Source organism: Oncorhynchus gorbuscha, unplaced genomic scaffold, assembly GCF_021184085.1.
Source record: "Oncorhynchus gorbuscha isolate QuinsamMale2020 ecotype Even-year unplaced genomic scaffold, OgorEven_v1.0 Un_scaffold_2048, whole genome shotgun sequence".
Taxonomy (NCBI): Eukaryota; Metazoa; Chordata; class Actinopteri; order Salmoniformes; family Salmonidae; genus Oncorhynchus; species Oncorhynchus gorbuscha.
The window spans coordinates 32,501-96,030 of NW_025746654.1; the positions used below are offsets into that span (position 1 = coordinate 32,501).

Below are 63,530 nucleotides of genomic sequence, written 5' to 3' on the forward strand. Positions count from 1 at the left end.
TTGCTGCTATAACAGCCTCCACTCTTCTAGGAAGGCTTTCCACTAGATGTTGGAACATTGCTGCTATAACAGCCTCCACTCTTCTAGGAAGGCTTTCCACTAGATGTTGGAACATTGCTGCTATAACAGCCTCCACTCTTCTAGGAAGGCTTTCCACTAGATGTTGGAACATTGCTGCTATAACAGCCTCCACTCTTCTAGGAAGGCTTTCCACTAGATGTTGGAACATTGCTGCTATAACAGCTTCCTCTCTTCTAGGAAGGCTTTCCACTAAATGTTGGAACATTGCTGCAGGGACTTGCTTCCATTCAGCCACAAGAGCATTAGCGGGTTCGGGTACTGATGTTGGGCGATTAGGCCTCCTGGCTTGCAGTCTGCGTTCCAATTCATTCCGAAGGTGTTCGATGGGGTTGAGGTCAGGGCTCTGTGCAGGCCAGTCAAGTTCTTCTACACCGATCTCGACAAAATCATTTCTGTATGGACCTTGCTTTGTGCACGGGGGGGCATTGTCCTGCTAAAACAGGAAAGGGCCTTCCCTAAACTGTTTGCCACAAAGTTGGAAGCACAGAATCATCTAGAATGTCATTGTATGATGTAGTGTTAATTACCCTTCACTGGAGGAACTAAGGGGCCCAAACCATGAATAACAGCCCCAAGACCATTACTCCTCCTCTTCACAGTTGGGACTATGCGTTGGGGCAGGAAGTGTTCTCTCGGCATCCACCAAAACCCAGATTCGTCCGTCTGACTGCCAGATGGTGAAGTGTGATTCATCACTCCAGAGAACGTGTTTCCACTACTCCAGAGTCCAATGGCGGCGAAGCTTTACACCACTCCAGCCGACACTTTGCAATCGCGCATGGTGATCTTAGGATTGTGTGCAGCTGCTTGGCAATGGAAACCCATTCCCCAAATGAACAGTTATTGTGCTGACATTGCTTCCATGGGGGCAGTTTGGAACTCTGCAGTGAGTGTTCCACCCGAGAACAGACGCTTCCAGGGAGGCAGTTTGGAACTCTGCAGTGAGTGTTCCACCCGAGAACAGACGCTTCCAGGGAGGCAGTTTGGAACTCTGCAGTGAGTGTTCCACCCGAGAACAGACGCTTCCAGGGAGGCAGTTTGGAACTCTGCAGTGAGTGTTCCACCCGAGAACAGACCATTGTTACGCGTTACGCGCTTCAGCACTCGGCGGTCCCGTTCTGTGAGCTTGTGTGGCCTACCACTTCCCGGCTGAGCCGTTGTTGCTCCTAGACGTTTCTACTTGATAATAACAGCACTTACAGTTGACCGGGGGGCAGCTCTAGCAGGGCATACATTTTGGCGAAGTGACTTGTTGGAAAGATGGCATTCAGCATTACTTACAGCATTTACAGCATTACTTACAGCATTCAGCCAGTACTTACAGCATTCAGCAGTATTTACAGCATTTACAGCAGTACTTACAGCATTCAGCCAGTACTTACAGCATTCAGCAGTACTTACACATTTACAGCAGGACTTACAGCAGTCATATAAAAGTAATGTTTTTCAGGTTTTTTCTTGGCAGACTTTTTTATTTGTCAATAGAAACTCATGAATACCAGCTCTTAATGTCCCATTGTTTTGTGTCCTACTTGTAGCCCTGGTTGTCCTGAAAACACACATTGTAAAACACTTCGTTGTCAGACTACATATGATGGCAGAGCAAGCAGATGAATGAAAGCAGTGAATTTCAGCTTTTTCACTGTGGGATTTCATGAACTTCCATTAAACAGTCTCTCTCAGATTCTCTCCAACACTCTGGTTCTGGTTCTCTCTCTCTCTCTCTCTCTCTCTCTCTCTCTCTCTCTCTCTCTCTCTCTCTCTCTCTCTCTCTCTCTCTCTCTCTCTCTCTCTCTCTCTCTCTCTCTCTCTCTCTCTCTCTCTCTCTCTCTCTCTCTCTCTCTCTCTCTCTCTCTCTCTCTCTCTCTCTCTCTCTCTCTCTCTCTCTCTCTCTCTCTCTCTCTCTCTCTCTCTCTCTCTCTCTCTCTCTCTCTCTCTCTCTCTCTCTCTCTCCCCCCGATTTCAAATTTGACAGGCCCTGCAGGGTAAACAGGAACGTTCAGATGATGTTGACGTGTGGACTGTAAATCAGTAAAAGGTTATTCTTCATTTCTCTTCATTATACAGCAGCAAATGATAATTATGGATTACAATAATATTATTATTATTTTTATTACATAACTGTCACAGAGAAAGACACCTGGAATGACGATAACAGACCTTCGGCAGAACCAATTTCTGCTGTCGGTTTAAATCAAATCAAGATATTTCCTGTCTAAATATAAGTTGTAAGAAGGCTACATCATACTACCTTCTGGGCTTATTTCACATTACTTTCTAACTCATTTACATTCCCAGAGCCCTTGAATATTAGATATTTAATCACCCATCTCAGATTCCCTCAGAATCTCCCATCCATGTCCTACAGAACGTAAATGCGTTTTGCCAGATGCATTTAGATAGTCAATTAGACCCAGTTTTTGCCTTTTAGTTCCATATTGTACAAATAGGGATGTTTCTATGTTTAATGTCTAGCACAGACAAATATGTCTCCCTCTCAGGTACTTTTTATTTAAAGTAACGACGATATTAATGTAACACGAGGGAATATTTGAACGGGACAAACAAGCTGCCTGGAGAGTCAGACCAGAACACAACTACAGTCAGAACAGACCACAACTACAGTCAGACCAAACCACAACTACAGTCAGACCAGACCACAACTACAGTCAGACCAGACCACAACTACAGTCAGACCAGACCACAACTACAGTCAGACCAGACCACAACTACAGTCAGACCAGACCACAACTACAGTCAGACCAGACCACAACTACAGTCAGACCAGACCACAACTACAGTCAGACCAGACCACAACTACAGTGATCTCAGACCACAACTACAGTCAGACCAGACCACAACTACAGTCAGACCAGACCACAACTACAGTCAGACCAGACCACAACTACAGTCAGACCAGACCACAACTACAGTGATCTCAGACCACAACTACAGTCAGACCAGACCACAACTACAGTCAGACCAGACCACAACTACAGTCAGACCAGACCACAACTACAGTCAGACCAGACCACAACTACAGTCAGACCAGACCACAACTACAGTCAGACCAGACCACAACTACAGTGATCTCAGACCACAACTACAGTCAGACCAGACCACAACTACAGTCAGACCAGACCACAACTACAGTGATCTCAGACCACAACTACAGTCAGACCAGACCACAACTACAGTCAGACCAGACCACAACTACAGTCAGACCAGACCACAACTACAGTCAGACCAGACCACAACTACAGTCAGACCAGACCACAACTACAGTCAGACCAGACCACAACTACAGTCAGACCAGACCACAACTACAGTCAGACCACAACTACAGTCAGACCAGACCACAACTACAGTCAGACCAGGACACAACTACAGTCAGACCAGACCACAACTACAGTCATCTCAGACCACAACTACAGTCAGACCACAACTACAGTCATCCCAGACCACAACTACAGTCATCCCAGAACACAACTACAGTAATTTCAGAAGCTGTCTGACTGTGTGGATGGAAGCTGTCTGGCTGTGTGGATGGAAGCTGTCTGGCTGTGTGGATGGAAGCTGTCTGGCTGTGTGGATGGAAGCTGTCTGGCGGTGTGGATGGAAGCTGTCTGGCGGTGTGGAGGGAAGCTGTCTGGCTGTGTGGATGGAAGCTGTCTGGCGGTGTGGATGGAAGCTGTCTGGCTATGTGGATGGAAGCTGTCTGGCGGTGTGGATGGAAGCTGTCTGGCGGTGTGGAGGGAAGCTGTCTGGCTGTGTGGATGGAAGCTGTCTGGCGGTGTGGATGGATGCTGTCTGGCGGTGTGGAGGGAAGCTGTCTGGCGGTGTGGAGGGAATCTGTCTGGCTGTGTGAAATCACTGGGGTGGGGCTCAAAGACACTTCCAGAGGCCCTGCACCTGCCTCATGCCTCCCTGCCTCTCTGGTACTGGGCTTGACTACAGTCCAACAGGCTTCTGAGAGGGTTCCAACACTAACACACACACACACACACACACACACACAAGGTCACACACACGGACACACACACACACACACACACACACACACACACACACACACACACACACACACACACACACACACACACACACACACACGGATACACACACGTGCTATTTGATGACTTGATTTGATTTGATCATTATAAATAGTTTACACTGCATATCAGTACAGTTATGTAGGAGTGGATAGTGGCTTGTATTTCTCTGCATGTTATTCTTGCGCTCTCTATCCCCCCCTCTCTCTCTCTCCTCTCTCTCTCTCTCTCTCTCTCTCCTCTCTCCCTCTCCCTCTCTCCCTCTCTCTCCTCTCTCCCTCTCTCTCCTCTCTCCCTCTCTCTCCTCTGGCTATAATTGCTCATTTATTTGATAGAGGCTTAGAGGCAGTAGTCCCATCATGATAAGAGGATCTCTGGGGCTTTCTTGACAACAAAAGCATCCGGGAGCCTCCCTCTCTCTCTCTCTGCACCCCTCCGTTACCTTGGTAGCCATGCAGGCAGGCAGCACACACACATGGCTGGCTGCTGGGCGACATCCACTCTTGGTTTTGGCCATTCTTCTCTAATTACAGGACCGTCTGCCAGGAGGCACCATTCTCTGAAGAGTTGGGGCGTTCTGCCTGTCTGTCTGACTGTCTGTCTGCCTGCCGCCTTACAAACAAAGCCAAGGATTCTGTTGCTGTTCATTGTGCCTACATGCTTGTGTTTGTGTGCCTCGCATTGCACCTGCCTCCCTCTGCCTCTTCAGTCCCATCAGAGGATTGGAGTCTCTTTCATGTTCTATACGGTCTAATCTAACACCTGCCTTTGTGTTTCAGGACTGGGCAGGGCTGGACTGGCTGGACTGGACTGGACTGGCTGGACTGGACTGGACTGGACTGGCTGGACTGGACTGGCTGGACTGGACTGGACTGGCTGGACTGGACTGGCTGGACTGGCTGGACTGGGCTGGACTGGCTGGACTGGACTGGACTGGCTGGACTGGACTGGACTGGACTGGCTGGACTGGACTGGCTGGACTGGACTGGCTGGACTGGACTGGACTGGACTGGACTGGACTGGACTGGACTGGACTGGACTGGACTAGCTGGACTGGACTGGACTGGACTGGACTGGACTGGACTAGCTGGACTGGACTGGACTGGACTGGACTGGACTGGACTGGACTGGACTGGACTAGCTGGACTGGACTGGACTGGACTGGCTGGACTGGACTGGACTGGACTGGACTGGCTGGACTGGACTGGCTGGACTGGACTGGACTGGCTGGACTGGACTGGACTGGACTGGACTGGACTGGCTGGACTGGACTGGACTGGACTGGACTGGACTGGACTGGCTGGCTGGACTGGACTGGACTGGCTGGACTGGACTGGACTGGCTGGACTGGACTGGACTGGACTGGCTGGACTGGACTGGACTGGCTGGACTGGACTGGACTGGACTGGACTGGACTGGCTGGACTGGACTGGACTGGACTGGACTGGCTGGACTGGACTGGACTGGACTGGACTGGACTGGACTGGACTGGGCTGGACTGGACTAGCTGGACTGGCTGGACTGGACTGGCTGGACTGGACTGGACTGGACTGGCTGGACTGGACTGGACTGGACTGGCTGGACTGGACTGGCTGGACTGGACTGGACTGGACTAGCTGGACTGGACTGGACTGGACTGGACTGGACTGGCTGGACTGGACTGGACTGGACTGGACTGGACTGGCTGGACTGGGCTGGACTGGACTGGACTGGACTGGACTGGACTGGCTGGACTGGACTGGACTGGACTGGCTGGACTGGCTGGACTGGACTGGACTGGACTGGACTGGACGGACTGGACTGGACTGGACTGGACTGGCTGGACTGGACTGGCTGGACTGGACTGGACTGGACTGGCTGGACTGGACTGGCTGGACTGGACTGGCTGGACTGGACTGGACTAGCTGGACTGGACTGGACTAGCTGGACTGGACTGGCTGGACTGGACTGGCAGGGCTGGACTGGACTGGCTGGACTGGACTGGCTGGACTGGACTAGCTGGACTGGACTAGCTGGACTGGACTGGCTGGACTGGACTAGCTGGACTGGACTAGCTGGACTGGACTAAGCTGACTGGACTGGCTGGACTGGACTGGCTGACTGGACTGGCTGGACTGGACTAGCTGGACTGGACTAGCTGGACTGGACTGGCTGGACTGGACTAGCTGGACTGGACTGGTTGGACTGGACTGGCTGGACTGGACTAGCTGGACTGGACTGGACTGGACTGGACTGGCTGGACTGGACTGGCTGGACTGGACTGGACTGGACTGGCTGGACTGGACTGGACTGGACTGGACTGGCTGGACTGGACTGGACTGGACTGGCTGGACTGGACTGGACTGGACTGGACTGGCTGGACTGGACTGGACTGGCTGGACTGGACTGGACTGGCTGGACTGGACTGGCTGGACTGGACTGGCTGGACTGGACTGGACTAGCTGGACTGGACTGGACTAGCTGGATTGGACTGGCTGGACTGGACTGGCAGGGCTGGACTGGACTGGCTGGACTGGACTGGCTGGACTGGACTAGCTGGACTGGACTAGCTGGACTGGACTGGCTGGACTGGACTAGCTGGACTGGACTAGCTGGACGGGACTAGCTGGACTGGACTGGCTGGACTGGACTGGCTGGACTGGACTGGCTGGACTGGACTAGCTGGACTGGACTAGCTGGACTGGACTGGCTGGACTGGACTAGCTGGACTGGACTGGTTGGACTGGACTGGCTGGACTGGACTAGCTGGACTGGACTGGCTGGACTGGACTAGCTGGACTGGACTAGCTGGACTGGACTAGCTGGACTGGACTGGTTGGACTGGACTAGCTGGACTGGACTAGCTGGACTGGACTGGACTGGCTGGACTGGACTAGCTGGACTGGACTAGCTGGACTGGACTAGCTGGACTGGTCTGGACTGGACTGGACTAGCTGGACTGGACTAGCTGGACTGGACTAGCTGGACTGGACTGGTTGGACTGGACTAGCTGGACTGGACTAGCTGGACTGGACTGGCTGGACTGGACTAGCTGGACTGGACTAGCTGGACTGGACTAGCTGGACTGGTCTGGACTGGACTGGACTAGCTGGACTGGACTGGACTAGCTGGACTGGACTAGCTGGACTGGACTGGACTGGTTGGACTGGACTAGCTGGACTGGACTAGCTGGACTGGACTAGCTAGACTGGACTAGCTGGACTGGACTAGCTGGACTGGACTGGACTGGTTGGACTGGACTAGCTGGACTGGACTGGACTGGTTGGACTGGACTAGCTGGACTGGACTAGCTGGACTGGACTGGTTGGACTGGACTGGACTAGCTGGAATGGACTAGCTGGACTGGACTGGCTGGACTGGACTAGCTGGACTGGACTGGACTAGACTGGACTGGACTGGTTGGACTGGACTAGCTGGACTGGACTAGCTGGACTGGACTGGCTGGACTGGACTGGTTGGACTGGACTAGCTGGGCTGGACTAGCTGGACTGGACTGGACTAGCTGGACTGGACTAGCTGGACTGGACTAGCTGGACTGGACTGGCTGGACTGGACTAGCTGGACTGGTCTAGCTGGACTGGTAGGACTGGACTAGCTGGACTAGCTGGACTGGACTAGCTGGGCTGGTCTAGCTGGACTGGACTAGCTGGACTGGACTAGCTGGACTGGTCTAGCTGGACTGGACTAGCTGGACTGGACTAGCTGGACTGGACTGGACTAGCTGGACTGGACTGGACTAGCTGGACTGGACTTGCTGGACTGGACTGGCTGGACTGGACTGGTTGGACTGGACTAGCTGGACTGGTCTAGCTGGACTGGACTGGCTGGACTGGACTAGCTGGACTGGACTAGCTGGACTGGACTAGCTGGACTGGACTGGCTGGACTGGACTGGACTAGCTGGACTGGACTGGTTGGACTGGACTAGCTGGACTAGCTGGGCTGGACTGGACTAGCTGGACTAGCTGGACTGGACTAGCTGGACTGGACTGGTTGGACTGGACTGGTTGGACTGGACTAGCTGGACTGGACTAGTTGGACTGGACTGGTTGGACTGGACTGGACTAGCTGGACTAGCTGGACTGGACAAGCTGGACTGGACTAGCTGGACTGGACTAGCTGGACTGGACTGGCTGGGCTGGACTGGACTAGCTGGACTAGCTGGACTGGACTAGCTGGACTGGACTGGGCTGGACTGGACTAGCTGGACTGGACTGGACTGGACTAGCTGGACTGGACTAGCTGGACTGGACTGGACTGGCTGGACTGGACTAGCTCGACTGGTTGGACTGGACTGGTTGGACTGGTTGGCTGGGGTGGACTGGGCTGGACTGGGCTGGACTGGTTGGCTGGGCTGGACTGGGCCGGACTGGGCTGGACTGGTTGGGCTGGACTGGCAGGGCTGGACTGGACTGGTCTGGACTTAACTGGGCTGGACTGGTCTAGCTGGACTGGACTAGCTGGACTGGACTGACTGGACTGGACTGGGCTGGTTGGCTGGACTGGACTGGCTGGGCTGGGCTGGGCTGGACTGTCTGGGCTGGACTGGGCTGGACTGGACTGGCTGGGCTGGACTGGACTGGGCTGGACTGGGAGGGTTTTCTTAAAATGTAAGTATGAAGTGGAAGGACTGTGTGAAAGGATGGATGGATATAGAGATGTTTCTAATGAATGAGTGTTCATTTGGTAAGTGTAGTGTTTGGTAATGGTACTATGCCATATTAACATAGAAAATAGAGTCGCTAAACCAAGCTGTACACAGTCCTTCCTTATGCCGTTCACTAACATGCAGCAACAAAACAAGAATATACAAATATTTCTCATCCCCACTGTAATCAGTAATCATCCAACAGCTACAGTAATCATCCAGCAGGTACAGTAATCATCCAGCAGCTATAGTAATCATCCAGCAGCTACAGTAATCACCCAACAGCTACAGTAATCATCCAACAGCTACAGTAATCATCCAGCAGGTACAGTAATCATCCAGCAGCTACAGTAATCATCCAGCAGCTACAGTAATCACCCAACAGCTACAGTAATCACCCAACAGATACAGTAATCACCCAACAGCTACAGTAATCACCCAACAGCTACAGTAATCATCCAGCAGCTACAGTAATCAACCAACAGCTACAGTAATCATCCAGCAGGTACAGTAATCATCCAGCAGCTACAGTAATCATCCAACAGCTACAGTAATCATCCAGCAGCTACAGTAATCACCCAGCGGCTACAGTAATCACCCAACAGCTACAGTAATCATCCAACAGCTACAGTAATCACCCAACAGCTACAGTAATCAACCAACAGCTACAGTAATCATCCAACAGCTACAGTAATCACCCAACAGCTACAGTAATCACCTAACAGATACAGTAATCACCCAACAGCTACAGTAATCATCCAGCAGCTACAGTAATCACCCAACAGATACAGTAATCACCCAACAGATACAGTAATCATCCAACAGCTACAGTAATCATCCAGCAGCTACAGTAATCATCCAGCAGCTACAGTAATCACCCAGCAGGTACAGTAATCACCCAACAGCTACAGTAGTCAACCAACAGCTACAGTAATCATCCAGCAGCTACAGTAGTCATCTAGCAGCTAGCTTTACCAATAACGTACAGGCTAAAGAAAAACTCCTTTCTGTATGATTAATTGTTTTGGTCCGACCTTAATAACTAATGTTCTGCCCGGTAACGCCGGAGCGGAGCAGCCTATTGGATATCACCTCTATACATCATATCTGCATCCCAAATGGCAACGCTTTTGACCAGGTTCCATAGGATTTCCATAGTGCTCTGGTCAAAAAGTAGTGCACTATATAGGGAATAGGGTGTCAAAAGTAGTGCACTATATAGGGAATAGGGTGCCATTGGGGACGTCAAGTCATAGTGCTGACAGATGACCACTCAGAAATACCATTAGAATTGTTGAAATTAAAATGGGGTTGCTTAAGGTGTTAGCCTGATTACTTCATATCCTGGAGGGCTTTTCTGTCTGTTATTCAATTATTACAAGACCGTTAGGAAAGCCTCTTGAAGGCTCTCATAACCTGATTTGTGAAGGGCAAATAAATTATACAGCCTTCGGGCAACAATCTTTTTCTATCATTAAGAAAGGGGGGGGGATACATTATGCTTATAGTACGTTTTTTCATGTGCAAATTGTAAAAAGCAGTTAAATTGTTAAGTTGCTATTTCGCTTAGCCAAGGGAATGTCCCCAACTCTGAACAGCGGGGTAACTCTGTAAAATGATTGGACGACTTGTGACATTTCACAGTGTTGAGTTGGGGTCAATTCAGTTTTAATGTCAGTCAATTCACCAAGTGAAGAATCATTTATATCCACTTCTCTCTTCAATAAACTTTTCTGGGCCTCTCTTGGTCCATCTGATAGGCCTAGTGGTTAGAGACAGACAGGGGGAAGGAGAGGGCCTCTCTTGGTCCATCTGATAGGCCTAGTGGTCAGAGACAGACAGGGGGAAGGGGAGGACCTCCCTTGGTCCATCTGATAGGCCTAGTGGTCAGAGACAGACAGGGGGAAGGAGAGGGCCTCTCTTGGTCCATCTGATAGGCCTAGTGGTTAGAGACAGACAGGGGGAAGGAGAGGGCCTCTCTTGGTCCATCTGATAGGCCTAGTGGTCAGAGACAGGCAGGGGGAAGGAGAGGGCCTCTCTTGGTCCATCTGATAGGCCTAGTGGTCAGAGACAGGCAGGGGGAAGGAGAGGGCCTCTCTTGGTCCATCTGATAGGCCTAGTGGTCAGAGACAGGCAGGGGGAAGGAGAGGGCCTCTCTTGGTCCATCTGATAGGCCTAGTGGTCAGAGACAGGCAGGGGGAAGGGGAGGGGCTCTCTTGGTTTCATCTGATAGGCCTAGTGGTCAGAGACAGGCAGGGGGAAGGAGAGGGGCTCTCTTGGTTTCATCTGATAGGCCTAGTGGTCAGAGACAGGCAGGGGGAAGGAGAGGGGCTCTCTTGGTTTCATCTGATAGGCCTAGTGGTCAGAGACAGGCAGGGGGAAGGAGAGGGGCTCTCTTGGTTTCATCTGATAGGCCTAGTGGTCAGAGACAGACAGGGGGAAGGGGAGGACCTCCCTTGGTCCATCTGATAGGCCTAGTGGTCAGAGACAGACAGGGGGAAGGAGAGGGCCTCTCTTGGTCCATCTGATCAACTGAAATGAAAAAGTGAATTGACCCCAAGTAACCCCTTGGTCCTCATCAAAAGCAGCATCAACAACCTCTCTTCAGATATTGACAGATACGTTCTGGTCCTCAGTCCTGCTCTCTTCCTCCGGAGGTCTGAGAACGACAGACAGGATCAATATGTTGAAGAATGAAAACAACATCAGAAGGTAACGTCATGTGATGGATAACTTTCCCACGGCGTGTCGCTCCATCTATCATCCTAATGACATCTCTTATTGAACTGTCCGGGAAAGTAATACATCAGTTTGGCAAGGGGATAGATGGTATTAGGTGCAGTGGATGTTGAAACTGCAATACGACATCTGGCCACAAGGGGTCCCCATTGGTAATATAAAGTTTATGACAGTTAGTCTACTCCACACACCTACCCTATTTAAACCTACCGAATTTGTGAGTGAAATGTGATTCAGAACCATAGAAATAGGAATGTGAATAGTAATTAGAATTGTAATTAGAATTAGCAATTCGAATAGTAATTAGAATAGTAATTTAATACGATTTCTATGTCTGGGTCAAGCACTAGAATAATAGTTGCCCTCTCCTTCCACCTGCCTGTCTCTGACCACTAGGCCTATCAGATGAAACCAAGAGAGGCCCTCTCCTTCCCCCTGCCTGTCTCTGATCACTAGGCCTATCAGATGGGAAGGATGGGCCAAGCGAGGCTCTGAAATATTTTATGACTTACTGCCCCTACAGCCATTATCATTCACATTCAAAGATCAATTTCCACCACTATCATTTATATTGGATCAACAAGAAGATACAATATATGTCTTCGTAATAAAATGTGATAATAAACCAATCCAGTGGTCGTTTGTTATTCCTTACCAATCTAAATTACTGCCTGGAGAGGAGAGGAGAGAGGAGAGGAGAGGAGGGGAGGGGAGGGGTGGGGAGAGGAGAGGAGAGGAGAGGAGAGGAGAGGAGAGGGGAGGGGAGGGGAGGGGAGAGGAGAGGAGAGGAGAGGGGGAGAGGAGAGGAGGGGAGGGGTGGGGAGAGGAGAGGAGAGGAGAGGAGAGGAGAGGGGGAGAGGAGAGGAGAGGGGATGGGAGAGGAGAGGAGAGGGGAGAGGGAGAGGGAGAGGAGAGGAGAGGAGAGGGAGAGGAGAGGGAGAGGAGAGGAGAGGGAGAGGAGAGGAGAGGAGAGGAGAGGAGAGGAGGAGAGGGAGAGGAGAGGAGAGAGGAGAGGGAGGGGAGGGGAGGGGAGGGGAAGGGAGGGGAGGGGAGAGGAGAGGGAGAGGAGAGGAGAGGAGAGGAGAGGAGAGGAGAGGAGAGGAGAGGAGAGGATGGAGAGGAGAGGAGAGGAGAGGAGAGGAGAGGAGAGGAGAGGAGAGGAGAGGAGAGGAGAGGAGAGCTGGAGGGGATCTGAGAGAGACTGTTAATTGGAAGTTCATGTAATCCCACTTCCCCTTCATAATAAAATGTGATAATAAACCAATCCAATGGTAGTTTGTTGTTCCTTACCAATTTAAATGAATGTCTGGATAGAAGAGGAGAGAGGGGGGGGGGACACAGAGAGACAGAGACACAGAAAGAGACAAAGAGTCAGCATAACAGCCTCCTCACGTCCCCTGGTCTAATGAGATCTTCTTTTATCAGCAATTACAGGCCAGGGTGATTCTCCTACTAGCATTCTGCACACGCTCACTGAGGACTTCCTGGTAGGAGTCTGCATGCACTCACTGGGAGCTTCCTGAAGGTGACCTTTCCAATGGCGGTAACCATAGAAACCATCGTTCAGGGGAGCAGCTTGTACACAGAGAGGGAGAGCACGAGAGAGAGAGAGAGAGAGAGAGAGAGAGAGAGAGAGAGAGAGAGAGAGAGAGAGAGAGAGAGAGAGAGAGAGAGCATATAAAATAAAATAAAAATTAGAGAGTGTCATTTCCCCAAATTTGAAACCCCTTATTCAAGGTTTCAAAGACCTCTCTGATGAGAATAGACTACCCATCCTGTTGGGGGGAAGACGCAGAGAGCTGTGGGTTGGCAGCACACCACATTGCTGCCTGACATAAAATGAAGGACAGTGTCTGACAGACCAACCAACTTGCAAATGTCCTCTATGCTTATTGTTATTGTTATTGCTATTGTTATTGTTATTGTTATTGCTATTGTTATTGCTATTGCTATTGCTATTGCTATTGTTATTGTTGTTGTTGTTGTTGTTGTTGTTATTGCTTGACATATGGTCATTTTGACCCTTGATTGTTGTTGTTACTGATTGTCCCATTGACAATAGTGTTTAGTCTTATTTTAATTATGTTAATATTGTAGATTTATCAGTTCATCTCCAAAGTACACTTTGGCAAAATGTACATTGTTACGTCATGCCAATAAATTAAACTAGAGAGAGAGAGAGAGAGAGATTACTGCCTTAATGAGGTAGCACAACTTGCACGCAGAGAATCTAGGGCTATGGTCAAAAGCAATTTCTCCAGCAAACAAACAAGCTAATGTAAACAACCAAGAGGGAAGGATTAGAGAGAGATGAGACTGACTACAGCTCAGCGTTCAACACAATAGTCTCTCAAAGCTCATCACTAAACTAAGGGACGGAACTCTGGGACTAAACATCTCACTCTGCTACTGGATCCTGGATTTCCTGAGGGGCCGCCCCCAGGTGGTAAGGGTAGGTAACAACACATCCACCACGCTGATCCTCAACACGGGGGCCCCTCAGGGGTGCGTGCTTAGTCACCTCCTGTACTCCCTGTTCAGTCATGACTGCACGGCCAGGCACGACTCCAACACCATTATTAAGTTTGCTGATGACACAACGGTGGTAGGCCTGATCACAACGATGAGACAGTCTATAGGGAGGAGGTCAGAGACCTGGCCGTGTGGTGCAAGGACAATAACCTCTCCCTCAATGTGATCAAGACAAAGGAGATGATTGTGGACTACAGGAAAAGGAGGACCGCGCACACCCCCATTCTCATCGACAGGGCTGTAGTGGAGCAGGTTGAGAGCTTCAAGTTCCTTGGCGTCCACATCACTAAACAAACTAACATGGTCCAAGCAAACCAAGACAGTCGTGAAGAGGGCACCACAAAACCTATTCTCCCTCAGGAGACTGAAAAGATGTGACATGGGTCCTCAGATCCTCAAAAGAGTTCTACAGCTGCACCATCGAGAGCATCACTGGTACGGCAACTGCTCGGTCTCCGACTGCAAGGCACTACAGAGCTAATACGTATTGCCCAATACATCACTGGGGCCAAGCTTCCTGCTGTCCAGGACCTCTATACCAGGCGGTGTCAGAGGAAGGCCCAAAAAATTGTCAAAGACTCCAGCCACCCCAGTCATAGACTGTTCTCTCTGCTACATCACGGCGCCAAGTCGAGGTCCAAGAGGCTTCTAAACAGCTTCTACCCCCAAGCCATAAGACTCCTGAACATCTAATCAAATGGCTACCCAGTAACTTTAATAACTCTACCTACATGTACATATTACCTCAATTACCTCGACAAACCGGTGGACCCGCACATTGACTCTGTACCGGTACCCCCTGTATATAGCCTCCACATTGACTCTGTACCGGTACCCCCTGTATATAGCCTCCACATTGACTCTGTACCGTAACACCCTGTATATGGCCTCCACATTGACTCTGTACCATAATACCCTGTATATAGCCTCCACATTGACTCTGTACCATAATACCCTGTATATAGCCTCCACATTGACTCTGTACCGGTACCCCCTGTATATAGCCTCCACATTGACTCTGTACCGGTACCCCCTGTATATAGCCTCCACATTGACTCTGTACCAGTACCCCCCTGTATATAGCCTCCAAATTGACTCTATACCGGTACCCCCTGTATATAGCCTCCACATTGACTCTGTACCGGTACCCCCTGTATATAGCCTCCACATTGACTCTGTACCCGTACCCCCCTGTATATAGCCTCTACATTGACTCTATACCGGTACCCCCTGTATATAGCCTCCACATTGACTCTGTAACACCCTGTATATAGCCTCCAAATTGACTCTATACCGGTACCCCCTGTATATAGCCTCCACATTGACTCTGTACCGGTACCCCCTGTATATAGCCTCCACATTGACTCTATACCGGTAACCCCTGTATATAGCCTCCACATTGACTCTATACCAGTACCCCCTGTATATAGCCTCCACATTGACTCTATACCGGTACCCCCTGTATATAGCCTCCACATTGACTCTGTACCGGTACCCCCTGTATATAGTCTCCACATTGACTCTGTACCGGTACCCCCTGTATATAGCCTCCACATTGACTCTATACCGGTACCCCCTGTATATAGCCTCCACATTGACTCTATACCGGTACCCCCTGTATATAGCCTCCACATTGACTCTGTACCGGTACCCCCTGTATATAGCCTCCACATTGACTCTGTACCGGTACCCCCTGTATATAGCCTCTACATTGACTCTGTACCGGTACCCCCTGTATATAGCCTCCACATTGACTCTGTAACACCCTGTATATAGCCTCCACATTGACTCTGTACCGGTACCCCCCTGTATATAGCCTCCACATTGACTCTGTACCAGTACCCCCTGTATATAGCCTCCACATTGACTCTATACCGGTACCCCCTGTATATAGCCTCCACATTGACTCTATACCGGTAACCCCTGTATATAGCCTCCACATTGACTCTATACCAGTACCCCCTGTATATAGCCTCCACATTGACTCTGTACCGGTACCCCCTGTATATAGCCTCCACATTGACTCTGTACCGGTACCCCCTGTATATAGCCTCCACATTGACTCTGTACCGGTACCCCCTGTATATAGCCTCCACATTGACTCTGTACCGGTACCCCCTGTATATAGCCTCCACATTGACTCTGTACCGGTACACCCTGTATATAATCTCTCTATTGTTATTTACTGCTGCTCTTTAATTATTTGTTTTTCTTTTTTCTTACTTTTTTGTTTGTATTTTCATCAAACTGCATTGTTGGTTAAGGGCTTGTAAGTAAGCGTTTCACTTTAAGGTCTAAACCTGTTGTATGATTTGATTTGATTATATTGACCCCAGACAGACAAGGTGTGTTGATAGTGAGGGTGGACAAGGCTGGTAGGATAGTATTGACCCCAGAGAGACAATGTGTGTTGATAGTGAGGGTGGACAAGGCTGGTAGGTTAGTATTGACCCCAGACAGACAATGTGTAGTGATTGTGAGGGTGGACGAGGCTGGTAGGTTAGTATTGACCCCAGACAGACAATGTGTAGAGATTGTGTGTGAACAAGGCTGGTAGGATAGTATTGACCCCAGACAGACAATGTGTGTTGATAGTGAGGGAACTTAGATTTGAATGAGTCATCTGTGTGAGTCACACTGCATCTTGGTCCACGGAACACTTCCTGCATCTGTTATTAACATGTAAGTTGTCTTCCTGGTAGCAGTGTTGTCTTCCTGGTAGCAGTGTTGTCTTCCTGGTAGCAGTGTTGTCTTCCTGGTAGCAGTGTTGTCTTCCTGGTAGCAGTGTTGTCTTCCTGGTAGCAGTGTTGTCTTCCCGGTAGCAGTGTTGTCTTCCCGGTAGTAGTGTTGTCTTCCCGGTAGCAGTGTTGTCTTCCCGGTAGCAGTGTTGTCTTCCCGGTAGCAGTGGTGTCTTCCTGGTAGCAGTGTTGTCTTCCTGGTAGCAGTGTTGTCTTCCTGGTAGTAGTGTTGTCTTCCTGGTAGCAGTGTTGTCTTCCTGGTAGCAGTGTTGTCTTCCTGGTAGCAGTGTTGTTCAGTATTCCATGTTAATTGCAGAGGCTGGAAGTGTTCCGTGGACCAAGATGCAGTGTGACTCACACAGATGACTCATTTCAGATCTAAGACAGCCTGGTCCGCCCTCACAACGGGCGACAGGTAGTCTAGCGGTTAGAGCGTTGGGCTAGTAAGCAAAAGATTGCTTGATCGAATCCCCTGAGCTGACAAGGTAAAAAATATCTGCCGTTCTGCCCCTGAACAAAGCAGTTAACCCACTGTTCCTAGGCCGTCATTGTGAATAAGAATATGTTCTTAACTTACTTGCCAAGTAAAAATATAATCAAATAAAATATATAATAAAATATAATAAATAATAAAATGAAGCTATAAATAAGCTGACAGGAAATGATTTCAGAGGATTTTGTCCGGGGTTTGAGAATCAATGGAAGATGTCCACTTTGTAGAATGTAAGGAAAGGTTGTTGTGTGTAAAATCCTACCCTGATCGGTGGTTTAATTCCAGTCCATTCTCCTTTATAGGAGTTGTTTGACTCTTACATCATTATTTAGAAACATGTCCAAGATCTTGTCCAAAAACAGAGAGGTGTTGCAGAGGGGATCTCACAGCTTGTTCTATCCTGTTTCTGGGCCTCAATCAACTGTTGATATCGGACTGCTTGTTCTATCCTGTTTCTGGGCCTCAATCAACTGTTGATATCGGACTGCTTGTTCTATCCTGTTTCTGGACCTCAATCAACTGTTGATATCGGACTGCTTGTTCTATCCTGTTTCTGGGCCTCAATCAACTGTTGATATCGGACTGCTTGTTCTATCCTGTTTCTGGGCCTCAATCAACTGTTGATATCGGACTGCTTGTTCTATCCTGTTTCTGGGCCTCAATCAACTGTTGATATCGGACTGCTTGTTCTATCCTGTTTCTGGGCCTCAATCAACTGTTGATATCGGACTGCTTGTTCTATCCTGTTTCTGGGCCTCAATCAACTGTTGATATCGGACTGCTTGTCTCATTGGGGAGGATTGGCACGATTACATCCCTAGTTCCTATGGAAACACACATTCAGTCAGGGCTGGTTGTACCATCTACTTATCATTATCATAGAGTCATACAGGTATATTTAATAGAGGTGGTCATTATCATAGAGCCATACAGGTATATTTAATAGAGGTGGTCATTATCATAGAGTCATACAGGTATATTTAATAGAGTTGGTCATTATCATAGAGTCATACAGGTATATTTAATAGAGGTGGTCATTATCATAGAGCCATACAGGTATATTTAATAGAGGTGGTCATTATCATAGAGTCATACAGGTATATTTAATAGAGTTGGTCATTATCATAGAGCCATACAGGTATATTTAATAGAGGTGGTCATTATCATAGAGCCATACAGGTATATTTAATAGAGGTGGTCATTATCATAGAGCCATACAGGTATATTTAATAGAGGTGGTCATTATCATAGAGCCATACAGGTATATTTAATAGAGGTGGTCATTATCATAGAGCCATACAGGTATATTTAATAGAGGTGGTCATTATCATAGAGTCATACAGGTATATTTAATAGAGGTGGTCATTATCATAGAGCCATACAGGTATATTTAATAGAGGTGGTCATTATCATAGAGTCATACAGGTATATTTAATAGAGGTGGTCAATACTGTAGAGTCATACAGGTATATTTAATAGAGGTGGTCATTATCATAGAGCCATACAGGTATATTTAATAGAGGTGGTCATTATCATAGAGTCATACGGGTATATTTAATAGAGGTGGTCAATACTGTAGAGCCATACAGGTATATTTAATAGAGGTGGTCATTATCATAGAGTCATACAGGTATATTTAATAGAGGTGGTCATTACTGTAGAGCCAAACAGGTATATTTAATAGAGGTGGTCATTATCATAGAGTCATACAGGTATATTTAATAGAGGTGGTCATTATCATAGAGCCATACAGGTATATTTAATAGAGGTGGTCATTATCATAGAGCCATACAGGTATATTTAATAGAGGTGGTCATTATCATAGAGTCATACAGGTATATTTAATAGAGGTGGTCATTATCATAGAGTCATACAGGTATATTTAATAGAGGTGGTCATTATCATAGAGTCATACAGGTATATTTAATAGAGGTGGTCAATACTGTAGAGTCATACAGGTATATTTAATAGAGGTGGTCATTATCATAGAGTCATACAGGTATATTTAATAGAGGTGGTCATTATCATAGAGCCATACAGGTATATTTAATAGAGGTGGTCATTATCATAGAGTCATACAGATATATTTAATAGAGGTGGTCATTATCATAGAGTCATACAGGTATATTTAATAGAGGTGGTCATTATCATAGAGTCATACAGGTATATTTAATAGAGGTGGTCATTATCATAGAGTCATACAGGTATATTTAATAGAGGTGGTCATTATCATAGAGTCATACAGGTATATTTAATAGAGGTGGTCAATACTGTAGAGAAGAATCTTTAGCTGGGGGGGTCAATCATTTTGACCCTAACTTTTGGGGGAAAAAAATATTTCTTTTTAAACAAAATCTCTTTCTCTGATAAATTGTATTCGTATAAAATAATATAATTCACCACATTTTTGGAGCATAAAATATAGCTCAGTCATTATTGCTGATCTGTATCAAGGGTGTCAATAATTTCGGAGCCCACTGCATGTTTAATGGACGTCGTTCAGTGAACGGTAACCTTGCCTGAGACGATTTGTGTTAGCAATGCAAGCCAATACCAAGGCTTTAGGTCTTCAGGTTATCACAGTCAGGATAATGCTTTAGGTCTTCAGGTTATCCCAGGCAGTATAATGATTTAGGTCTTCAGGTTATCCCAGTCAGGATAATGCTTAAGGTCTTCAGGTTATCACAGTCAGGATTCAGGTTATCACAGTCAGGATAATGCTTTAGGTATTCAGGTTATCCCAGGCAGGATAATGCGTAATGTCGTCAGGTTATCCCAGTCAGGATAATGCTTAATGTTTTCAGGTTATCCCAGGCAGGATAATGCTTTAGGTCTTCAGGTTATCACAGTCAGGATTCAGGTTATCACAGTCAGGATAATGCTTTAGGTCTTCAGGTTATCACAGTCAGGATAATGCTTTAGGTCTTCAGGTTATTTACAACCAGGATAAGGCTTTAGGTCTTCAGGTTATCCCAGTCAGGATAATGCTTAAGGTCTTCAGGTTATCACAGTCAGGATTCAGGTTATCACAGTCAGGATAATGCTTTAGGTCTTCAGGTTATCCCAGTCAGGATAATGCTTAAGGTCTTCAGGTTATCACAGTCAGGATTCAGGTTATCACAGTCAGGATAATGCTTTAGGTCTTCAGGTTATCACAGTCAGGATAATGCTTTAGGTCTTCAGGTTATTTACAACCAGGATAAGGCTTTAGGTCTTCAGGTTATCCCAGTCAGGATAATGCTTAAGGTCTTCAGGTTATCACAGTCAGGATTCAGGTTATCACAGTCAGGATAATGCTTTGGGTATTCAGGTTATCCCAGTCAGGATAATGCTTTAGGTATTCAGGTTATCACAGTCAGGATAATGCTTTGGGTATTCAGGTTATCCCAGTCAGGATAATGCTTTAGGTATTCAGGTTATCCCAGTCAGGATAATGCTTTAGGTCTTCAGGTTATCACAGTCGGGATTGAGGTATTCAGGTTATCACAGTCAGGATAATACTTTGGGTATTCAGGTTATCCCAGTCAGGATAATGCTTTAGGTATTCAGGTTATCCCAGTCAGGATAATGCTTTAGGTATTCAGGTTATCCCAGTCAGGATAATGCTTTAGGTATTCAGGTTATCCCACTCAGGATAATGCTTTAGGTATTCAGGTTATCCCAGTCAGGATAATGCTTTAGGTATTCAGGTTATCCCAGTCAGTGTACACCAGATTCCCAGATTCAGACCTCGTCACATACAATATTTGAATATATTTGTTTGATTTTCTCCATCCTCTTCCACGTATAAGATATGGACTGAGCACCATGTTATGCTGTTCATATGCACCCACTTTTAGTTTTTATCTGAAATGTAATCACTGATATCAGACACACGTTGCATGTGCTTCTGCCTCTGCATTGCTTGCTCTTTAAGGCTGGGTTTCTGCATAAGCACTTCGAGACCACTGCTCAAAACATCAGAATTATGAACCCAGACTACCTCCATTCGCAACCAATCATCACACCGCCCCACCTCTATCTGCCACAGGGATCACCGGCTGATAGTCCTAAAACCCGGAAATGAGTAACCTCGAGAGAAATTAATGGGGAAAGAATATTTTCTGGGGATAAACGGCGAAAATTAGGTCTGAGGTTAAGACAGGCTTAGGACATCTGATAAATTCGACGAGGTAATATCAGTCAACTAACATGACCTTTATGAATTATGAGCCTATATGTCGTTTATATGTTGTTGTTTTTTTGTATTACATAAATGGTTCAAAATTCACAAAAACTGACGAAAACTGTCTCACCGAACAAAACATATCAGATCTCCAACGCCTGTGTTTACCACATACCTTAGTTTCAGCGTTTATCCCAAAAAATAAACTTATTTCCCATAGACTTTGTCCAACGAACCATGGCGGAGTTCGTGCCTACAAAAATGACGCCATTATACTGTTATTCTCTAATGGGCAAGTCGACAAGACATGGATCTGACGCCTGCGCAGAAGCCAGCGTGAGTCTGAATCATCGATAGGGCGACTGTCGGAGCTAAGAATCTAGAGTGATGGGACCTGAGTGAAGGAACAGCCGCGAGTGATCACTCTCCAAGCCGGTTATGACAGGTACATTTCAGCCTTCTATGCCCTCGGATATTCGCTTTAACGGGGTTTTTTTTAAACGGGTTTATAGTGGAAACTGGGCTATCTGATGTGGATTACATAATAGTGGTGGAAATATGATTAGCTGTATGGCTTTTCAACATCTGGAAGTAACCTTTAAAATGAGAAAATGTCTTGATCTACTGTCTCAACATTTAGGGTGTGATTAACTGTCGAGTTATGTATTTATTTTTGAAAGAACTAGACAGAAGACCTGTTGTCAGACTCAGATCACTAGTGTTTGTAGTTTTGTAAATAGACAGTTGACTTCCCAATCTCAACTTTATTTAGCCTATAGCACGCGCCTGGTGTGGCTTAGAATCCAAAAGCAAATCCGTTTACTTTTGACGATAACAGCTTGTAGCCTAATCGATTACATGGTTTGATGCTATTATCTTAGATAAAAGACGTCTCAAGGGGACTGTGAACGCGAGACGAAGGAAGGACGTGTGTGTCAGAGCAGTATGGCGTCATGTCTTACGTGTCCGCCTCCTTGGGTAGAGCGGATTCACATTCAGCACCATGGACAGCGATATATCTCTCTCGCATTTTCGCCGGGTTACTTTCCTTCGTGTTCTTCGGTTTCAATGTTAATTATTTGAGATTCTAGAATGTGTTTGGGTTCCAATCGGTGGAGAGAACGTGATCAAAACAAGATCAGGTGTTTTGACCACTGGCATCCACGTGACCTTATAATTGGTATGACAGAGGTTATTATATTTCGGAAACGTTTTGTCGTTTCTGCTGTGTTTGTTTACTTGACAACTAGGTTTCTGTTTACATGGAATATTACTCATCAACGCATTGGATTGGAACAAATGACGCTGTGGGCTCTTCAGAGACGTATTTATTATGTATGATAGAGACTGTCAATGAGTACACAAACTATACATACTGCATATCTCATTATTAGCATTTTGCATAATACTAAATGCTGAATATTTAAAGTCATTATTTTGCCATATGCACATTCGATTTTATTTGACCTCTATTTTAATTGATTAAGGTCTCTTTCACAGATAAGCCCTGCTTACACATCATTTACAAAATACCAAACAATACAACTACATCCTTCAACACTGACTACATGTAGACAACAGAAGTGTTATTCATTCAGAGTCTACATAACATCCTTCAACACTGACTACATGTAGACAACAGAAGTGTTATTCATTCAGAGAGAGTCTACATAACATCCTTCAACACTGACTACATGTAGACAACAGAAGTGTTATTCATTCAGAGTCTACATAACATCCTTCAACACTGACTACATGTAGACAACAGAAGTGTTATTCATTCAGAGAGAGTCTACATAACATCCTTCAACACTGACTACATGTAGACAACAGAAGTGTTATTCATTCAGAGTCTACATAACATCCTTCAACACTGACTACATGTAGACAACAGAAGTGTTATTCATTCAGAGTCTACATAACATCCTTCAACACTGACTACATGTAGACAACAGAAGTGTTATTCATTCAGAGAGAGTCTACATAACATCCTTCAACACTGACTACATGTAGACAACAGAAGTGTTATTCATTCAGAGTCTACATAACATCCTTCAACACTGACTACATGTAGACAACAGAAGTGTTATTCATTCAGAGAGAGTCTACATAACATCCTTCAACACTGACTACATGTAGACAACAGAAGTGTTATTCATTCAGAGTCTACATAACATCCTTCAACACTGACTACATGTAGACAACAGAAGTGTTATTCATTCAGAGTCTACATAACATCCTTCAACACTGACTACATGTAGACAACAGAAGTGTTATTCATTCAGAGTCTACATAACATCCTTCAACACTGACTACATGTAGATAACAGAAGTGTTATTCATTCAGAGAGAGTCTACATAACATCCTTCAACACTGACTACATGTAGATAACAGAAGTGTTATTCATTCAGAGAGAGTCTACATAACATCCTTCAACACTGACTACATGTAGACAACAGAAGTGTTATTCATTCAGAGTCTACATAACATCCTTCAACACTGACTACATGTAGACAACAGAAGTGTTATTCATTCAGAGTCTACATAACATCCTTCAACACTGACTACATGTAGACAACAGAAGTGTTATTCATTCAGAGAGAGTCTACATAACATCCTTCAACACTGACTACATGTAGATAACAGAAGTGTTACTCATTCAGAGTCTACATAAGATCCAGCAGGTAGCAGACAGCAGGTAGCAGACAGCAGGTAGCAGTTACTAGGCAGCAGATAGAAGGTAATAGGCAGCAGGTAGCAGGTAGCAGGTAGCAGGCAGCAGATAGCAAGTAATAGGCAGCAGGTAGCAGGTAGAAGGTAATAGGCAGCAGGTAGCAGGCAGCAGGTAGCAGGCAGCTGTCAGCAGATAGAAGGTAATAGGCAGCAGGTAGCAGATAGCAGGTAATAGGCAGCAGGTAGCAGGTAGCAGGCAGCAGATAGCAGGTAATAGGCAGCAGGTAGCAGATAGCAGGTAATAGACAGCAGGTAGCAGATAGCAGGTAATAGGCAGCAGGCAGCAGATAGCAGGTAGCAGATAGCAGGTAATAGGCAGCAGGTAGCAGATAGCAGGTAATAGGCAGCAGGTAGCAGGCAGCAGGTAGCATGCAGCAGTCAGCAGGTAGCAACACAACCTAATATCCTGAACAGGTAGCAGGCAGCAACACAACCTAATATCCTGAACAGGTAGCAGGTAGCAACACAACCTAATATCCTGAACAGGTTGCAGGTTGCAGGTTGCAGGCAGCAACACAACCTGATATCCTGAACAGGTAGCAGGCAGCAACACAACCTAATATCCTGAACAGGTAACAGGTTGCAGGTAGAAACACAACCTGATATTCTGAACAGGTAGCAGGCAGCAATACAACCTGATACCCTGAACAGGTTGCAGGTTGCAGGCAGCAACACAACCTAATATCCTGAACAGGTAACAGGTAGCAGGCAGCAACACAACCTAATATTCTGAACAGGTAGCAGGTAGCAGGCAGCAACACAACCTAATATCCTGAACAGGTAGCAGGTAGCAGGCAGCAACACAACCTAATATCCTGAACAGGTAGCAGGCAGCAACACAACCTGATATCCTGAACAGGTAGCAGGCAGCAACACAACCTGATATCTTGAACAGGTAGCAGGCAGCAATACAACCTAATATCCTGAACAGATAGCAGGTAGCAGGCAGCAGGCAGAAACACAACCTGATATCCTGAACAGGTAGCAGGTAGCAGGTAGCAGGTAGCAGGTAGCAGGCAGCAACACAACCTGATATCCTGAACAGGTAGCAGGCAGCAGTACAACCTGATATCCTGAACAGGTTACAGGTAGCAGGTAGCAGGTAGCAGGCAGCAACACAACCTGATATCCTGAACAGGAACAGATGGGTGATTCAAAATGGGAGCAACACTGTGGTTGATCATAAAGCATTGTATCTCTCTCCCATAATAAAACTGTGTGTGTGTGTGTGTGTGTGTGTGTGTGTGTGTGTGTGTGTGTGTGTGTGTGTGTGTGTGTGTGTGTGTGTGTGTGTGTGTGTGTGTGTGTGTGTGTGTGTGTGTGTGTGTGTGTGTGCGTGCGTGCGTGCGTGCGTGCGTGTGTGTGCAGGCAGTGGCACCCGGTGTGTGTGAGGTTAGTGTGGTGCTCTCTCTCTCTCTCTCTCTCTCTCTAGACAGAGCTGAGGTGAAAGGGTCAGGATGGCTTCAGCCTGTGCTGAGATGTGTGGGTCAGACTACGCTGAACAGACGCAGCACGACCAGAGGTACGGCGTCAGATCATACCTCCACCAGTTCTACGAGGAGTGTACTGCCTCCATCTGGGAACGCGACGAAGATTTTCAGATTCAGAGATCGCCTAGTCGGTGGAGCTCTGTCCTCTGGAAGGTATGATATATATGAGAGAAGAGATATCGGGAGGGTATTGGGTCAAGGTGCTGTAAACATCCTGACATGGTCTGGGTAGTGTATTGAGCCAGGTTACTGTAAACATCTGCCTGTTCAGGTCTGTCTAGTGTTAGGAACCCTGATCCTGTCTCTCCCTCCCCCAGGTCTGTCTAGCGTTAGGAACCCTGATCCTGTCTCTCCCTCCCCCAGGTCTGTCTAGCGTTAGGAACCCTGATCCTGTCTCTCCCTCCCCCAGGTCTGTCTAGCGTTAGGAACCCTGATCCTGTCTCTCCCTCCCTCAGGTCTGTCTAGCGTTAGGAACCCTGATTCTGGTGACAGGCCTCATTGTCCTACTGGTGGGCTACGCCACCCCAACTAAGATCGAAGCGTTCGGGGAAGACGAGCTCCTCTTCGTGGACAGCCACGCCGTCCTCTTCAACCGAGCCTTGGACGTGTGCAAGCTGACGGGCGCCGTTCTGTTCTGCGTGGGCGGCGGCCTGATGGCCGTAGGTCTCCTCCTCTCGGCCTTCTCTAAGAGCTACTCCAAGGAGGAGCTGTACCTGCAGCAGAAGTTTAAGGAGAGGCTGGTTGATATCCAGAATACGGTCCATCCTGTCACCAGAGCCCCTACTCCGGGGGAGAGTAAGATCCCTGTCACCCTGTCTAAAGTGCAAAGTGTCCAGCCCAACTCAGAGACATAACAGTTGTCAATGTAGTAGTGAGAGGTAGATTTTCAGTGGTGTTCATGTGTCCCTGTTCCTAACCCTTCTAAAGGTCAGCTTATGTCATCTTAGTACTACTCCTTACAAACCCTGTGTTTCCAGCACTTACACTCAGGGCTGCAGGAGGAATCACACAGCTCCTTCCATGTGATGCTGTGTAATTAAGGCTGCAGGAGGAATCACACAGCTCCTTTCATGTAAATCTACTGACTGGGTTACAATCATGTACCTAGACCAAGAAACTAACAGACTCACTGTATAGAGCAGTGGGTCTCACCCTGGGGTACTTATCCTATCCACAGGGGGTACTTATCCTATCCACAGGGGGTACTTATCCTATCCACATGGGGTACTTATCCTATCCACAGGGGGTACTTATCCTATCCACATGGGGTACTTATCCTATCCACATGGGGTACTTATCCTATCCACAGGGGTACTTATCCTATCCACATGGGGTACTTATCCTATACACATGGGGTACTTATCCTATCCACATGGGGAACTTATCCTATCCACATGGAGTACGTATCCTATCCACAGGGGGTACTTATCCTATGCACATGGGGTACTTATCATATCCACATGGGGTACTTATCCTATTCACATGGGGTACTTATCCTATCCACATGGGGTACTTATCCTATCCACATGGGGTACTTATCATATCAACATGGGGTACTTATCCTATCCACATGGGGTACTTATCCTATCCACATGGGGTACTTATCCTATCCACAGGGGGAACTTATCCTATCCACATGGGGAACTTATCCTATCCACATGGGGAACTTATCCTATCCACATGGGGAACTTATCCTATCCACATGGGGAACTTATCCTATCCACATGGGGTACTTATCCTATCCACAGGGGGTACTTATCCTATCCACATGGGGTACTTATCCTATCCACATGGGGTACTTATCCTATCCACAGGGGAACTTATCCTATCCACATGGGGAACTTATCCTATTCACATGGGGTACTTATCCTATCCACATGGGGAACTTATCCTATCCACAGGGGGTACTTATCCTATCCACATGGGGTACTTATCCTATCCACATGGGGTACTTATCCTATCCACATGGGGTACTTATCCTATCCACATGGGGTACTTATCCTATCCACATGGGGTACTTATCCTATCCACATGGGGTACGTATCCTATCCACAGGGGGTACTTATCCTATCCACATGGGGTACTTATCCTATCCACATGGGGTACTTATCCTATCCACATGGGGTACTTATCCTATCCACATGGGGTACGTATCCTATCCACAGGGGGTACTTATCCTATCCACATGGGGTACTTATCCTATCCACATGGGGTACTTATCCTATCCACATGGGGTACATATCCTATCCACAGGGGGTACTTATCCTATCCACATGGGGTACTTATCCTATCCACATGGGAAACTTATCCTATCCACATGGGGAACTTATCCTATCCACATGGGGAACTTATCCTATCCACATGGGGAACTTATCCTATCCACATGGGGTACTTATCCTATCCACAGGGGGTACTTATCCTATCCACATGGGGTACTTATCCTATCCACATGGGGTACTTATCCTATCCACAGGGGAACTTATCCTATCCACATGGGGAACTTATCCTATTCACATGGGGTACTTATCCTATCCACATGGGGAACTTATCCTATCCACAGGGGGAACTTATCCTATCCACATGGGGTACTTATCCTATCCACATGGGGTACTTATCCTATCCACATGGGGAACTTATCCTATCCACATGGGGTACTTATCCTATCCACATGGGGTACTTATCCTATCCACATGGGGTACGTATCCTATCCACAGGGGGTACTTATCCTATCCACATGGGGTACTTATCCTATCCACATGGGGTACTTATCCTATCCACATGGGGTACTTATCCTATCCACATGGGGTACTTATCCTATCCATAAGGGGTACTTATCCTATCCACATGGGGTACTTATCCTATCCACAGGGGGAACTTATCCTATCCACATGGGGTACTTATCCTATCCACAGGGGGTACTTATCCTATCCACATGGGGTACTTATCCTATCCACATGGGGTACTTATCCTATCCACATGGGGTACTTATCCTATCCACATGGGGTACTTATCCTATCCATAAGGGGTACTTATCCTATCCACAGGGGGTACTTATCCTATCCACAGGGGGAACTTATCCTATCCACATGGGGTACTTATCCTATCCACATGGGGTACTTATCCTATCCACATGGGGTACTTACCCTATCCACAGGGGGTTCTTGGGGAGACTCATCAGAACGTAGGCCTACTGGTCAAATGAGGGAGTACTTCTGGGGAGACTCATCAGAACGTAGGCCTACTGGTCAAATGAGGGGGCACTTCTGGGAAGACTCATCAGAACGTAGGCCTACTGGTCAAATGAGGGGGCACTTCTGGGGAGACTCATCAGAACGTAGGCCTACTGGTCAAATGAGGGGGGTACTTCTGGGGAGACTCATCAGAACGTAGGCCTACTGGTCAAATGAGGGGGGTACTTCTGGGGAGACTCATCAGAACGTAGGCCTACTGGTCAAATGAGGGGGTACTTCTGGGGAGACTCATCAGAACGTAGGCCTACTGGTCAAATGAGGGGGTTCTTCTGGGGAGACTCATCAGAACGTAGACCTACTGGTCAAATGAGGGGGTACTTCTGGGGAGACTCATCAGAACGTAGGCCTACTGGTCAAATGAGGGGGTACTTCTGGGGCACAGTAAACAAAAAGGTAGCTAACCGCTAATATAGAGGGCATGTCCTGAGTGGATAAGACATTAAGAACACCTACTCTTTATATGACATAGACTGACCAGGTGAATCCAGGTGAAAGATATGATCCCTTACTGATGCCAGTTGTTAAATCCTCTTCAATCAGTGTAGATGAAGGGGAGGAGACATGTAGATGAAGGGGAGGAGACATGTAGGTGAAGGGGAGGAGACATGTAGGTGAAGGGGAGGAGACATGTAGGTGAAGGGGAGGAGACATGTATATGAAGGGGAGGAGACATGTAGATGAAGGGGAGGAGACATGTAGATGAAGGGGAGGAGACATGTAGATGAAGGGGGAGACATGTAGATGAAGGGGGAGACATGTAGATGAAGGGGGGGAGACATGTAGATGAAGGGGAGGAGACATGTAGATGAAGGGGAGGAGACATGTAGATGAAGGGGAGGGGACATGTAGATAAAGGGGGAGGAGACATGTATATGAAGGGGAGGAGACATGTAGATGAAGGGGAGGAGACATGTAGATGAAGGGGGGAGACATGTAGATGAAGGGGAGGAGACATGTAGATGAAGGGGAGGAGACATGTATATGAAGGGGAGGAGACATGTAGATGAAGGGGAGGAGACGGGTTAAAGAAGGATGTTTAAGCCTTGAGACAATTGAGACATGGATTGTTTCTGTGTGCCATTCAGAGGGTGAATGGGGAAGACAAAAGATTTAAGTGCCTTTAAACGGGGTATGGTATAGTGGGTACCAGGCGCACCAGTTTCAGTGTGTCAAGAACTGCAACGCTGCTGGGTTTTCACGCTCAACTGTATCAAGAATGGTCCACCACCCAAAAGGACATCCAGCCAACCTGATACAACTGTGGGAAGCACTGGTGTCAACAGGGGCCAACATCCCTGTCGAAGGCTTTCGACACCTTGTAGAGTCAGTGAACCCAGACGACTTGAGGCTGTCTTGCAACTCGATATGAGGAAGGTGTTCTTAATGTTTTGTCTCCACTAACGGCTAGAGGTAATCACACAGCTCCTGTGATTGAACTCTTTATCAGTGACAGTCAGTCACCGTCTAGCGTAGGTTTTCCACCTTGACTGGATTTATGAGTGTCATCTTCAGCAATGAAGAATTGAAAGAATGGGGTACCTTTTATCTATATTGAGCCTGAGCAATTGCTGCTGACTGTTGTTCTATAATTGCTGTGGTGTAACTAACAGCAGCTGTGGTGTAACTAACAGCAGCTGTGGTGTAACTAAAAGCAGCTGTGGTATAACTAACAGCTGTGGTGTAACTAACAGCTGTGGTGTAACTAACAGCAGCTGTGGTGTAACTAAGAGCAGCTGTGGTGTAACTAACAGCTGTGGTATAACTAACAGCTGTGGTATAACTAACAGCTGTGGTGTAACTAACAGCAGCTGTGGTATAACTAACAGCTGTGGTGTAACTAACAGCAGCTGTGGTATAACTAACAGCTGTGGTGTAACTAACAGCAGCTGTGGTATAACTAACAGCTGTGGTATAACTAACAGCTGTGGTGTAAATAACAGCAGCTGTGGTATAACTAACAGCAGCTGTGGTATAACTAACAGCTGTGGTATAACTAACAGCAGCTGTGGTGTAACTAACAGCAGCTGTGGTGTAACTAAGAGCAGCTGTGGTGTAACTAAGAGCAGCTGTGGTGTAACTAACAGCTGTGGTATAACTAACAGCTGTGGTGTAACTAACAGCAGCTGTGGTATAACTAACAGCTGTGGTGTAACTAACAGCAGCTGTGGTATAACTAACAGCTGTGGTATAACTAACAGCTGTGGTGTAACTAACAGCAGCTGTGGTATAACTAACAGCAGCTGTGGTATAACTAACAGCAGCTGTGGTATAACTAACAGCTGTGGTATAACTAACAGCTGTGGTGTAACTAACAGCTGTGGTATAACTAACAGCTGTGGTGTAACTAACAGCAGCTGTGGTGTAACTAACAGCAGCTGTGGTATAACTAACAGCAGCTGTGGTATAACTAACAGCAGCTGTGGTGTAACTAACAGCTGTGGTATAACTAACAGCAGCTGTGGTATAACTAACAGCTGTGGTGTAACTAACAGCAGCTGTGGTGTAACTAAGAGCAGCTGTGGTATAACTAAGAGCAGCTGTGGTGTAACTAAGAGCAGCTGTGGTGTAACTAACAGCTGTGGTGTAACTAACAGCAGCTGTGGTGTAACTAACAGCTGTGGTGTAACTAACAGCTGTGGTGTAACTAACAGCTGTGGTTTAACTAACAGCAGCTGTGGTATAACTAACAGCAGCTGTGGTGTAACTAACAGTAGCTGTGGTGTAACTAACAGTAGCTGTGGTGTAACTAACAGTAGCTGTGGTATAACTAACAGTAGCTGTGGTGTAACTAACAGCTGTGGTGTAACTAAGAGCAGCTGTGGTGTAACTAAGAGCAGCTGTGGTGTAACTAAGAGCAGCTGTGGTGTAACTAACAGCTGTGGTGTAACTAACAGCAGCTGTGGTGTAACTAACAGCTGTGGTATAACTAACAGCAGCTGTGGTGTAACTAACAGCAGCTGTGGTGTAACTAACAGCTGTGGTATAACTAACAGCTGTGTTGTAACTAACAGCAGCTGTGGTGTAACTAACAGCTGTGGTATAACTAACAGCAGCTGTGGTATAACTAACAGCAGCTGTGGTGTAACTAACAGCTGCTGTGGTGTAACTAACAGCTGTGGTATAACTAACAGCTGTGGTATAACTAACAGCTGTGGTGTAACTAACAGCTGTGGTGTAACTAACAGCTGTGGTGTAACTAACAGCTGTGGTGTAACTAACAGCAGCTGTGGTGTAACTAACAGCTGTGGTGTAACTAACAGCTGTGGTGTAACTAACAGCAGCTGTGGTGTAACTAACAGCTGTGGTGTAACTAACAGCTGTGGTGTAACTAACAGCTGTGGTGTAACTAACAGCTGTGGTGTAACTAACAGCAGCTGTGGTGTAACTAACAGCTGTGGTGTAACTAACAGCTGTGGTGTAATTAACAGCAGCTGTGGTATAACTAGCCTGTGATTTGATGTTCATTTCCTGCTCAGTTCAACGTAACACAGCTCATTGTAACAGCGGACAGGAAGTGCACAGAGGGAGAAAAAGCCTTTAACACAGAGGATTTATGTTCCACAGTGGTGCAATAACAACGGGGAATGCTACTGTAGTTGTGTTGTTGTTTTATTTACACACAAATAAACAACAAACTGAATCCTCCTCAGTTCCTAGATGAGGTAGAATATATATGGATTTAATCAAACAGTTGAAATGTCTCTAAAGGATAAATATTATATTTAAATTCTGCTCTGTCACTACCTCACCTATTTTCAAATCCCTACGTCATGTTGTTATAATCACAACATAGAATCTATAGACAGTTATAAATCACAACATAGAATCTATAGACAGTTATAAATCACAACATAGAATCTATAGACAGTTGTTATAAATCACAACATAGAATCTATAGACAGTTATAAATCACAACATACAATCTATAGACAGTTATAAATCACAACATAGAATCTATAGACAGTTGTTATAAATCACAACATACAATCTATAGACAGTTGTTATAAATCACAACATAGAATCTATAGACAGTTGTTATAAATCACAACATAGAATCTATAGACAGTTGGCTCTAAACCCCTATGTCATGTTGATATAAATCACAGCATAGAATCTATAGACAGTTGTTATAAATCACAACATAGAATCTATAGACAGTTGTTATAAATCACAACATAGAATCTATAGACAGTTGGCTCTAAACCCCTACGTCATGTTGATATAAATCACAACATAGAATCTATAGACAGTTGGCTCTAAACCCCTATGTCATGTTGTTATAAATCACAACATAGAATCTATAGACAGTTGGCTCTAAACCCCTACGTCATGTTGATATAAATCACAACATAGAATCTATAGACAGTTGGCTCTAAACCCCTACGCGTTGTTGATATAAATCACAACATAGAATCTATAGACACAAGGCAGGGTGATAAAGACACTGGGCTGCTGAGGACATCAGATGCACCAGACAATGGACATACATCACATTACTCTAGACTACTGTTCTGTCAGTTCAGACACAACGGAGCTCTAGTTATTCCCGTAGCAGGGATAGAATGGACACTACAAGCTGCTACGTTTTGTTCGTAGGAGAAACCACAGGTGATCTGGGACGTAACAAGTTGATAGAGCTGAAGATTCTGTGTTGCAGTTTTCTTTAACCTTTTGGATCAATTTCTCTTCAAATGAATATATCAGCTTCGATTTTTCATGTTTGGGGAAAAAAACAAGTATCATAGTGTGTGATCTGATGAACTGACTTTTCACATTCAAACTGACCCCTGACCCCTGTGAGAGATGACATCATCCAAACTCGTCCTGTACTAGACTCAACACACAGACCAGGTGTGAGAACACAGACAAAACAAGAGATCGCCTGTTGCTAACGACGACACCTCACCTGGAACACTGGAGGCTGGTGGGAGCGGGAGATTAGCGGAGGAACAGGCTCACATCGTTAAACGGCTGGAATGGGATAAAACGGAACGGTATGAAAAACGCCTGTTCTTAACTACGTCTCCACACACCAGCCTCCACTGACCCGTAACCAAGGTAACCAACATGTCAATCTATAGAAGACAGGTCATGGGGGTGTGAGATAAAGCTACAAAACAAAACCAATGAGAATAACATTACTAGCTAACTAAAGATACATGTAACAGTGGTTATGCCAGTCACTTCTGAGTGGTCAGTTTGTCGTGATGTATCCATATAGTGCCATGTTGTGAATACATTTATAATTACATGTTAATGGAGTAAATTGAAAACCTGTATTTAAAAACCCTGTTCCAAAATATTACAGATGAGTAGTTGTGTTAAAGCTAAGGGCATATTTGTTCTCAAATGGATTCTACCGGGTCAGAGAAAGAAGGAACGAGCAAATATAACTCTGTCCTATATATTACATGTCTATTTTTCATATAACATAATAAATACAACTTGGAATTATCAGCAGCTTACTCCTGGTGACGATTCTGTTTTTCTGATCAACTGTCTCATCTCTGTCCGCCATTTTATGTCCTTAAGCTCTTTATTATCGTAATATATAGTTATTGTCTTACATAACATCTGCTATTATCAACATCCTGTAAAGACACAGGAAGAGGACTTCTGAAGGGAAGTAGAGGCATGACCTTGTTATTTCTAGCAGCTTTAAGAGGAGCGAGGGAGAGAGAGAGAGGCACGAGGGAGAGAGAGGCGCGAGGGAGAGAGAGGGAAAGAGAGGCGCGAGGGAGAGAGAGGCGCGAGGGGGAGAGAGGTGCGAGGGAGAGAGAGATGCGAGGGGGAGAGAGGCGTGAGGGAGAGAGAGGCACGGGGGAGAGAGAGGCACGGGGGAGAGAGAGGCTGGTGGGAGAGAGAGGCGCGAAGGAGAGAGAGGCGTGAGGGAGAGAGAGGCAAGGGAGAGAGAGGCAAGGGAGAGAGAGGCTGGTGGGAGAGAGAGGCGCGAGGGGGAGAGAGGCGTGAGGGAGAGAGAGGAACGAGGGAGAGAGAGGCTGGTGGGAGAGAGAGGCGCGAGGGAGAGAGAGGCTCGAGGGAGAGAGAGGCGCGAGGGAGAGAGAGGCTGGTGGGAGAGAGAGGCGCGAGGGAGAGAGAGGCTGGTGGGAGAGAGAGGCACGAGGGAGAGAGGCGCGAGAGAGAGAGGCGCGAGAGAGGCACGAGGGAGAGCGAGGCGCGAGGGAGAGAGAGGTGCGAGGGAGAGAGACGCGCGAAGGAGAGAGAGGCGTGAGGGAGAGAGACAGAGGGAGAGAGAGGCGCGAGGGAGAGAGAGGCTGGTGGGAGAGAGAGAGAGAGAGAGAGAGAGAGAGAGAGAGAGAGAGAGAGAGAGAGAGAGAGAGAGAGAGAGAGAGAGAGAGAGAGAGGGAGAGAGGCGCGAGGGAGAGAGAGAGAGAGAGAGGGAGAGAGAGGCTGGTAGGAGAGAGGCACAAGGGAGAGAGAGGCTGGTGGGAGAGAGAGGCGCGAGGGATAGAGACAGAGGCTATAAATGGTGCTTCTAGAAATAGAACTCGAGGACGCTCACAGCGTTTGATGACTCACCAGGTTAATGGTTTCTCTAGGCTGTGTGTGACTCTCTCTGTCTCATTCCCAACCTATGCGACTGCAGATAGGACGGGGAGAGGGGCTGCTGCAAACTGTCTCTTACGGTAATCAATCCATGAGGATTCAAAAGCACATTTTAGACATTTTATTTTCAGGTGTTGGGTCATGTAACTCATTACACAGACCTTCCATCCATACCATCATATAATAACTCATGTCGTGTCTTTGGCTATGCCGGATTAAGTGATATGACATGCTATTCTATCAAATAATTTCTCTGTAATTAATATTACCTGATTGAGCTAAGCATGTAAATGTCATTAACTAGAGAGTCGGGGCACCACAAAATAATATTTATAGAGCTGTTATCTTCCGAATAAACTCTTAAAGACCTGGTACTCTTTTACCACAATAGCAGTCAATATTTAATCGTCACCTTATTCAGTCTCATGTGAAAGTTGTAAATTCTTGGTTTATCTTCACGAAACAAGTTGAATCAGCAATACAAAATGTGGTTAAATTATTTATTTACTAAATACCTAAATAATCACACAGAATTACATCTACACAGAACGGATCATACATTGATTACGAATGATGTCATAAAGGAAAACGTCCCTAGCGGACGGAACATGTATGACTGCTGGTTACACAAAGAAAGGGGTTTGGGTTTTGAATGAAAGAGCGGGAAGACTGAGGAACACAACGGTTCTGTCTTTATCGGGCCGTAGGCAGCTATGCTATTGTAAATAACCGGCAATTTGAAAAAGGAAAATGCAATAAATATTTACTCTGAGCTGCGCTCCGGTAGAATGGTCATAGATAGAGGCCGAGTTGTCTGTCATGGATCTCTCTCTAGAACGGATACTTGGTAGTACTGTCATCGTGTGGTAGAACGCATACTTGGTAGTACCATCATCGTGTGGTAGAACGGATACTTGGTAGTACCGTCGTCGTGTGGTAGAACGGATACTTGGTAGTACCATCATCGTGTGGTAGAACGGATACTTGGTAGTACCGTCATCGTGTGGTAGAACGGATACTTGGTAGTACTATCATCGTGTGGTAGAATGGATAATTGGTAGTACCATCATCGTGTGGTAGAACGGATACTTGGTAGTAGCGTCGTCGTGTGGTAGAACGTATACTTGGTAGTACTATCATTGTGTGGTAGAATGGATACTTGGTAGTACCATCATCGTGTGGTAGAACGTATACTTGGTAGTACTGCCATTGTGTGGTAGAACGGATACTTGGTATTACCATCATCGTGTGGTAGGACGGATACTTAGTAGTACCGTCGTCTTGTGGTAGAACGGATACATCGTCCGTCCTTTCATAGCCCACGCTAACTCAATCGGCTAGGAGGTATCACTTCTTCAGTGAATAAGAGTTCAAAGTTAATACCAAGTTTCCATACTTTAAGCTCATGCTATATACTGACTGGTATAGTCGAAATTCATCCTTTCGGCGTGTCGATCTTCACATTTAAATTCGAGGCTAATTTCGTTAGGTTATTATCTTAGCCCTTTCAACGTGGGGACCGTCGTCCTCTCATCCTTGGAACACAAAGTTGGATTTTCGTCAATGGGTTTATATCGTGGTGAAGAGAAGGGCGTGTTTCATAGTTTACAACCAATGTCTGTTCACTTGGGCGGGGCCTCTGAGTGAGCAGAGTTTACTCTTATAACAAACCTTTCTCTCATTAAGAAGCTAAAATTACATTTCATCTTTTCACAAATAGTTTCATATTTAAACATTTAATTTGCACAACAATTCCATGTGAATCTGATAACTAGAATGTATAGATTTTCCAAGATACAGTTTATGTCATACTATCATTAGTAGTAATGTCTCAGACAACAACTGATCTGATATCATATTCATTAAGTACCAACGCAGGTCAACAATGTAGGTCAACGTCCCGGACATCACAGAGAGACATACAGCTCATCCATAATGTAGGTCAACGTCCCTGACATCACAGAGAGACATACAGCTCATCCATAATGTAGGTCAACGTCCCTGACATCACAGAGAGACATACAGCTCATCCATAATGTAGGTCAACGTCCCGGACATCACAGAGAGACATACAACTCATCCATAATGTAGGTCAACGTCCCGGACATCACAGAGAGACATACAGCTCATCCATAATGTAGGTCAACATCCCTGACATCACAGAGAGACATACAGCTCATCCACAATGTAGCTGTATGTCTCTCTGAAATTATGTTCTTCACATCACTGTGTCTCTGCTCACTTCTTCTGACTTCCTTCCGGTACTGAGCTGATGACTTCATTCATTCATTCACTTCCTCCCAGTGCTATTTCTTTACCAGCAGCAGTCCCCGCTCCCTACTACTCCCACACAACATTCACTGCAGAATCATTACAGGTAACTATTACAGAGTTAAATTAATACAGCATTACATTACATTATTACAGCATTACATTATTACATCACTACATTATTACAGCATTACATTACATTAATACATTATTACAGCATTACATTACATTAATACATTATTACAGCATTACATTACATTATTACATTATTACATTATTACAGCATTACATTATTACATCACTACATTATTACAGCATTACATTATTTACAGCATTACATTATTACAGCATTACATTATTACAGCATTACATTATTACATCACTACATTATTACAGCATTACATTATTACATCATTACATTATTACAGCATTACATTATTACAGCATTACATTATTACATCACTACATTATTACAGCATTACATTATTACATCACTACATTATTACAGCATTACATTATTACAGCATTACATTATTACAGCATTACATTAATACATTATTACATCATTACATTATTACAGCATTACATTATTACATCACTACATTATTACAGCATTACATTATTACAGCATTACATTATTACAGCATTACATTAATACATTATTACAGCATTACATTACATTAATACATTATTACAGCATTACATTAATAATAATAAATATATGCCATTTAGCAGACGCTTTTATCCAAAGCGACTTACAGTCATGTGTGCATACATTCTACGTATGGGTGGTCCCGGGGATCGAACCCACTACCCTGGCGTTACAAGCGCCATGCTCTACCAACTGAGCTACAGAAGGACCATTACATTAGTACATTATTACAGCATTACTTTACAGCATTACATTATTACAGCATTACATTATTACAGCAATACATTATTACAGCATTACATTAGTACATTATTACAGCATTACATTATTACATTATTACGGCATTACATTATTACATTATTACAGCAATACATTATTACAGCATTACATTATTACATTATTACAGCATTACATTATTACATTATTACGGCATTACATTATTACGGCATTACATTATTACAGCATTACATTATTACATTATTTCAGCATTACATTATTTCAGCATTACATTATTTCAGCATTACATTATTACAGCATTACATTATTACAGCATTACATTATTTCAGCATTACATTATTACAGCATTACATTATTACAGCATTACATTATTACAGCATTACATTACATTAATACATTATTACATCACTACATTAATACAGCATTACATTATTACAGCATTACATTATTACAGCATTACATTATTACAGCATTACATTATTACATCACTACATTATTACAGCATTACATTATTACATCATTACATTATTACGGCATTACATTATTACAGCATTACATTATTACAGCATTACATTATTACAGCATTACATTATTACAGCATTACATTATTACAGCATTACATTATTACAGCATTACATTACATTATTACAGCATTACATTATTACAGCATTACATTACATTATTACAGCATTACATTATTACATTATTACAGCATTACATTATTACAGCATTACATTATTACATTATTACAGCATTACATTATTACAGCATTACATTATTACAGCATTACATTATTACGGCATTACATTATTACAGCATTACATTATTACAGCATTACATTATTACAGCATTACATTATTACAGCATTACATTACATTATTACAGCATTACATTATTACATTATTACAGCATTACATTATTACAGCATTACATTATTACATTATTACAGCATTACATTATTACAGCATTACATTATTACAGCATTACATTATTACAGCATTACATTATTACGGCAATACATTATTACAGCATTACATTATTACATTATTACAGCATTACATTATTACAGCATTACATTATTACGGCATTACATTATTACGGCATTACATTATTACAGCATTACATTATTACAGCATTACATTATTACGGCATTACATTATTACGGCATTACATTATTACGGCATTACATTATTACAGCATTACATTATTACAGCATTACATTATTACAGCATTACATTATTACATTATTACATTATTACATTATTACAGCATTACATTATTACAGCATTACATTATTACGGCATTACATTATTACAGCATTACATTATTACAGCATTACATTATTACAGCATTACATTATTACAGCATTACATTATTACGGCAATACATTATTACAGCATTACATTATTACAGCATTACATTATTACAGCATTACATTATTACAGCATTACATTATTACATTATTACATTATTACAGCATTACATTATTACAGCATTACATTATTACGGCAATACATTATTACAGCATTACATTATTACATTATTACAGCATTACATTATTACAGCATTACATTATTACAGCATTACATTATTACAGCATTACATTATTACATTATTACATCATTACATTATTACAGCATTACAGCATTACATTATTATAGCAATACAAGTTAGCCAATAGCATTTATTCTCGAGAGCGCTCCCCATAATGCCATGGACATTAGTTTACATACCTCACATTTCGTCATAAATGTCCCTCCTCCTCTCAGATACAATGGCAATATAGTTCACAAGCCTTCTCACATTGTCTGCCACCTGTTAAACAATCTACTACTAGCCCAAGGTCTGTCCCCTCCCTGGGTGGGGACAGAATGTCCTGTAAGGAACACAGTATTCCAGCCGGTGTGATGATAGCTCCATTCGTTTCTAACAAGGAACAGAAAGTCCTTGTTCTAACTCTTGACTAAAACTACACACGTTATATATTATAATAAGATTCCGACATCCATACAGTAACAGAGTAGTATTCTGTTTAGTTATAATTCTAAGCTAAATGTATACATAATTTAATCATTATTCATAAAAATACCATAACAACAGTATACTATTACAGCATTACATTATTACATTATTACAGCAATACATTATTACAGCAATACATTATTACAGCAATACATTATTACATTATTACAGTATTACATTATTACAGCAATACATTATTACATCATTACATTACATTATTACAGCATTACATTATTACAGCATTACATTATTACAGCATTACATTATTACAGCAATACATTATTACATCATTACATTACATTATTACAGCATTACATTATTACAGCATTACTTTATTACAGCAATACATTATTACAGCATTACCTTATTACAGCAATACATTATTACATCATTACATTATTACAGCATTACATTATTACAGCATTACATTATTACATCAATACATTATTACAGCAATACATTATTGCAGCAATACATTATTACAGCATTACATTACATTATTACATCATTACATTATTACAGCATTACATTATTACATCATTACATTATTACCAGGTGGCGAATCGCATCTCTGCATGTCTGGCAGACATATCAGTGTGGATGACGGATCACCACCTCAAGCTGAACTTCGGCAAGACGGAGCTGCTCTTCCTCCCGGGGAAGGACTGCCCGTTCCATGATCTCGCCATCACGGTTGACAACTCCATTGTGTCCTCCTCCCAGAGCGCTAAGAACCTTGGTGTGATCCTGGACAACACCCTGTCGTTCTCAACTAACATCAAGACGGTGGCACGTTCCTGTAGGTTCATGCTCTACAACATCCGCAGAGTACGACCCTGCCTCACACAGGAAGCGGCGCAGGTCCTAATCCAGGCACTTGTCATCTCCCGTCTGGATTACTGCAACTCGCTGTTGGCTGGGCTCCCTGCCTGTGCCATTAAACCCCTACAACTCATCCAGAACGCCGCAGCCCGTCTAGTGTTCAACCTTCCCAAGTTCTCTCACGTCACCCCGCTCCTCCGCTCTCTCCACTGGCTTCCAGTTGAAGCTCGCATCCGCTACAAGACCATGGTGCTTGCCTACGGAGCTGTGAGGGGAACGGCACCTCAGTACCTCCAGGCTCTGATCAGGCCCTACACCCAAATAAGGGCACTGCGTTCATCCACCTCTGGCCTGCTCGTCTCCCTACCACTGAGGAAGTACAGTTCCCGCTCAGCCCAGTCAAAACTGTTCGCTGCTCTGGCTCCCCAATGGTGGAACAAACTCCCTCACGACGCCAGGACAGCGGAGTCAATCACCACCTTCCGGAGACACCTGAAACCCCACCTCTTTAAGGAATACTTAGGATAGGATAAAGTAATCCTTCTCACCCCCTCCCCCCTTAAAATATTTAGATGCACTATTGTAAAGTGGCTGTTCCACTGGATGTCATAAGGTGAATGCACCAATTTGTAAGTCGCTCTGGATAAGAGCGTCTGCTAAATGACTTAAATGTAAATGTAATATGGCTTTTTCTTCACAACTCTGCCTAGAAGGCCACATCCCAGAGTCACCTCTTCACTGTTGATGTTGAGACTTGTGTTTTGAGGATACTATTTAATAAAGCTGCCAGTTGAGGACTTGTGAGGTGTCTGTTTGTCAAACTAGACACTCTAATGTACTTGTCCTTTTGCTCAGTTGTGCACCGGGGCCTCCCACTCCTATTTCTATTCTGGTTAGAGACCATTTGCGCTGTTCTGTGAAGGGAGTAGTGCACAGCGTTGTACGAGATCTTCAGTTTCTTGGCAATTTCTCGCATGGAATAGCCTTCATTTCTCAGAACAAGAATAGACTGATGAGTTTCAGAAGAAAGGTCTTTGTTTCTGGCCATTTTGAGCCTGCAAACGAACCCACAAATGCTGATGCTCTGGATACTCAACTAGTCTAAAGAAGGACAGTTTTATTGCCTCTATAATCATAAGAACAGTTTTTAGCTGTGCTAACATAATTGCAAAAGGGTTTTCTAATGATCAATTAGCCTTTTAAAATGATAAACTTGGATTAGCTAACACAACGTGCCATTGGAATACGGGAGTGATGGTTGCTGATAATGGGCCTCTGTACGGCCAATGTAGATATTCCATAACAAATCTGCCATTTCCAACTACAATAGTCATTTACCAATTTGTAAGTCGCTCTGGATAAGAGCGTCTGCTAAATGACTTAAATGTAAATGTAAATGTAAATTACATTATTACATTATTACATCATTACATTATTACAGCATTACATTATTACAGCAATACATTATTGCAGCATTACATTACATTATTACAGCATTACATTATTACAGCATTACATTATTACAGCATTACATTATTACAGCATTACATTATTACAGCATTACATCATTACATTATTACATTATTACATTATTACAGCATTACATTATTACAGCAATACATTATTACAGCAATACATTACTACAGCATTACATTACATTATTACAGCATTACATTATTACAGCATTACATTATTACAGCATTACATTATTACAGCATTACATTATTACAGCATTACATCACATCATTGCATTATTACAGCATTACATTATTACAGCATTACTTTATTACAGCAATACATTATTACAGCATTACACTTTTACAGCAATACATTATTACAGCAATACATTATTACATTATTACAGCAATACATTATTTCAGCAATGCATTACACTATTACATTACACCATTATTACAGCATTACATTATTACAGCATTACATTATTACAGCAATACATTATTACATAAATACATTATTACAGCATTACATTATTACAGCAATACATTATTACATAAATACATTATTACAGCATTACATTATTACAGCATTACTTCCTTACATCATTACACCATTACACCATTACATTATTACAGCATTACATCCTTACATTATTACATTATTACAGCATTACATTATTACAGCATTACATCCTTACATTATTACACCATTACAGCATTACATTATTACAGAATTACAGCAATACATTATTACACCATTACAGCATTACATTATTACAGCATTACATCCTTACATTATTACATTATTACAGCCTTACATTATTACAGCATTACATCCTTACATTATTACACCATTACAGCATTACATTATTACAGAATTACAGCAATACATTATTACAGCATTACATTATTACAGCATTACATTATTTCAGCAATACATGATTATATCATTACATTATTACATCATTACATTATTTCAGCAATACATTATTACAGCATTACATTATTTCAGCAATACATTATTACAGCATTACATTATTACAGCATTACATTATTACAGCATTACATTATTACAGCATTACATTATTACAGCATTACATTATTACATCATTACATTATTACAGCATTACATTATTACAGCATTACATTATTACAGCATTACATTACTACAGCATTACATTATTACAGCATTACATTATTACAGCATTACATTATTACAGCATTACATTATTACAGCATTACATTATTACAGCATGACATCATTGCAGCATACTATTGTAGTTACAGCACCAGTCTCTAGTACAGTCAGTTCAGCATGTCACAGTAACAGAGGCTATACATCAGGAGATACACAGCATGGTCTCACTGTCTGGCTGCCCATTGACATCTTCTGCCCCTGGTGAATTAACAGGCTGTTTCTGGACTGGGAAGCTGGGAGGAAGAGTGTAGAATTGTGGGAAGCTGGGAGGAAGAGTGTAAAATTGTGGGAAGCTGGGAGGAAGAGTGTAGAATTGTGGGAAGCTGGGAGGAAGAGTGTAGAATTGTGGGAAGCTGGGAGGAAGAGTGTAGAATTGTGGGAAGCTGGGAGGAAGAGTGTAGAATTGTGGGAAGCTGGGAGGAAGAGTGTAGAATTGTGGGAAGCTGGGAGGAAGAGTGTAGAATTGTGGGAAGCTGGGAGGAAGAGTGTAGAATTGTGGGAAGCTGGGAGGAAGAGTGTAGAATTGTGGGAAGCTGGGAGGAAGAGTGTAGAATTGTGGGAAGCTGGGAGGAAGAGTGTAGAATTGTGGGAAGCTGGGAGGAAGAGTGTAGAATTGTGGGGAGATGTGAGGATTCTCTGTGACTAGGCTTTTGCAATAATGTTATTTATCCAGACACGTCTCTCTCCACTAGGAGAAAAAAACATGGTAAGTGATTGGATCAGCCTGCTACCACAACGCACCAAAGTACGTTCATCTCTAGGGGACAGAACGCGTCTCCTTCCTGAGAGGTATGACGGCTGCGTGGGCACATGGTGTTCATCTCTAGGGGACAGAACGCGTCTCCTTCCTGAGAGGTATGACGGCTGCGTGGGCACATGGTGTTCATCTCTAGGGGACAGAACGCGTCTCCTTCCTGAGAGGTATGACGGCTGCGTGGGCACATGGTGTTCATCTCTAGGGGACAGAACGCGTCTCCTTCCTGAGAGGTATGACGGCTGCGTGGGCACATGGTGTTCATCTCTAGGGGACAGAACGCGTCTCCTTCCTGAGAGGTATGACGGCTGCGTGGGCACATGGTGTTTATACTTGCGTACTATTGTTTGTGCAGATGAACGTGGTACCTTCGGGTGTTTGGAAATTGCTCCCAAGGATGAACCAGACTTCTGGAGGTTTATAAAAACTGTCTGAAGTCAGGGCTGAGTTCTTTTGATTTCCCCATGATGTCAAGCAAAGAGGCACTGAGTATGAAGGTAGGCCTTGGAATACATCCACAGGTACACCTCCAATTGACTCAAATGATGTCAATTAGCCTACCAGAAGCTTCTAAAGCCATGACATATTTTTCTGGAAATTTCCAAGCTGTTTAAAGGCACAGTCAAGTTAGTGCATGTAAACTTCTGACCCACTGGAATTGTGATACAGTGAATTAATCTGTCTGTAAACAACAAAAAATGACTTGTGTCGTGCACAAAGTAGATGTCCTAACCGACTTGCCAAAACTATAGTTTGTTAACATCAAATTTGTGGAGTGGTTGAAAAACACATTTTAATGACTACAACCTAAGTGTATGTAAACTTCCGACTTCAACTGTATATACTGAACTAATATATATATACTGAACTGAAATATATATACTCTGAACAAAAATATATATATATACACTGAACACAAAAATATATACAGTACCAGTCAAAAACGTGGACACACCTACTCATTCCAGGGGTCTTCTTTATTTTTACTATTTTCTACATTGTAGAATAATAAATAATAGTGAAGACATCAAAACTATGAAATGACACAATATGGAATCATGTAGTAACCAAAAAAGTGTTAAACAAATTCAAATATATTTTATATTTGAGATTTTTCAAAGTAGCCACCCTTTGCATTGATGACAGCTTTGCCCACGCTTGGCATTCTCTCAACCAGCTTCATGAGGTAGTCACCTGGAATGCATTTCGATTAACAGGTGCGCCATGTTAAAAGTTCATTCGTGGAATTTCTTTCCTTCTTAATGCATTCGAGCCAATCAGTTGTGTTGTGACAAGGTAGGGGTGGTATACAGGAGATAGCCCTATTTCGTAAAAGACCAAGTCCATAATATGGCAAGAACAGCTCAAATAAGCAAAGAGAAACGACAGTCCATCATTACTTTAAGACATGAAGGACAGTCAATGCGGAAAATTTCAAGAACTTTTAAAGTTTCTTCAAGTGCAGTCGCAAAAACCATCCAACTCTGTGATGAAACTGGCTCTCATGAGGACAGGAAAGGAAGACTCAGAGTCACCTCTGCTGCAGAGGATAAGTTCATTAGAGTTACCAGGCTCTCATGAGGACAGGAAAGGAAGACTCAGAGTCACATCTGCTGCAGAGGATAAGTTCATTAGAGTTAACAGGCTCTCATGAGGACCACCACAGGAAAGGAAGACTCGGAATTACCTCTGCTGCAGAGGATAAGTTCATTAGAGTTACCAGGCTCTCATGAGGACAGGAAAGGAAGACTCAGAGTTACCTCTGCTGCAGAGGATAAGTTCATTAGAGTCAACAGGCTCTCATGAGGACCACCACAGGAAAGGAAGACTCAGAATTACCTCTGCTGCAGAGGATAAGTTCATTAGAGTTACCAGACTCAGAAATTGCAACCCAAATAAATGCTTCACAGAGTTCAAGTAACAGACACATCTCAACATCAACTGTTCAGAGGAGACTGCGTGAATCAGGCATTAATGGTCAAATTACTGCAAAGAAACCACTACTAAAGCACACCAATAATAAGAAGAGACTTGCTTGGGCCAAGAAACATGAGCAATGGACATTAGACCGGTGGAAATCTGTCCTTTGGTCTGATGAGTCTAAATTTGAGATTTTTGGTTCCGTTGTGAGACGCAGAGTAGGTGAACGGATTATCTCCGCATGTGTGGTCCCACCATGAAGCATGGAGGAGGAGGTGTGTGGTTCCCACCATGAAGCATGGAGGAGGAGGTGTGTGGTTCCCACCATGAAGCATGGAGGAGGAGGTGTGTGGTTCCCACCATGAAGCATGGAGGAGGAGGTGTGTGGTTCCCACCATGAAGCATGAAGGAGGAGGTGTGTGGTTCCCACCATGAAGCATGGAGGAGGAGGTGTGTGGTTCCCACCATGAAGCATGGAGGAGGAGGTGTGATGGTGTGGGGGTTCCTTGATGGTGACACTGTCAGTGATTTACTTAGAATTCAAGGCACACTTAACCAGCATGGCTACCACAGCATTCTGCAGCAATGCGTCATCCCATCTGGTTTTGGCTTAGTGGGGCTATCATTTGTTTCTCAACAGGACAGTGACCCAACACAACTCCAGGCTGTGTAAGGGCTATTTGACCAAGAAGGAGAGTGATGGAGTGCTGCATCAGATGACCTGGCCTCCACAATAACCTGACCTCAACCCAATTGAGATGGTTTGGTTTGGACTGCAGAGTGAAGGAAAAGCAGCCAACAAGTTATCAGCATATGTGGGAACTCCTTCAAGACTGTTGGAAAAGCATTCCAGGTGAATCTGGTTGAGAGAATGCCAATTATGTGCAAAAATGTCATCAAGGCAAAGGGTGGCTACTTTGACGAATCTCAAATATAACACTTTTTTTGGTGCCAAGGAGTATATCTGTCTGTAAGAAAGCCCTTTTGTGGGGAAAAACACATTATGATTGGCTGAGCCCCCACACACCCACACATGGCTGTGTCTCTGCCGAGTCATGTGAAATCCATAGATTAGGGCCTAATGAATTTAATTCAATTGACTGATTTCCTTATTGGAACTGTAACTCAGCAACATCTTTGAAATTGTTGCAGGTTGCTTTATAATTTTTATTCAGTATAGATTAAGATGTTTTATTTGATTGTTAAGCCCATAACCATGTGTATGAGGTTTATACTTTTGTTTCAAAGTAGATTTGTTTAAGACTACCCAGAAGCACTCCGTGTGACCCGGATGTAGCCCACTGCAGTACCAGGGTTCAAAGGTGAACTTGTGTTATTTGTCAATTATAAAACATTTCAATACATACACATGTTATTTATCTTAGTTTCAGTTTATTCCATTTCTGTTTACAAGACGGTTTCAGAGAACCGATGATCTTTTACAGGATGAGGCACCACGATGTGGCACAGGGTGAGGCACCACGATGTGGTACAGGGTGAGGCACCACGATGTGGTACAGGGTGAGGCACCACCATGTGGTACAGGGTGGGGCACCACCATGTGGTACAGGGTGAGGCACCACCATGTGGTACAGGGTGAGGCACCACGATGTGGTACAGGGTGAGGCACCACCATGTGGTACAGGGTGAGGCACCACGATGTGGTACAGGGTGAGGCACCACCATGTGGTACAGGATGAGGCACCACCATGTGGTACAGCGTTGCAGAAACAGACAAATGTACAATATTGTCTTGTTTAGTTCTTATTGCTTAATGAGGTACTGTATTGTCTTGTTTAGTTCTTATTGCTTAATGAGGTACTGTATTGTCTTGTTTAGTTCTTATTGCTTGATGAGGTACTGTATTGTCTTGTTTAGTTCTTATTGCTTAATGAGGTACTGTATTGTCTTGTTTAGTTCTTATTGCTTAATGAGGTACTGTATTGTCTTGTTTAGTTCTTATTGCTTAATGAGGTACTGTATTGTCTTGTTTAGTTCTTATTGCTTGATGAGGTACTGTATTGTCTTGTTTAGTTCTTATTGCTTAATGAGGTACTGTATTGTCTTGTTTAGTTCTTATTGCTTAATGAGGTACTGTATTGTCTTGTTTAGTTCTTATTGCTTGATGAGGTACTGTATTGTCTTGTTTAGTTCTTATTGCTTAATGAGGTACTGTATTGTCTTGTTTAGTTCTTATTGCTTGATGAGGTACTGTATTGTCTTGTTTAGTTCTTATTGCTTAATGAGGTACTGTATTGTCTTGTTTAGTTCTTATTGCTTAATGAGGTACTGTATTGTCTTGTTTAGTTCTTATTGCTTGATGAGGTACTGTATTGTCTTGTTTAGTTCTTATTGCTTGATGAGGTACTGTATTGTCTTGTTTAGTTCTTATTGCTTAATGAGGTACTGTATTGTCTTGTTTAGTTCTTATTGCTTAATGAGGTACTGTATTGTCTTGTTTAGTTCTTATTGCTTGATGAGGTACTGTATTGTCTTGTTTAGTTCTTATTGCTTAATGAGGTACTGTATTGTCTTGTTTAGTTCTTATTGCTTAATGAGGTACTGTATTGTCTTGTTTAGTTCTTATTGCTTGATGAGGTACTGTATTGTCTTGTTTAGTTCTTATTGCTTAATGAGGTACTGTATTGTCTTGTTTAGTTCTTATTGCTTGATGAGGTACTGTATTGTCTTGTTTAGTTCTTATTGCTTAATGAGGTACTGTATTGCATGTTGCAGCTTACTAACTACTATATGGTAAAACAGTGGCAGAAGCATAAGCAGACCTGTTTTCAGACAAGAAACAAAGAATATGTACATATACACTAAGGCAGAAATCTCTCTCTCTCTGTAACAGACCCATCTCTCTCTCTCTCTCTCTCTCTCTCTGTAACAGACCCATCTCTCTCTCTCTCTCTCTCTCTGTAACAGACCCATCTCTCTCTCTCTCTCTCTCTGTAACAGACCCATCTCTCTCTCTCTCTCTGTAACAGACCCATCTCTCTCTCTCTCTCTCTCTCTGTAACAGACCCATCTCTCTCTCTCTCTCTCTCTGTAACAGACCCATCTCTCTATCTCTCTCTCTCTTTAACAGACCCATCTCTCTCTCTCCTCTCTCTCTCTCTGTAACAGACCCATCTCTCTCTCTCTGTAACAGACCCATCTCTCTCTCTCTGTAACAGACCCATCTCTCTCTCTGTAACAGACCCATCTCTCTCTCTCTGTAACAGACCCATCTCTCTCTCTCTCTCTCTGTAACAGACCCATCTCTCTCTCTCTCTCTCTCTCTCTCTGTAACAGACCCATCTCTCTCTCCTCTCTCTCTCTGTAACAGACCCATCTCTCTCTCCCCTCTCTCTCTCTCTCTGTAACAGACCCATCTCTCTCTCCCCTCCCCCTCTCTCCTCTCTCTCTCTCTCTGTAACAGACCCATCTCTCTCTCCTCTCTCTCTGTAACAGACCCATCTCTCTCTCCCCTCTCTCTCTCTGTAACAGACCCATCTCTCTCTCTCTCTTCTCTCTCTGTAACAGACCCATCTCTCTCTATCCTCTCTCTCTCTCTCTGTAACAGACCCATCTCTCTCTCCTCTCTCTCTCTCTCTCTCTCTCTGTAACAGACCCATCTCTCTCTCTCTCTCTCTCTGTAACAGACCCATCTCTCTCTCTCCTCTCTCTCTCTCTGTAACAGACCCATCTCTCTCTCTCTCTCTCTCTCTCTCTCTGTAACAGACCCATCTCTCTCTCCTCTCTCTCTCTCTCGCTGTAACAGACCCATCTCTCTCTCCTCTCTCTCTCTCTCTGTAACAGACCCATCTCTCTCTCTCTCTCTCTCTCTCTCTGTAACAGACCCATCTCTCTCTCTCCTCTCTCTCTCTCTGTAACAGACCCATGATCTCTCTCTCTCTCTCTCTCTCTCTCTCTCTGTAACAGACCCATCTCTCTCTCTCCTCTCTCTCTCTCTCGCTGTAACAGACCCATCTCTCTCTCCTCTCTCTCTCTCTCTGTAACAGACCCATCTCTCTGAAGACTACAGTGTGTCCAACAGATAATAACCACTCGGAAACTATTTGAACTTCAGTCATTTATCATCAGTCACTACTTAATTACCATTTAAGAATAATGACATCCCACAGATGTTACATGGTAATTTGATGAAAGAAAAAGGCAGAGTGTAACTGTTATGACAGCTGTCGGATCCTCTTAGCACTGGTGATTTACACTACGCTTCAAATAGAAACTCCCCAATAGCTGTGTACCCCTATGTAACTAAACAACCAGTCACATATAATCCCACATATAATCCCACATATAATCCCACATATAAATAATGATTTACACTATACTTCAAATAGAAACTCCCCTATAGCTGTGTACCCCTATGTAACTAAACAACCAGTCACATATAATCCCACATATAATCTCACATATAATCCCACGTATAATCCCATTTATAATCCCACATATAAATAATGATTTACACTACGCTTCAAATAGAAACTCCCCTATAGCTGTGTACCCCTATGTAACTAAACCAGTCACATATAATCCCACATATAATCCCACATATAATCCCATTTATAATCTCACATATAATCCCACGTATAATCCCACATATAAATAATGATTTACACTATACTTCAAATAGAGACTCCCCTATAGCTGTGTACCCCTATGTAACTAAACAACCAGTCACATATAATCCCACATATAAATAATGATTTACACTATACTTCAAATAGAGACTCCCCTATAGCTGTGTACCCTATGTAGCTAAACAACCAGTCACATATAATCCCACATATAATCCCACATATAATCCCACATGATATCCAGGATATTCCCCTCGAAGAACGTAAGAGAGGCACTTTGCTCAGCAGCACCACATTGTTAAGAAAATGTTTAAAAATCCTGTTAATTAAGAACCCTGATAATGTAATATTGTGTTGTTGTGGTGGATTATAGTGATATGTTTCTTTGTTCCCTACATGCTAGTCTTGTCACCCTTCTCCCTTAAGGCTTTTCTTAAACAACACGTCCAACTCCTCTTTGTTGCTTTGATCTTCTCATTGGAACCTTTTACCTGGTCTCGGGTCTCGGGTCTCGGGTCTCCGGTCTCTGGGCCCAGGTCTCTCTCCCTGTTTCTTCCTCTTCTGATGATTCTCCCTCCCCATTTCTCTCCTCTTTGTCACCCCCCTCTCCTTTCTCCTTTGCAGACTTGTCTGTTTTGGTATCTTTAAAAAAGTAAAAAGTAGTTGCATCATCCTTCTCTCTCTTCACCTCTCTATCTTCTCCTGTCTCTGAAGGTTCACCTCTCTATCTTCTCCTGTCTCTGAAGGTTCACCTCTCTATCTTCTCCTGTCTCTGAAGGTTCACCTCTATCTTCTCCTGTCTCTGAAGGTTCACCTCTCTATCTTCTCCTGTCTCTGAAGGTTCACCTCTCTATCTTCTCCTGTCTGAAGGTTCTCCTCTCTATCTTCTCCTGTCTCTGAAGGTTCACCTCTCTATCTTCTCCTGTCTCTGAAGGTTCACCTCAGAATCTTCTCCTGTCTCTGAAGGTTCACCTCTCTATCTTCTCCTGTCTCTGAAGGTTCACCTCTCTATCTTCTCCTGTCTCTGAAGGTTCACCTCTCTATCTTCTCCTGTCTCTGAAGGATCACCTCTCTATCTTCTCCTGTCTCTGAAGGATCACCTCTCTATCTTCTCCTGTCTCTGAAGGATCACCTCTATCTTCTCCTGTCTCTGAAGGATCACCTCTCTATCTATCTCTATCCTGTCTCAGTTCCAGGTTCCTTATCTACTTCCTCCCTCCTCTGTCTCAGAATCTGTCTCAGTTCCAGGTTCCTTATCTACTTCCTCCCTCCTCTGTCTCAGAATCTGTCTCAGTTCCAGGTTCCTTGTCTACTTCCTCCTCATCTTTCTTTTCCACATGGTACGATTCATCTCGTCTTCCTCTATCCACTTTCTCTTTCTACTATTTTCCATCTGTTGAAGATGGACCGTCATCCCCTGCTTCTCCAACCTCCTCAGCTTTATCCGGTGCCTCATCCTACTCCTTCTCTCTCCCCTTCCCCTCTCCATCCTTCATTTCTCCAGGACCAGGTTCTCCAGACTTCCCTGTAGCTTGGTCTCCAGGCTCTTCTCACCAACCACACTGTCTGAGTCCTCCTCTGTGGTTTTAGTAATATCTTCGTTGTTATCACCTTGTTCCTCTGTGGTAATCCTCTTAGTAATATCTTCCTTGTTCTCACCTTGTTCCTCGGTGGTTTTAGTAACATCTTCCTTGTTATCAGCGTGTTCCTCTGTGGTAATCCTCTTAGTAACATCTTCGTTGTTATCACCTTGTTCCTCTGTGGTTTTAGTAACATCTTCGTTGTTATCACCTTGTTCCTCTGTGGTTTTAGTAACATCTTCGTTGTTATCACCTTGTTCCTCAGTGGTTTTAGTAACATCTTCGTTGTTATCACCTTGTTCCTCTGTGGTTTTAGTAACATCTTCGTTGTTATCACCTTGTTCCTCTGTGGTTTTAGTAATATCTTCGTTGTTATCACCTTGTTCCTCTGTGGTAATCCTCTTAGTAACATCTTCGTTGTTATCACCTTGTTCCTCTGTGATTTTAGTAATATCTTCGTTGTTATCACCTTGTTCCTCTGTGGTTTTAGTAACATCTTCGTTGTTATCACCTTGTTCCTCTGTGGTTTTAGTAATATCTTCGTTGTTATCACCTTGTTCCTCTGTGGTTTTAGTAATATCTTCGTTGTTATCACCTTGTTCCTCTGTGGTTTTAGTAACATCTTCGTTGTTATCACCTTGTTCCTCTGTGGTTTTAGTAATATCTTCCTTGTTATCACCTTGTTCCTCAGTGATTTTAGTAATATCTTCGTTGTTATCACCTTGTTCCTCTGTGGTTTTAGTAACATCTTCGTTGTTATCACCTTGTTCCTCGGTGGAGTTCTCAGCTACTGCAGTCTCCTCCTCTTCAACTTTTTCTCCCTCTGGACTCTCCTCTGTGTCAGTAGTTTTACTGTCCTCCGTTGGCATCTGAAATTAATTGTACAATAGCAACTGAATATGATTATATTATCGTGAGCCTTTCAGACACAATATGTTGAACATTCAAACAGTTGGAATTGTATTTGAGCTATAGATAATATACAAAATAATGTACACTTTTTTTATTAAAAGCCTGAAACTTGGTACACGTGTACAGTAGTAAGCAATATATGCAAGTGTGAGGTGTGTCTAACCTCTTCAGAGGTCAGGTCACTGTGTGGAGGGGTGTGTCTAATCTCTTCAGAGGTCAGGTCACTCTGTGTAGAGGTGTGTCTAACCTCTTCAGTGGACAGGTCACTGTGTGGAGAGGTGTGTCTAACCTCTTCAGTGGACAGGTCACTGTGTGTAGAGGTGTGTCTAACCTCTTCAGAGGTCAGGTCACTGTGTGGAGAGGTGTGTCTAACCTCTTCAGTGGACAGGTCACTCTGTGGAGAGGTGTGTCTAACCTCTTCAGTGGACAGGTCACTGTGTGTAGAGGTGTGTCTAACCTCTTCAGTGGACAGGTCACTGTGTGTAGAGGTGTGTCTAACCTCTTCAGTGGACAGGTCACTGTGTGTAGAGGTGTGTCTAACCTCTTCAGTGGACAGGTCACTGTGTGTAGAGGTGTGTCTAACCTCTTCAGTGGACAGGTCACTGTGTGAAGAGGTGTGTCTAACCTCTTCAGAGGACAGGTCACTGTGTGAAGAGGTGTGTCTAACCTCTTCAGAGGACAGGTCACTCTGTGGAGAGGTGTGTCTAACCTCTTCAGTGGACAGGTCACTGTGTGGAGGGGTGTGTCTAACCTCTTCAGTGGACAGGTCACTGTGTGGTGACAGGTCTGCATCCTCTAAAGGGCCTTCATCAGTCTGCATCTCCCCGTCTGCATCAGAGGAAGGAGGTTGTTGCTATTAACCAGCCGTAGCACAACACTGACACCTCATGGTATTAACACAGACACAGACAGTACACATAGGGAACATTATTCATGGGAAAAAGCAGCCCTTCAGACAGCACAGCTCATAGGAGTAGATCTCAGAGTGGCAGGGCTGCCATTTGGGCTGAAAATAAGACCCTGGAATGTGGCTTTAAAAACATATGATCTCATTATTAATAACATATATTTAGATATTATCTCATTATTAACAACATATAATATATAATAATAATAATATATGCCATTTAGCAGACGCTTTTATCCAAAGCGACTTAGTCATGTGTGCATACATTCTACGTATGGGTGGTCCCGGGGATTGAACCCACTACCCTGGCATTACAAGCGCCATGCTCTACCAACTGAGCTACAGAAGGACCACATATATTTAGATATTATCTCATTATTAACATATATTTAGATATGATCTCATTATTTATAACATATATTTAGATATGATATCATTATTAACATATATTTAGATATGATCTCATTATTAATAACATATATTTAGATATGATATCATTATTAACATATATTTAGATATGATCTCATTATTAACATATATTTAGATATTATCTCATTATTAACATATATTTAGATATTATCTCATTATTAACAACATATATTTAGATATTATCTCATTATTAACATATATTTAGATATTATCTCATTATTAACAACATATATTTAGATATTATCTCATTATTAACATATATTTAGATATGATCTCATTATTAACAACATATATTTAGATATGATATCATTATTAACATATATTTAGATATTATCTCATTATGAACATATATTTAGCTCAGTAAAAATAACATTTGCACAGTTTTACAATTGCATTGACACTAATTCTGTGTTTTTGAGTAATTTGTTTAAGATTCGTACATAGAATAACATTAAAGGCTCTGATAAACTAGACAATTACATGCTTGTTTTAAGTACTTGATGAGCAAGGATTTGAATTATAACAGAGAAATGTTTAAAAAATTACCACCACAAAATTAAGTGTTACATATTTTTTGGGGGGTGTTTAATAATAATAATAATAATAAAAGTCAAAAGCAGTTTGACAAAAATGTTACTTTGCAGATTAGACTAGATTACGAAAGGCATTTAATGCATTTTAAATGCTCAACTGATTGAAGTTCAGCAGCAAAGATGAGACAGCCACAGCAGTAATGGGTCTTCTCTGAATATTTTATGGAAATGTTTTTACATTCATTAACACTAGCTATTCCTCCCAACCAACCACACAGACACACTGTAAGGGTTAACATGACTACAAACTCTGAACATTTTAATGTCATTTAGTATGGGGAGTGGAGGGGGTGAGGGGTTGTGTCTCATAAAAATGCTAAATCAAATTAAATACAACATTTAAAAAAATATATATCTCCCCTTCATTAAATCCATTAGATTTGGCTGGGTATTGAAGACTGGATGACGAGGTACTTTGGTGTCTGCTTCCCTCAGACAGACATAGGATGTGTTCCAAACGGCACACTATTCCTACATAGTGCACTACTTTGACCAGGGCCCATTGAACTCTAGTTAAAAGTAGTGAACTATGTAGGGAAATAAGGGGTTGCGAATTGGGTAACAGACATACGGTTCAACTACAGAGCTTCTCAGTGTAGTCAAGATATCAGACCCTGGCTAATTTACATAGCTAGGCTGCGCTGGTGAAGTCATTATCTGTTGACAGCAGGGAATACCGGACAGGAGCAATATTCTGCTTATCTGCTACTCTTGTAAATTGATGTCACTGTATTTCACTATGATATGAGCTATAGGGGTTAATTTGGTTTTCGTAGGAAAACCTACGATAAAACTTTCTGTCAATCCTCAGTATATTTTGACAGTTAAAAGCAACAAAAAATGGTTCACTCGGGTGAGGATGTATTTTTTTGCGATGTGTGTTTATAAAATTGTTTTTTTTTAAACAACAACTTTTCTCTGACAAACAAGACGGTTGTGTCAACAACACCCGGAAGAGCAGTTTAATGGAGATGAACAGGAAGTGTAAAGGACAGTTTAATGGACATGAACAGGAAGTGTAAAGAACAGTTTAATGGAGATGAACAGGAAGTGTAAAGGACAGTTTAATGGAGATGAACAGAAGTGTAAAGAACAGTTTAATGGAGATGAACAGGAAGTGTAAAGGACAGTTTAATGGAGATGAACAGGAAGTGTAAAGAACAGTTTAATGGAGATGAACAGGAAGTTTAATGGAGATGAACAGGAAGTGTAAAGAACAGTTTAATGGAGATGAACAGGAAGTGTAAAGGACAGTTTAATGGAGATGAACAGGCAGTGTAAAGAACAGTTTAATGGACATGAACAGGAAGTGTAAAGAACAGTTTAATGGAGATGAACAGGAAGTGTAAAGGACAGTTTAATGGAGATGAACAGGAAGTGTAAAGAACAGTTTAATGGAGATGAACAGGAAGTGTAAAGAACAGTTTAATGGAGATGAACAGGCAGTGTAAAGAACAGTTTAATGGACATGAACAGGAAGTGTAAAGAACAGTTTAATGGACATGAACAGGAAGTGTAAAGAACAGTTTAATGGAGATGAACAGGAAGTGTAAAGAACAGTTTAATGGAGATGAACAGGAAGTGTAAAGGACAGTTTAATGGAGATGAACAGGAAGTGTAAAGAACAGTTTAATGGAGATTAACAGGAAGTGTAAAGAACAGTTTAATGGAGATGAACAGGAAGTGTAAAGAACAGTTTAATGGAGATGAACAGGAAGTGTAAAGAACAGTTTAATGGAGATGAACAGGAAGTGTAAAGGACAGTTTAATGGACATGAACAGGAAGTGTAAAAGAACAGTTTAATGGACATGAACAGGAAGTGTAAAGAACAGTTTAATGGAGATGAACAGGAAGTGTAAAGAACAGTTTAATGGAGATGAACAGGAAGTGTAAAGGACAGTTTAATGGAGATGAACAGGAAGTGTAAAGGACAGTTTAATGGACATGAACAGGAAGTGTAAAGAACAGTTTAATGGAGATGAACAGGCAGTGTAAAGAACAGTTTAATGGAGATGAACAGGAAGCGTAAAGAACAGTTTAATGGAGATGAACAGGAAGTGTAAAGGACAGTTTAATGGAGATGAACAGGAAGTGTAAAGAACAGTTTAATGGAGATGAACAGGCAGTGTAAAGAACAGTTTAATGGAGATGAACAGGAAGCGTAAAGAACAGTTTAATGGAGATGAACAGGAAGTGTAAAGAACAGTTTAATGGAGATGAACAGGAAGTGTAAAGAACAGTTTAATGGAGATGAACAGGAAGTGTAATCCATTCCATTTCCTTACTAGGCTTTGGTGTTGCTTTGGTTTCCTTGTCTAATGCCTTTAACCACACCTGAAAACATCACCGAGACAACCACTGCCCTTAACACCACCAGGTAGCAAACAAGACGGTTGAAGACACCACCGAGACAACCACTGCCCTTAACACTACCAGGTAGCAAACAAGACGGTTGAAAACACCTGAAGGCGTCACCCAAGACAACCACTGCTCTTAACACCACCAGGTAGCAAACAAGACTGTTGACAACACCTGAAGACACCACCGAGACAACCACTGCCCTTAACACCACCAGGTAGCAAACAAGACGGTTGAAGACACCACCGAGACAACCACTGCCCTTAACACTACCAGGTAGCAAACAAGACGGTTGAAAACACCTGAAGGCGTCACCCAAGACAACCACTGCTCTTAACACCACCAGGTAGCAAACAAGAGTGTTGGCAACACCTGAAGACACCACCGAGACAACCACTGCCCTTAACACCACCAGGTAGCAAACAAGACTGTTGGCATATACAACACCTGAAGACACCACCGAGACAACCAAATCAAATCAAATCAAAATCAAATCAAATTTATTTATATAGCCCTTCGTACATCAGCTGATATCTCAAAGTGCTGTACAGAAACCCAGCCTAAAACCCCAAACAGCAAACAATGCAGGTGTAAAAGCACGTGCCTAAACCCAGTTTTTTTTGTAAATAGTGAATTGTGAAGTCCTCTCTCCCTCTCTCGCTTTTGCTCTGGGAGGATGACAGAGTAGACTGGGTAATGACACCACAGGAATTATTCTACTATCTGACTAGACTGGATAATGACACCACAGGAATTATTCTACTATCTGACTAGACTGGGTAATGACACCACAGGGAATTATTCTACTATCTGACTAGACTGGGTAATGACACCACAGGGAAATATTCTACTATCTGACTAGACTGGGTAATGACACCACAGGGAATTATTCTACTATCTGACTAGACTGGGTAATGACACCACAGGAATTATTCTACTATCTGACTCGACTGGGTAATGACACCACAGGGAAATATTCTACTATCTGACTAGACTGGGTAATGACACCACAGGGAATTATTCTACTATCTGACTAGACTGGGTAATGACACCACAGGGAAATATTCTACTATCTGACTAGACTGGGTAATGACACCACAGGGAATTATTCTACTATCTGACTAGACTGGGTAATGACACCACAGGGAATTATTCTACTATCTGACTAGACTGGGTAATGACACCACAGGGAAATATTCTACTATCTGACTAGACTGGGTAATGACACCACAGGGAATTATTCTACTATCTGACTAGACTGGGTAATGACACCACAGGGAATTATTCTACTATCTGACTAGACTGGGTAATGACACCACAGGGAAATATTCTACTATCTGACTAGACTGGGTAATGACACCACAGGAATTATTCTACTATCTGACTAGACTGGGTAATGACACCACAGGGAAATATTCTACTATCTGACTAGACTGGGTAATGACACCACAGGGAATTATTCTACTATCTGACTAGACTGGGTAATGACACCACAGGGAAATATTCTACTATCTGACTAGACTGGGCAATGACACCACAGGAAATATTCTACTATCTGACTAGACTGGGTAATGACACCACAGGGAATTATTCTACTATCTGACTAGACTGGGTAATGACACCAGGGAAATATTCTACTATCTGACTAGACTGGGCAATGACACCACAGGGAATTGGATTGGCTTGCACAGCCACATGCAAAACGCAAAAGTGGGACGGCCTCCGATTCAAAATGACACCAGCCTCCTGTGTGGAGATGGGAAGCCGTCTGTGTGTCACCTAAAAAACGTTGGTTACCAGATCAGCGTGACAGGCAAACCTCTAGTCTCTTAATCCCCTAATCTACCTTCAAAGGGTCATCAGAAACCTTTGCTTTCTGAATGGAGAGATGAAGGGGATCACGTTAAGTCCTGTTTCCTGTCTGCCATGTTGTCTAACGTCTAAGACACTCCTCACTGTAACATGTAACAGCAACACTAATGGCACCGTATTCACTCTATAGTGCACTACTTCTGAGCTGGGCCCATAGGGCTCTGGTTGAAAGAAGTGCACTAGGTAAGGAACAGGGTGCTACTGCACACCGACTACTGTACTCTGACTACACCCTGCCTACTGCACAGTGACTACACCCTGCCTACTGTACAGTGACTACACCCTGTCTACTGTACACTGACTACACCCTGCCTACTGTCCACTCTGACTACACCCTGCCTACTGTACACTGACTACACCCTGCCTACTGTACACTGACTACACCCTGCCTACTGTACACTGACTACACCCTGCCTACTGTCCACTGACTACACCCAGCCTACTGTACACTGACTACACCCTGCCTACTGTACACTGACTACACCCTGCCTACTTTACACAGACTACACCCTGCCTACTTTACACAGACTACACCCTGCCTACTGTCCTCTGACTACACCGTGCCTACTGTCCTCTGACTACACCCTGCCTACTGTCCACTGACTACACCCTGCCTACTGTACTCTGACTACACCCTGCCTACTGTCCACTGACTACACCCTGCCTACTGCACACTGACCACACCCTGCCTACTGTACTCTGACACACCCTGCCTACTGTACACTGACTACACCCTGCCTACTGTCCACTCTGACTACACCCCTGCCTACTGTCCACTCTGACTACACCCTGCCTACTGTCCACTCTGACTACACCCTGCCACTGTCCACCGACTACACCCTGCCTACTGTCCACCGTCCTCTGACACACCCTGCCTACTGTACTGTCCACTGACACACCCTGCCTACTGTCCACTCGACTACACCCTGCCTACTGTCCACTGACTACACCCTGCCTACTACTGTCCACTGCACACTGACTACACCCTGCCTACTGTCCACACTGACTACACCCTGCCTACTGTCCACAGTGACTACACCCTGCCTACTGTCCACCGACTACACCCTGCCTACTGCATAGTGACTACACCCTGCCTACTGTCCACCCTGCCTACTGCACACTGACACACCCTGCCTACTGCACACTGACTACACCCTGCCTACTGTACACTGTACACACTGCACTGACTACACCCTGCCTACTGTCCACTCTGACTACACCCTGCCTACTGCATAATGACTACACCCTGTCCACTGTACACTGACTACACCCTGCCTACTGTCCACTCTGACTACACCCTGCCTACTGTCCACTCTGTCCACTATACTGCCCTGTCCACTCTACCATACCCTGCCTACTGTACACCGACTACACCCTGCCTACTGTCCATTGACTACACCCTGCCTACTGTCCACCGACTACACCTGTCTACTGTACACCGACTACACCCTGCCTACTGTCCACCGACTACACCCTGCCTACTGCCCACTCTGACTACACCCTGCCTACTGTACACTCTGACTACACCCTGCCTACTGCCCACTCTGATTACACCCTGCCTACTGTACTCCGACTACACCCTGCCTACTGTAGTAAATCCAACAACCAGGTTGATAAACCCGTAGTGTCGCTGCAGTGATACTACGACTACAGGCAGTTAGAAAATGCTTTCTTCCTGCTTTGTAACACACAGAAATATGGTTTAAATTTAAAGCCTGATCACAACAGAAGTTCAGAAAACAACTGAGCTTCATCGCCAACATCCTCGACCCCGTCGCTTTAAAAAAACACATTCCTACTTCCATTCCTTTGTCTATTGAATGTTAATGTTATTCATTCTCTATACAATAGTTGGTTGGGAAAATGGCATTGACCATGGAATGTTGCTGTATCCTTCAGGGTTCTAAAGTGCTAATTGAGTTGACATGAAAATTCCACTGAACCTGGTTCTATTCACAGCAAGAGGTGTTGTTCCAATACAAGGTCACGGTGAATAAAACCCTCGTTCTGTCATTGGGTTTTATTTAATATATATATATATATATATATTTAACCTTTATTTAACTAGGCGATCAGTTAAGAATAAATTCCTTATTTTACAATGGACGGGCCCTCCCCAGGCCCAAACCTCCCTTAACCTGAATGACGCCGTGACAATTGTCGAGCCGCACCATTGGGACTCGTCACGGCGGGTTGTGATACAGCCCGCAGAAAGCAACCAGGGTGTCTGTAGTGACGGCCACGGCACTGAGAGATGCAGTGCCTTAGACCTGACAGCGCCACTGAGATCTGTTTATATTAAAGTAACAAGACAAATGGGATGAAGGCTGTTTTCTTGAGGAATAGCATGTAGGTAGTTCTAATGTACAGATCCACTCTATCGGGACGGCAGGTAGTCAGTGGTTAGAGCGTTGGACTGGTAAACCAAAAGGTTGCTAGATCAAATTCCAGAGCTGACAAGGTAAGAAAAGATCTGTCGTTCTGCCCTGGAAACAGGCAGTTAACCCACAAGGCTCTGTCGTTAACCCACTAGGCTCTGTCGTTAACCCACTAGGCTCTGTCATTAACCCACTAGCTAGGCTGTCGTTAACCCACTAGGCTAGCTGTCGTTAACCCACTAGTTCTGTCGTTAACCCACTAGGGCTCTGTCGTTAACCCACTAGGCTCTGTCGTTAACCCACTAGGCTCTGTCGTTAACCCACTAGGCTAGGCTGTCGTTAACCCACTAGGCTAGGGCTGTCTAACCCATCACCAGGCTAGGCTGTCGCGAACCCACTAGGCTAGGCTGTCGCTAACTCCACTAGGCTCTGTCGTTAACCCACTAGGCTAGGTTGTCGTTAACCCACTAGGCTAGGCCGTCGTTAACCCACTAGGCTAGGCTGTCGTTAACCCACTAGGCTCTGTCGTTAACCCACGAGGCTCTGTCGTTAACCCACTAGGCTCTGTCGTTAACCCACTAGGTTAACCCACTAGGCCTGTCGTTAACCCACTAGGCTCTGTCGTTAACCCACGAGGCCTGTCGCAACCACGAGGCTCTGTCGTTAACCCACGAGCTCTGTCGTTAACCCACGAGGCTCGTCGTTAACCCACGAGGCTCAGGGCCGTCGCCAACCCACCAGGCTAACCACTCAGGGCTCTGTCGTTAACCCCGAGGCTCTGTCGTTAACCCACTAGGCTCTGTCGCAACCCACCAGGCCAGGCTGTCGTTAACCCACTAGGCTCGTCGTTAACCCACTAGGCTAGGCGCAACCCACTAGTCGTTAACCCACTAGGCTCTGTCGTTAACCCACTATGCTAGGCTGTCGTTAACCCACTAGGCCTGGTCGTTAACCCACCAGGCTCTGTCGCAACCCACTAGCCTGGTCGCAACCCACCAGGCTCTGTCGTTAATCCACTAGGCTCTGGTCGTTAACCCACCGGCTCTGGTCGTTAACCCACTCGGCTCTGTCGTTAACCCACTAGGCTAGGCTG

At 44.0% G+C, this 63,530-nt stretch overlaps 2 protein-coding genes across 2 annotated transcripts; one reads left to right on the top strand and one right to left on the bottom strand.

Moving 5' to 3' along the window:
- The first annotated feature begins 21,701 nt into the window (after positions 1-21,701).
- LOC124024856 (neurensin-1-like) lies at positions 21,702-26,950 on the top strand. Its single transcript, XM_046338626.1, has 3 exons — positions 21,702-21,892; positions 25,549-25,823; positions 26,126-26,950. Exons 2-3 carry the CDS (start codon positions 25,638-25,640, stop codon positions 26,522-26,524), a joined length of 585 nt encoding a protein of 194 aa, XP_046194582.1. The 5' UTR covers positions 21,702-21,892; positions 25,549-25,637; the 3' UTR covers positions 26,525-26,950.
- A 24,451-nt stretch (positions 26,951-51,401) lies between these two features.
- On the bottom strand, positions 51,402-54,712 carry LOC124024857 (uncharacterized protein DDB_G0290685-like). The gene is made up of 2 exons (XM_046338627.1): positions 54,651-54,712; positions 51,402-53,856 (listed from the first exon to the last, which is right to left on the bottom strand). Exon 2 carries the CDS (start codon positions 53,854-53,856, stop codon positions 52,900-52,902), a length of 957 nt encoding a protein of 318 aa, XP_046194583.1. The 5' UTR covers positions 54,651-54,712; the 3' UTR covers positions 51,402-52,899.
- Positions 54,713-63,530: the final 8,818 nt, after the last annotated feature.

Bases quoted from the DNA above. Each gene is read 5' to 3' on its own strand.
- LOC124024856 (XM_046338626.1), top strand. From the start codon at position 25,638: ATGGCTTCAGCCTGTGCTGAGATGTGTGGGTCAGACTACGCTGAACAG. The intron at 25,824-26,125 runs GTATGATATATA...TCCCTCCCTCAG, and splicing joins GGAGCTCTGTCCTCTGGAAG to GTCTGTCTAGCGTTAGGAAC.
- LOC124024857 (XM_046338627.1), bottom strand. From the start codon at position 53,856: ATGCCAACGGAGGACAGTAAAACTACTGACACAGAGGAGAGTCCAGAG.